General features: G+C 42.9%; 1 protein-coding gene across 6 annotated transcripts, besides 1 other annotated feature; it reads left to right on the top strand.

Moving 5' to 3' along the window:
* Nucleotides 15,327-15,827: an enhancer, noted in NCBI's record as "H3K27ac hESC enhancer chr1:47256389-47256889 (GRCh37/hg19 assembly coordinates)". NCBI's record gives its function as "activates a minimal SCP1, AML or CMV promoter by ChIP-STARR-seq in naive H9 embryonic stem cells {active_cell/tissue: H9 hESC(naive)}" and the evidence as "EXISTENCE:reporter gene assay evidence [ECO:0000049][PMID:30033119]".
* On the top strand, nt 23,656-44,023 carry CYP4B1 (cytochrome P450 family 4 subfamily B member 1). Of its 6 annotated transcripts, none has more exons than NR_135003.2 (12): nt 23,656-23,871; nt 35,418-35,559; nt 35,750-35,794; nt 37,106-37,233; nt 38,092-38,216; nt 38,592-38,673; nt 38,819-38,925; nt 39,684-39,874; nt 41,658-41,791; nt 42,575-42,639; nt 42,741-42,823; nt 43,241-44,023. NR_135003.2 is itself a non-coding variant. In NM_001099772.2 (12 exons), exons 1-12 carry the CDS (start codon nt 23,692-23,694, stop codon nt 43,422-43,424), a joined length of 1,539 nt encoding a protein of 512 aa, NP_001093242.1. In that variant the 5' UTR covers nt 23,656-23,691; the 3' UTR covers nt 43,425-44,023. The 6 variants fall into 6 exon arrangements, 5 of the variants coding, with proteins under 5 accessions (NP_001093242.1, NP_000770.2, NP_001306090.1 ...); NM_001099772.2 differs by having other exon boundaries at nt 38,519-38,673; NM_000779.4 differs by having other exon boundaries at nt 38,522-38,673.

Raw genomic sequence — 66,942 nt, forward strand, 5'->3', positions numbered from 1 at the left:
AAAAACAGCATGAAGCCAATTAAGTTTGTTTTTCAAACGTTATAAAGTCTATAACATTTTAATCTTGACTGTAAGATTTAACTTCCATAAGCCTTTTGTAGCCTTTATAACCTTTGTTAAGGAGTCAGTTAGTGCATCAAGGAAACCTTGTTAATCTGACACAGAGGCCCACATACTGTTCTTACATCGTGTGCCTTTGACATTAATTATTAAATTATAGAGAAACTGAACTTATTTTGTCTCTCAAAATTGGCCCTTACAATCCCACACATCCACCTCTTCCTCAATAGTCCTTGGGCCTTGAGGAGTTGAAAAACTTTAATTTTTGGCCCCATGTCTCAGGAATTAGGTTTATTTTCTAAAATTGTTATTTTATTTTATTTTTCCATAAGTTATTGGGGTACAGGTGGTATTTGGTTACATGAGTAATTTCTTTAGTGTCTATTTGTGAGATTTTCATGCACCCATCACCCGAGCAGTATACACTGCACCACATTTGTTGTCTTTTATCTCTCGCCCCCTCCCACTCTTCCCCCCAAGTCCCCAAAGTCCATTGTATCATTCTTATGCCTTGTGTCCTTGTAGCTTAACTCCCACATATTAGCGAGAACATATGATGTTTGGTTTTCCATTCCTGAGTTACTTCACTTAGAATAATAGTCTCCAATCTCATCCAGGTCATTGCAAATTCTGTTAATTCATTCATTTTTATGGCTTAGTAGTCCATCATATATATATATATATATATATATATATATATATATATATATATATATATTTATATATATATATATTAATATATATTATATATAAAAATATATAAAATTTATATATATAATTTATATATATAAAAATATATAAAATTTATATATATAATTTATATATATAAAAATATATAAAATTTATATATATAATTTATATATATAAAAATATATAAAATTTATATATATAATTTATATATATAAAAATATATAAAATTTATATATATAATTTATATATATAAAAATATATAAAATTTATATATATAATTTATATATATAAAAATATATAAAATTTATATATATAATTTATATATATAAAATATATAAATTATATATATAATTATATATATAATATAAAATTATATATATAATTATATATATAATATAAAATTATATATATAATTATATATATAATATAAAATTATATATATATTGTATATATATAAAATATACAAAATTTATATATATAAAATATAAAATATACATAAAAATAAATATATATAATTTATATATAAATAATATATATATACATATATAAATACATATATATATATGTATATATATACACCACAGTTTCTTTATCCACTCATTGATTGATGGGCATTTGGGTTGGTTCCATGATTTTGGTATTGTGAATTGTGCTGCTATAAACATGCATGTGCAAGTATCTTTTTTGAATAATGACTTCTTTTCCTCTGAGTAGATACCCAGTAATGGGATAGATGGATCAAATAGTAGTTCTACTTTTAGTTCTTTAAGGAGTCTCCGCACTGTTTTCCATAGTGGGTGCACTAGTTTACATTCCCACCAGCAGTGTAGAAGTGTTCCCTGAACCCCACATCCATGCCAACATCTACTGTTTTTTGACTCTTTGATTATGGCCATTCTTGCAGGAGTAAGGTGGTATCACATTGCGGGTTTGATTTACATTTCCCTGATCATTAGTAATGTTGAGCATTTTTTCATATGTTTGTTGTCATTTGTATATCTTCTTTTGAGAACTATCTATTCATGTCCTTAGCCCACTTTTTGATGGGATTGATTGTTTTTTTTCTTACTGACTTGTTTCAGTTCATTGTAGATTCTCGATGTTAGTCCTTTGTCAGACATACAGATTGTGAAGATTTCCTCCCACTCTGTGGGTTGTCTATTTACTCTGCTGACTGTTCCTTTTGCTGTGCAAAAGCTCTTTAGTTTAATTAGGTCCCAGCTATTTATCTTTGTTTTTATTGCAATTGCTTTTGGGTTTTTGGTCATGAAATCCTTGCCTAGGTCATTGTTTAGAAGGGTTTTTCCAATGTTATCTTCTAGAATTTTTATAGTTTCAAGTCTTAGTGTGTCTGGAATTGGTAGGTTCTTGGTCTCACTGACTTCATGAATGAAGCCGCGGACCCTCGCAGTGAGTGTTACAGCTCTTAAGGTGGCGCGTCTGGAGTTTGTTCCTTCTGCTGTTCGGATGTGTTTGGAGTTTCTTCCTTCTGCTGGGTTCATGGTCTCGCTGGCTCAGGAGTGAAGCTGCAGACCTTCATGGTGAGTGTTACAGCTCTTAAGGCTGCATGTCTGGAGTTGTTCATTCCTCCCGGTGGGCTCGTTGTCTTGCTGGCTTCAGGAGTGAAGCTGCAGACCTTCGCGGTGAGTGTTACAGCTCATAAAAGCAGCGTGGACCCAAAGAGTGAGCAGTAGCAAGATTTATTGCAAAGAGCGAAAGAACAAGCTTCCACAGTGTGGAAGGGGACCCGAGCGGGTTGCCACTGCTGGCTGGGGCAGCCTACTTTTATTCTCTTATCTGGCCCCACCCACATCCTGCTGATTGGTAGAGCCAAGTGGTCTGTTTTGACAGGGTGCTGATTGGTGCATTTACAATCCCTGAGCTAGACACAGAGGTTCTCCATGTCCTCACCAGATTAGCTAGATACAGAGTGTGGACACAAAGGTTCTCCAAGGCCCCACCAGAGTAACTAGATACAGAGTGTCGATTGGTGCATTCACAAACCCTGAGCTAGACACAGGGTGCTGATTGGTGTGTTTACAAACCTTGAGCTAGATACAGAGTGCCGATTGGTGTATTTACAATCCCTGAGCTAGACATAAAGGTTCTCCAAGGCCCCACCAGAGTAGCTAGATACAGAGTGTCCATTGGTGAATTCACAAACCTGAGCTAGACACAGGGTGCTGATTGGTGTGTTTACAAACCTTGAGCTAGATACAGAGTGCCGATTGGTGTATTTACAATCCCTTAGCTAGACATAAAGTTTCTCCAAGTCCCCACCAGACTCAGGAGCCTAGCTGGCTTCACCCAGTGGATTCTGCACCGGGGTTGCAGGGGGCTGGTGGGGAGGTGCCTGCCAGTCCCGCACCATGCGCCCACCCTCCTCAGCCCTTAGGTGGTTGATAGGACTGGGCGCCGTGGAGCAGGGGGCGGTGCTCATCTGGGAGGCTCGGGCTGCACAGGAGCCCATGGAGGGGGTGGGAGGCTCAGGCATGGCGGGCTACAGGTCCCGAGCCCTGCCCTGTGGGAAGGCAGCTAAGGCCCAGTGAGAAGTCGAGTGCAGCGCTGGTGGGCTGGCACTGCTGCGGGACCCAGTACACCCTCCGCAGCTGCTGGCCCGGGTACTAAGCCCCTCATTGCCCGGGGCCGGCTGCTCCCAGTGCGGGGCCCACCAAGCCCATGCCCACCCGGAACTCCAGCTGGCCCACAAGTGCCACACACAGCCCTGGTTCCTGCTGGCGCCTCTCCCTCCACACCTCCCTGCAAGCTGAGGGAGCCGGCTCTGGCCTTGGCCAGCCCAGAAAGGGGCTCCCACAGTGCAGTGGTGGGCTGAAGGGCTCCTCAAGTGCTGCCAAAGTGGGAGCCCAGGCAGAGGAGGCACAGAGAGTGAGCAAGGGCTGTGAGGACTGCCAGCACGCTGTCACCTCTCATTAGGTTTAAGTCCTTAATCCATCTTGAGTTGATTTTTGTATAAGGTAAGAGATGAGGATCCAGTTTCATTCTCTTACATGTGGCTAGCCAATTATCCCAGCATCATTTATTGAAAAGGGTGTCCTTCCCTCACTTTAAGTTTTTGTTTTCTTGTCAAAGATCAGTTGGCTGTAAGTATTTGGGTTTATTTCTGGGCTCTCTATTCTGTTCCATTGGTCTGTGTGCCTATTTTTACACCAGTACCATGCTGTTTTGGTGACTATGGCCTTATAGTACAGTTTGAAATCAGGTAGTGTGATGCGTCCAGATTTGTTCTTTTTGCTTAGTCTTGCTTTGGCTATGTGGGCTCTTTTTTGGTTCTATATGAATTTTAGAATTTTTTTTTCTAACTCTGTGAAGAATGATGGTAGTATTTTGATGAGAATTGCATTGAATTTGTAGATTGCTTTTGGCAGTATAGTCATTTTCACAATATTGATTCTACCCATCCATGAGTGTGAAACGTGTTTCCATTTGTTTGTGTTATCTATGATTTCTTTCAACAGTGTTTCGTAGTTTTCCTTGTAGAGGTCTTTTGACCCCTTTGTTTGGTATATTCCCAAGTATTTTATTTTATTTTTGCAGGTATTGTAAAAGGGGTTGAGTTCTTGATTTGATTCTCTGCTTGGTCGCTTTTGGTGTATGGAAAAGCTACTGATTTGTGTGCATTAATCTTGTATCCAGAAACTTTGCTGAACTCTTTTATCAGTTCTAGGAGCTTTCTGGAAGAGTCCTTAGGGTTTTCAAGGTAAATGATCATATTGTCCATAAACAGGGACAGTTTGACTTCCTCTTTACTGATTTGGATGCCCTTTATTTCTTTCTCCTGTCTGATTGCTCTGGCTAGGGCTTCCAGTACTATGTTGAAGAGGAGTGGTGAGAGTGGGCAATCCTTGTCCTGTTCCCATTCTCAGAGGGAATGCTTTCAACTTTTCCCCATTCAGTATTATGTTGGCTGTGGGTTTGTCACAGATGGCTTTTATTACATTAAGGTATGTCACTTGTATGCCGATTTTGCTGAGGGTTTTAATCATAAAGCGATGCTGGATTTTGTTGAATGCTTTTTCTGCATCTATTGAGATGATCATGTGATTTTTGTTTTTAATTCTGTTTATGTGGTATATCACATTTATTGACTTGCCTATGTTAAACAATCCCTGCATCCCTGGTATGAAACCCACTTGATCATGGTGGATTATCTTTTTGGTATGTTGTTGCATTTGGTTAGCTAGTATTTTGTTAAGGATTTTAGCATTTATCTTCATCAAGGATATCAGTCTGTAGTTTTCTTTTTTGGTTGTGTCCTTTCCTCGTTTTCATATTAGGGTGATACTGTCTCCATGAAATAAATTAGGGAGGGTTCCTTCTTTCTGTATCTTGTGGAATAGTGTCAAAAGGATTGGTAGCAATTCTTCTTTGAATGTCTGACATGATTCTGCTGTGAATCCATCTGGTCATGGACATTTTTTTGTTGGTAATTTAAAAATTACCATTTCAATTTTGCTGCTTGTTTTTGGTCTGTTCAGGATATCTAATTCTTCCTGATTTAAGCTATGAGGCTTGTATTTTTCCAGGAATTTATCCATCTCTTGTAAGTTTTCTAGTTTATGTGCATAAAGGTATTCATAGTAGCCTTGAATGACCTTTTGTATTTCAGTAGTGTCAGTTGTAATATCTCCTGTTTCGTTTCTCAGTAAGGTTATTTGGATTTTCTCTTCTTCTTCTCTTGGTTAATCTTGCTAATGGTCTATCAATTTTATTTAACTTTTCAAAGAACCAGGTTTTTGTTTCATTTATCTTTTGTATTTTTTTGTTTTGATTTCATTTAGTTCTGCTCTGATCTTGGGTATTTCCTTTCTTCTGCTGGGTTTGGGTTTTGTTTTTTCTTGTTTCTCTAGTTCCTTGAGGTGTGACCTTAGATTGTCTGTTTGTGCTCTTTCAGACTTTTTAGGTACATGTTTAGGGCTCTGAACTTTCCTCTTAGCACTGCCTTAGCTGTATCCCAGAGGTTTTGATAGGTTGTGTCATTATTGTCATTCAGTTCAAAGAATTTTTAAATTTCCATCTTGATTTTGTTCTTGACCCAATGCTCATTCAGGAGCAGGTTATTTAATTTCCATATATTTACATGGTTTTGAAGGTTCCTTTTGGAGTTGATTTCCAGTTTTATTCCACTGTGGTCTGAGAGAGTGCTTGATATAATTTCAATTTTCTTAAATTTATTGAGGCTCATTTTATGGCCTATCATATGGTCTATCTTGGAGAAGGTTCTATGCGCTGTTGAATAGAATGTGTATTCTGCGGTTGTTGGATGTAATGTTCTACATATATCTGTTAAGTCCATTTGTTCCAAGGTATAGTTTAAATCCATTGCTTCTTTGTTGATTTTCTGTATTGATGACCTGTCTAGTACTGTCAGTGGAGTATTGAAGTCCCCCACTATTATTGTGTTGCTGTCTGTCTCATTTCTTAGGTCTATCAGTAATTGTTGTATAAATTTGGGAGCTCCAGTGTTAGGTGCATATATGTGTAGGATTGTGATATTTTCCTGTTGGACAAGGCCTTTTACCATTATATAATGTCCCTCTTTGTCTCTTTTAACCACTGTTGCTTTAAAGTTTGTTTGATATAAAAGTTGCTACCCCTGCTTGCTTTTGGTGTCCATTTGCATGAAATGCCTTTTTCCACCCATTTACTTTAAGTTTATGTGAGTCCTTATGCGTTAGGTGAGTCTCCTAAAGGCAGCAGATTGTTGGTTGGTGAGTTCTTAACCATTCTGTGGTTCTGTATCTTTTAAGTGGAGCATTTATGCCATTTATATTCAATGTTAGTATTGAAATGTGAGGTACCATTGCATTCATCATGCTCTATGTTGCCTGCATACTTTGGTCTGTTTTTTGGTTTTGCTTTTTAACTTGTATTTTTGTTTTATAGGTTTTGTGTGCTTTATGCTTTAATGAGATTCTGTTTTGATGTGTTTCCAGGATTTGTTTCAAGATTTAGAGCTCCTTTTAGCAATTCTTATAGTGGTGGCTTGGTAATGGTGAATTCTGTCAGCATTTGTTTGTCCAAAAATGACCATATCTGTCCTTCATATATGATGCTTAGTTTTGCTGGATACAAAATTCTTGGCTGATGATTGTTTTGTTTGAGGAGGCTGAAGATAGGACCCCAATCCCTTCTAGCTTGTAGGGTTTCTGCTAATAAATCTGCTGTTAATCTGATAGGTTTTCCTTTATAGGTTACATGGTGCTTCTATCTCACAGCTAAGATTCTTTCCTTCATCTTAACTTTGGATAACCTGATGACAATGTGCCTAGGTGAAGATGTTTTTGTGATGCATTTCCCAGGTGTTCTTTGTGCTTCTTTTATTTGCATGTCTAGGTCTCTAGAAAGACTAGGGAAGTTTTCCTTGATTATTCCCCCAAATATATTTTCCAAGCTTTTAGAATTGTCTTCTTCCTTAGGAACACCAGTTATTCTTAGGTTTGGTCATTTAACATAATCCCAAACTTCTTTGAGCTTTTGTTCATGTTTTCTTATTTTTTTCTTTGTCTTTGTTGGATTGGGTTAGTATGCAGATCTAGTCTTTGAGCTCTGAATTTCTTTCTTCTACTTTTTCAATTCTTTTGCTGAGACTTTCCAGAGCATTTCACATTTCTAAAAGTGTGTCCAAAGTTTCCTGAATTTTTTGTTGTTTTTTCTTTTCCTTTTCTCTCTCTCTCTCTCTTTTTTTTTTTTTTTATTGAGACAGAGTCTCACTCTGTCACCCAGGCTGGAGTGCAGTGGCGTGATCTTGGTTCACTGCAACTTTCACCTCCCAGGTTCAAGCAATTCTCCTGCCTCAGCTTCCTGAGTAGCTGGGACTGCAGACACCCACCACCACGGCTGTCTAATTTTTGTAGTTTTAGTAGATACAGAACTTCACCATGTTAGCCAGGCTGCTCTCAAACTCCTGACCTCAGGTGATCTCCTGCCTTGGCCTCTCAAAGTGCTGGGATTACAGGCATGAGTCACCATGCCTGGCCTGATTATTTTCCTTTAAGCCATCTATTTCTTTGAATACTTCTCCCTTCATTTCTTGTATCTTTTTTTGGGTTTCCTTGCATTGGGCTTCACCTTTCTCTGGTCCCTCCCTTATTAACTTAATAACTAACCTCCTGAACTCTTTTTCAGATAAATCAGGGATTTCTTCTTGGTTTGGATCCATTACTGGTGAACTAGTGTGATTTTGGGGGGGTATTGACAGGACTTGTTTTGTCATATTACCGGGTTGGTTTTCTGGTTCCTTCCCATTTGGGTGGGCTCTATCAGAGGAAAGATCTAGGGGTGAAGGCTGTTGTTCAGATTTTTTTTGTCCCACAGGGTGTTCCCTTCATGTAGTACTCTCTTCCTTTTCCTGTGGTTGTGACTTCCTATGAGCTGAACTGCAGTGATTGTGGTCTCCCTTCTGGGTCTAGCCACCCACCAAGTCTACCCTGCTCTGGGCTGGTACTGGGCATTTCTGCACAGAGTCCTGTGGTGTGAACTGTCTATGAGTTTCTCAGCCATGGATACCAGCACCTGTTCTGGTGGAGGTGGTGGAGGGTGCAGTGGACTCCATGGGGGTTCTTAGCTTTAGTGGTTTAATGCTCTATTTTCATGCTGGTTGGCCTCCTTCCAGGAGGTGGTGCTTTCCAGAAAGCATCACCTATAGTAGTGTGGAGAGAGATCAGTAGTGGGAGGGGCCCTAGAACTCCCAAGATTATATGCCCTTTTGTCTTCTGCTACCCGGGTGTTTAGGGAAGAACCATCAGGTGGAAGCAGGGCTAGGTGTGTCTGAGCTCAGACTCTCCTTGGGTGGGTCTTGCTGTGGCTGCTGTTGGGGCTGATGGTGAGATTCCCAGATCACTGGGATTGTATACCTAGGAGGATTATGGCTGCCTCTCCTGAGTAATGCAGGTTGTCAGGGAAGTGGGGGAAAGCTGGCAGTCACAGGCCTCACCAAGCTCCCAGGCAAACTGAAGGGCTGGTCTTACTCTCACTGTGCCCAAGGAATGTGTTTTATTTTGATTGGCATCTTCTACCAGGTCTGAAGATAAGGCTTTAATGGGTGTCAGTGTTTAAGATTTAGCAGGACTTGGTTGTGTTCTTCAGACCTAGGAGTCAAAGCCCTGTAACTCAATGTCACAAGTACTTTAAAAGCACATACAGAACAATACATGGATGTAATAACCTTAATTAAAAAACATTTTAAAAAAATCTGTTTTTCTAAGCAAACAAAAACTTGATAATAATGGCATATAAATTGTTTCAATAAACCGCAAAATCTGTTAGGCCAGTTACCAAAAGGCAAAATAAAAGACCTTCTGCACTGCACAGAATATTATATTGGAAGAAAACATTTTCTTTAGACCTTTAAGAAAACATTGTTAGCATCAGGCCACAACAAACAGAGCTCGAGGAAGAAAACTTACATGAGTTGAAAATGAGTTGAAGTAGAGCATTAGTATTTCATGGCCCTTAAAAGGGGAAAGAAAATTAAAAATGATATGCAATAAAAGTTAAACTTTGGGTTAAAAAAATTAAAATCTCTTATATATTAAGAGCAAATCAATCCCTTAGGAAAATTTCATTGTTTAACCAATTATTTAGTGTATAATTTTTTTTACCTCAAGCCAAATATCTAGAAAGACCATTATAATTTCCCTTTAATTACAGACAATTTGATCATATAAAAGTTTTTTGTTTTTAAAAAAATCCTCTTATTGTGACATACACAGACCATTCATGACATGCTTGGATTTTTGGCTTTGTCTTAAACATGCCCCTTTCGTAAACAACCTTGTCATTTTATTTTAGGACTAAATTTACCATACAATTTTTTTTCATTTAAAATTATTTCTCTGTAAGCTTTCTTACCAAAAAAGTACCTCTTTTTTTTTCTGTAACTTTTACATCTCTCTTATTTCCTGGTTCTTTTTACCTTGTTTTATAGATAACCTTTAAATAAGCTTTGAATTAGATAAAAATTTTTCACTTTTTTGAAAAGGGTATACTTTTTTTAATAAAGAATGTTTTTCTACACTATATTTTTATTGAAAAATACCCAAATAATGAAATATTGATTATTTAATTTAATATAACTTTAAATCCTAAATTATGACAAGTTTGTCTAGAAGTATTTATTCTATTACACTTACCTAATTATTTTATTTTAATCATTTACCTAGATTACTTATGAAAACTGTGGTAGTCATCATTTAAAGTAAGCTTATGGCACCACCATTGCAAAATTATAACTGAGACAGTGAAAAAGATCTGACTTAACTGACTTCATGTTGCTTCTGACCTCCAGGATATCCTTATTCATTCCTGGGTATAGGCTGCACTAACTTTGGGAGGAACTTAATTGATAGTTTAGCTTTGAAACAAAGATGATTCCCAAAACAAACCTCCTTACTGTCTGTGGACTAGACTGCCTAAAGCCATGAGATTAAAAGTTTTGCTAATCTTGCTAAATTCAAGATGTCCCTACTTTCATTAAACCAATATCAATGTCTTATTTATTAAAAATTACATGAGCAAATATCATTCTGTTTTGACTGCGTTTATAGTTTTGTAACCCTTATGCCAAATTTTGACACCTTATAGTATTTGGTAGAGATAAGTATGAAATTGCTTGAATACTACATGCAAATAAAAATGTATGCTGGCAATTCTTAAGACATTTCTAACATTACTTTAACAATAATTTTAAAGCTAGCTTATGTATTAAAGATTTTACTTAATCATGTAAACTTGAAAAAGTATTTGACTAGTCTTGCTTTTTTCCTGATAAATTTAACTCAAATGCTTCTATTTTCTTAAGCCACTTAATTTGAGCTCTTTTATATATTTTTACTAGTGAAACATTGTGTACACAACACATAAATACATAGTCATAGTAGGCATACCAATAGAAATACATCTTGTAGATTCCTAAAACCTCCTTTTTTTTTTTTTTTTTTTCCTATCTTAGACTTGAAAACTCTTGGTAACCTGTTTTATTGCCCTGGCAGTTGTCAGCTAAACAGCCCTAAATATGTGTATTGAAGGAAACAACTCTTAAATTAAAAAATCAGGTAGCAAATTTGCATGTTAAAGTACAGAGAGAAAATGTCTTGTGGCGCTAGAGAAAAATTAAAGATAGATGCCAAATCAAACATAAAATTATAGAAATGTGTCATAGGATTGTATAGGGAGACCAATTTTATTTAGATAGGGACTTCCTATCTTTTAACTGGATCTCTGAGCTTTGGACAAGCCCACATTGAATCCTGGGTCTCCAAAAAGGAAGAATTATTATCAGGCCATGTGATGCTTTTACAGTGCACTTTTTTTTTTTTTTGTGATGGAGTTTTGCTCTTGTTGCCCAGGCTGGAGTGCAATGGCATGATCTTGGCTCACTGCAACCTCCACCTCCTGGGTTCATGCGATTCTCCTGCCTCAGCCTCCTGAGTACCTGGGATTACAGGCACGTGCCACCACACCAGGCTAATTTGTATTTTTAGTAGAGACAGGGTTTCTCCATGTTGGTCAGGCTGGTCTTGAACTCCCAACCTCAGGTGATCAGCATCCCAAAGTGCTAGGATTACAGGCATGAGCCACCCTGCCCGGCTTTTTTTTTTTTTTTAAATGAGGACATTTTTAAGTATCTAAGTTACACTCTTCCTTAAAAACCCAGGAGTAGCCTCTCTTGCAACAACTATTTTAGTCAAAAAATTAGGTAACACAATACAAAATCAAGCAGCTTAAGAGCTGAGACAAACTTGTCTATTTACACTCTTGGGGTTCCATAAAGAAAAAGAGAGGTTTCTCCCCAGTGGGAGTGTTGTGCCTTCTCCATTTTCTTTAAGGAACTCCAGGCTATTATAAATTATTTTAGGTCTCTCATGCAGCAGAGGGTGAAAGAGAAAGGAGAGACAGCAGAAGTAAATGAAGAAAACAGTATTCAGTCAACGGAGAAGAAAAAAAACTTTGCTAAATAAAAGGCAAGTTCTAGGAGAGAAACAAAACAAAAACAAAAGCATGATGGCCTTTTAAATACAAACACATATACACACACATACAGACACTTACCTTGGATGTTAGCTTAAAAGCTAACTTATTAAGCTGACTTTTAACCACTGAGCTCCTTTAAAAAAATCTTTTAAAATCTCATTACCACATTTCAGCTAGGACAAATTGCTGCTATTTCAGAAGTACCAAGTATCAAACCAGAAAGGGCTTGATTTAGGAACCAAATCCAGGGTGTCGTGGTGGAAAAAAAGGGGGCAGAACTTTAGCTATCCAACTGCAGTGTGGGGTGACAGCCATAGTTCTTTCAGTTTGGCCTGGTTAGCAAAAGCCTGGCATTGTTATGTAAATAAAGACCCTTAAGTAGTCAAAATAAAAAATCTTTTTTCCCCCTTTTGCTGGCTGTTTTCTCCCCCCCACCACACCACCTTTTTCTGTGTGTGTGTGGGAATTTAGCCACTTCAGAGGTCTTGTTCCCCATAATTTGGAACTTTCCTTCGGATTTGATCAAGTTGGATAGAGTTGGTCAAGCTCAGTGGGAAAAAGACTGAAACAACGGCAAAAATGTAAACAACCAAACAACAACATCAACAAAAACCAGTTAAGCAAAACAAACAATTGCTCAACTTATATGATTACTGAGCACTGTAATGGTAAGGAGAAATTAAGATCAGCGGGTTGTTAATTTTAACTTTAGCCAAGACAAACCCCAATTCAGTTACTTACTTAGGGATGGGTCTGAGGCAGAAGACTGCTTTCCACCATCCTCAAAGCAGGAAAAAACTCAAACTTGTCTTTTCTTGGAAGAGAGCTCAAACTCCATAAAGGAATTACTCATCTTCCATCATCATGGAAGCAGGAAAACTTGCCTTCCTTATGTTGGAAGCAAGTAAAACTAAAAAAAAAAAAAAAAAAAAGAAAAAGAAAAAGTCATACGGCAAAATAAACTTAAGGTCTCCATCAAATTTTAGGAGATCAGGGATTTTCTGGAGAGGGTGCTTCCAGGCCTCAGCAAATTGTCCTATTGTCCTTCTGGTTTGAGCAATATAGATAGCTCAGGCTGGTACCAAGCACTAACAGGAGATTTGTCAAAGGTCGGGGCACCTTCACTCAGAATCCCTCCATGGTTACAAAATGTGAACCTTGAATATCTGAGACAGATCTCAGTTAATTTAGAAAGTTTATTTTGCCAGGGTTGAGAGATGCCTGTGACACAGCCTCAGGAGGTCCTGAAGACATGTGCCCAAGGTGGTCAAGGCACAGCTTGGTTTTATACATTTTAGGGAGACATGACACATCAATCAACATATGTAAGAAGAACATTGGATCGATCTGGAAAGGCAGGACAACTTGAAGCAAAGGCCAAAGGCAGAACAACTTGAAGTGGGGAGGGGACTTCTAGGTCATAGGTAGATAGATAATGTGGGGAAAAGAAAGAGAGATCAGACTGTTACTGCGTCTATGTAGAAAGAAGTAGACATAAGAGACTCCATTTTGTTCTGTACTAAGAGAAATTCTTTTGTCTTGAGATGCTGTTAATCTGTAACCCTAACCACAACCCTGTGCTTGCAGAGACCTGTGCTGTGTTGACTCAAGGTTTAATGGATTTAGGGCTGTGCAGGATGTGCTTTGTTAAAAAAGTGCTTGATGGCAATATGCTTGGTAAAAGTCATCGCCATTCTCTAATCTCAAGTACCCAGGGACACAACACACTGCGGAAGGCTGCAGGGTCCTCTGCCTAGGAAAGCCAGGTATTGTCCAAGGTTTCTCCACATGTGATAGCCTGAGATACGGCCTGACCATCCCCCAGCCCGACACCTGTAAAGGGTCTGTGCTGAGGAGGATTAGTAAAAGAGGAAGGCCTCTTTGCAGTTGAGATAAGAGGAAGGCATCTGTCTCCTGCTCGTCCCTGGGAATAGAATGTCTTGGTGTAAAACCCGATTGTATGTTCTATTTACTGAGATAGGAGAAAACCACCTTAGGGCTTGAGGTGAGACATGCTGGTGGCAATACTGCTCTTTATTGAACCGAGATGTTTGTGTGCATGCACATCAAGGCACAGCACATTTCCTTAAACTTATTTATGACACAGAGACCTTTGTTCACATGTTTTCCTGCTGACCCTCTCCTCACTATTACCCTATTGTCCTGCCACATCCCCCTCTCCAAGATGGTAGAGATAATGATCAATAAATACCAAGGGAACTCAGAGACCAGTGCAGGAGGGCACAGGTACTCCATATGCTGAGTGCAGGTCCCTTTTTCTTTCTTTCTGTCTTTTCTTTCTTTCTTTTCTTTCTCTATACTTTGTCTCTGTCTCTTATTTCTTTTCTCAGTCTCTCATCCCACCTGAGGAGAAACACCCACAGTTTGTGGAGGGGCTGGCCCCCTTCAGATAAGAGACAAATGGTTGCATTCTTTTGAGTTTCTGATTAGCTTCTCCAAAGGAGGCAGTCAGATATGCATTTATTTCAATGAGTAGAGGGATGACTTTGAATAGAATTGGAGACAGGTTTGCCCTAAGTAGTTCCCAACTTGACTTTTCCCTTTAGTTAGTGATTTTGGGGGCCCAAGATTTATTTTTCTTTTACAAGGATAAGACAAAGATAAGAGAAATAACTGCTACAAGACTGAAAGTGAATGCAGCTAAGAAAAGTTGCAGACTGAGGTGGAAGATTTAGAAAACTGGCCTAATTGGCGTTTCTGAAGTGGAGGCGTGTGGAGGATGGCATCCTGGAGGAAGAGAGCAGTTAGGAAGGACTTGGATAAAGGCGGTCTCATTATGTCCATCTCTTTGCAGCCTCCCTTCCCTACTCCCATAACCCCAGACCTCTTCAGACACATGGGAATTAATCTTTGCTAAAGGCCTAAAGATTTTTTTCCCAAGGAGTCTGAAAGGGAGGCTTCTAGTCTTGCCCTACAGTCCTGTATAACGGAGATCTCTTAGGCAAGTACCAGTGGTCAAGGAGAGCTGCTATAGTAACTCTGCAGCCCGGGGGTTAGGATCAATGGTATGTTTGAAAGTGTTTAACAACTGGCTTCTCAGGGGAAAAAGTGGGATTTGTAGCATTTGCCAATTTCTGTCATGTAAATATTAAATACTCCTATGATAGCCAATTTCAAGCTGCTAATGTGACACCAAACCTAGAGTTGGGAAGTGATATACACAATCTGCTCTTGAGAGCCAGTGCCAGCCTGTTCAGTACACTAATGGACTGGGGGCCATCTACAAGCCTTTTTTTTTTTTTTTTTACAGTTGAAGTTTTCTATGGGACTCTTAAAGGAAGAACTAAGACTACTGGGTGGAAGCTTCCAAGAACTTTGGCTTCCACAAATCACACTGCCAAGATGGTCAGGGTATGTAGCTAGTAGGATCAGGACCTGGGAGTTGACTGAAGCCTAGCCTCTGGCTCTGGTCACATGATGACTTGTTTTTTGCCCTAAAAATGTGGGTGGCTGCCAGATTTCAGCCAAGGGGTGGAGAGCAGGGTGTATGGAAAATAGATCACGAGTGCTGGGCTATATTTCTGGCAGGAGAAGGTATGTAGGACCTCTGAGGCACAAGCAACATCCACCCTGCTCATTCTCCCTCTGACTTCCTCTCCCTGCCTGCCAATCCACACTGAGCTCCAGCCCCCTTGCACCCCACCAGCCTTGACTCATGCCTTCTGCCACCTCCCTGTCCAGGTTTGTCATCTTCCACAAAGATCAGTGCATTGATAGCTTCCTCTCTCCTCTCCAACCCTTCTGCAGGCCCCACCCCCACCAGCCCAAGTCATTGCACACATACAGAGGAGGTGATCTTTCTGGACCTCACCTCTGATCACCCTTGTCTCTCTGCTTAAGGCCCTCTCCATGGCCCCCTGCAGCCTAGAAGACAAAGTTTAGTCTCCTTACCCCTCTATGCTAACCCTGCACTTGACACTCCAGTTTCCTAACATGTTCCTCTCCTTTGTGTTTTCTGCTTGATAATGTCTCAGATATCTGCTTCTTCTCTAAACTATGCCCCTCACTTTCACCATATCCAGATTATTGCTTGCTCCTATCTTATGGAAGCTTTGCCCAGGCTAATACCACTTAGAACTTCTCTATGAACTCCCTCAGTATTTCCCAGGCAAGCCCCACTGCTCAAAATGTACCAAGATAATCCCACTTGTCCCTTCCCAGGTTAATTTCATTCAGTTTGTCCCAAGCTAACCCCCTAAATATGTTTCAGCCCAATTTAGCCAAGGCTTTCTCATTTTCCCAGGTTTTCCCTAGTATATCACATAGAAATACTTTGGTTTCAAGCAGCAGAAAACCCAACTCAGATTGAATTTAAACAAAGGCGATTTGTTGGTTCATGTAATTAAGAGTCAAAGCGTTGGCCTAGGCAAAGAATTTATGACTAAATCCTCAAAAGTAAATGCAAAAAAAAAAACAAAAATTGACAACTGGGACCTAATTAAACTAAAGAAACAACAAAAGAAACTATCAGTGGCCAGGCGCAGTGGCTCATGCCTATAATCCTAGCACTTTGGGAGGCTGAGGGGGGCGGATCACGAGGTCAGGAGATCAAGACCATCCTGGCTAACACAGTGAAACCCTGTCTCTACTAAAAATATAAAAAATTAGCCAGGCGTGGTGGTGGGCACCTGTAGTCCCAGCTACTCGGGAGGTTGAGGCAGGAGAATGGCATGAACCCGGGAGGTGGAGCTTGCAGTGAGCCGAGATCGCGTCGCTGCACTCAGCCTGGGTGTCAGAGTGAGACTCCATCTCAAAAAAAAAAAAAAAAAGAAAGAAAGAAACTATCAACAGGGTAAGCAGACAAGCTACCGAATGGGAGAAATATTTTCAAGCTATGCATCCAAAAAAGGACTAATATCCGGAATCTATAAGGAACTTAAATAAATCAACAATAAGCAACCCCATTAAAAAGTGGGCAAAGGACATGAATAGGCACTTTTCAAAAGAAGACACACAACTAACTGAGAAGCATATGAAAATGCTTATCATCATTAATCATCAGAGAAATGCAAATCAAAACCACAATGAGATGCCATCTCATACCAGTCAAAATGGCTATTACCAAAAACTCACAAAATAACAGGTGTTGGCAAGGTTGTAGAGAAAAGGGAACACTTACACACTGTTGGTGGAAATGTAAATTAGTTCAGCCACTGTGGAAAGCAGTTGGAGATTTCTCAAAGAACTGAAAAAAGAATTACCATTGACCCAGTAATCCCAAAGGAAAATAAATTGTTCTACCAAAAAGATATCTGTACTTGCATGTTTATTGCAGCACTATCTGTAATAGCAAAGACTCAATGGAATCCACCTAGGTGCCCATCAGCAGTGGATCAGATAAGAAAAATGTGGTACATATACACCATGGAATACTACACAGCCATTACAAATAATGAAATCATGTCCTCTGTGGCAACATGGATGCAGCTGGAGGTCACTTTTTTAAGTGAATTAATGCAGAAACAGAAAACTGCATGTTCTCACTTATAGGTGGGAGCTAAACACTGGGTACAAATGGACATAAAGAGGGAAACAACAGCCACTGGGGACTCCAAAGGTGGGGAGGGAAGAAGAGCAGCAAGGGTTGAAAAACTTCCTATTGGGTACTATGTTCACTATTTGGGTCATGGGTTCAACTGAAGCCCAAACCTCAGCATCATACAATATAGCCATGTAACAAATCTGCACATGTTCCCCCGAGTCTAAAAAATAAAATGAAATAAAATAAAATGAAATAAAATAAAATAAAAAGTGAAAGGTAATTCTAGCTTCAGGTGAAGCTTGATCCAGGAGTTCAAACAATGTGACTGATATTTAGTTCCTTTTAGTATGTTTCTCAGTTCTGTTGCTATGGTGTTGAGTACATTCTTGTCTGCCTCTTTCCACATTGATGGCTTCTGAGATTACATGCTCTAGGATCGAATTCAATATTAAAGAGAGAATCTGTTTCAAGATAGCTTAAATTAAATACTGGAAATAGATTTCATTCGCCCTGATTGGCTGACTTTGTTCGTGTGCCTATTCTTGAAAGAATCAATTATTGTGGGCAAGATGAATGCAGACTATGTTAAATAAATATAAGACCATACTGGAGTTGAGGGTGAGGGCAATCTGAATGCACCCAAGGCTTGCAAATTCATGGTACTGGGTGGAAGGGGGAAGCAAGGAATGGATGCTGGGGAGTCATTCAACTGACGTCCACTCTACCCACTCAACATCTTCTAGGCTAACCCTATTCCCTTCCCAGGTGAATCCTATGTGGTCCTTGCCAGGAGCCATGGCTCTTTCATCAGGTGGGAGCCCATTTAGGCTTTCCCTGAAACACTCCATCATATGACCAGGCTGAAACTATGCTGATAAATGAATTCACCATCAAGAATGGAATTCTGCTGATAGCTCATCATGTTTCTTTATTCTCTGACTCAAGTGACTTGCTTTTTAAAAATTTTTAAAATATACTTTAAGTTCTAGGGTACATGTGCACAACGTGCAGGTTTGTTACATATGTATACATGTGCCATGTTGGTGTGCAGCACCCATTAACTCGTCATTTACATTAGGTATTTCTCCTAATGCTTTCCCTCCTCCCCCCGCCACCTGACAGGCACCGGTGTGTGATGTTCCCCATCCTGTGTCCAAGTGTTCTCATTGTTCATTTCCCACCTATGAACAAGAACATGCAGTGTTTTGTTTTCTATCCTTGTGATAGTTTGCTCAGAATTATGGTGTCTAGCTTCATCCATGTCCCTACAAAGGACATGAACTCATCATTTTTTATGGCTGCATAGTATTCCATGGTGTACATGTGCCACATTTTCTTAATTCAGTCTATCATTGATGGACATTTGGGTTGGTTCCAAGTCTTTGCTATTGTGAATAGTGCTGCAATAAACATACGTGTGCATGTGTCTTCATAGCAGCATGATTTATAATCCTTTGGGTATACACCCAGTAATGGGATGGCTGGGTCAAATGGTATTTCTAGTTCTAGATCCCTGAGGAATCACCACACTGACTTACACAATGGTTGAACTAGTTTACAGTCCCACCAACAGTGTAAAAGTGTTCCTATTTCTCCACATCTTCTCCAACACCTGTTGTTTCCTGACTTTTTAATGATTGCCATTCTAACTGGTGTGAGATGGTATCTCATTGTGGTTTAGATTTGCATTTCTCTGATGGCCAGTGATGATGAGCATTTTCTCATGGGTCTGTTGGCTGCATAAATGTCTTCTTTCGAGAAGTGTCTGTTCATATCCTTCACCCACTTTTTGATGGGGTTATTTGATTTTTTCTTGTAAATTTGTTTAAGTTCTTTGTAGTTTCTGGATATTAGCCCTTTGCCAGATGGGTAGATTGTAAAAATTTTCACCCATTCTGTAGGTTGCCTGTTCACTCTGATGGTAGTTTCTTTTGGTGTGCAGAAGCTCTTTAGTTTAATTAGATCCCATTTGTCAATTTTGGCTTTTGTTGCCATTGCTTTTGGTGTTTTAGTCATGAAGTCCTTGCCCATGCCTATGTCCTGAATGGTATTGCCTAGGTTTTCTTCTAGGGTTTTTATGGTTTTAGGTCTAACATTTAAGTCTTTAATCCATCTTGAATTAATTTTTGTATAAGGTGTAAGGAAGGGATCCAGTTTCAGCTTTCTACATATGGTTAGCCAGCTTTCCCAGCACCATTTATTAAATAGGGAATCGTTTCCCCATTTCTTGTTTTTGTCAGGTTTGTCAAAGCTTAGATGGTTGTAGATGTGTGATATTATTTCTGAGGGCTCTGTTCTGTTCCATTGGTCTATATCTCTGTTTTAGCACCAGTACCATGTTGTTTTGGTTACTGTAGCCTTGTAGTGTAGTTTGAAGTCAGGTAGCATGATGCCTCCAGCTTTGTTCTTTTGGCTTAGGATTGACTTGGCAATGTGGGCTCTTTTTTGGTTCCATATGAACTTTAAAGTAGTTTTTTCCAATTCTGTGAAAAAAAGTCATTGGTAGCTTGATGGGGATGGCATTGAATCTATAAATTACCTTGGGCAGTATGGCCATTTTCATGATATTGATTCTTCCTATCCATGAGCATGGAATGTTCTTCCATTTGTTTGTATCCTCTTTTATTTCATTGAGCAGTGGTTTGTAGCTCTCCTTGAAGAGGTCCTTCCCATCCCTTGTAAGTTGGATTCCTAGGTATTTTATTCTCTTTGAAGCAATTGTGAATGGGAGTTCACTCATGATTTTGCTCTGTGTTTGTCTGTTATTGGTGTATAGGAATGCTTGTGATTTTTGCACATTGATTTTGTATCCTGAGACTTTGCTGAATTTGCTTATTAGCTTAAGGAGATTTTAGATTTTGGGTTGAGATGATAGAGTTTTCTAAATATGCAATCATGTCATCTGCAAACAGGGACAATTTGACTTCCTCTTTTCCTAATTGAATGCCCTTTATTTCTTTCTCCTGCCTGATTGCCCTGGCCAGAACTTCCAACACTATGTTGAATAGGAGTGGTGAGAGAGGGCATCCCTGTCTTGTGCCAGTTTTCAAAGGGAATGCTTCCAGTTTTTGCCCATTCAGTATGATATTGGCTGTGGGTTTGTCATAAATAGCTCTTATTATTTTGAGATACATCCCATCAATACCTAATTTATTCAGAATTTTTAGCATGAAGGGCTGTTGAATTTTGTTGAAGGCCTTTTCTGTATCTATTGAGATAATCATGTGGTTTTTGTCTTTGGTTCTGTTTATATGATGGATTACATTTATTGATTTGCATATGTTGAACCAGTCTTGCATCCCAGGGATGAAGCCAACTTGATCATGGTGGATAAGCTTTTTGATGTGCTGCTGGATTCCGTTTGCCAGTATTTTATTGAGGATTTTTGCATCGATGTTCATCAGGGATATTGGTCTAAAATTCTCTTTTTTTGTTGTGTCTCTGCCAGATTTTGGTATCAGGATGATGCTGGTCTCATAAAATGAGTTAGGGAGGATTCCCTCTTTTTCTATCGATTGGAATAGTTTCAGAAGGAATGGTACCACCTCCTCTTTGTACCTCCGGTAGAATTCGGCTGTGAATCCGTCTGGTCCTGGATTTTTTTTGATTGGTAGGCTATTAATTATTGCCTCAATTTCAGAGCCTGTTATTGGTCTATTCAGGGATTCACCTTCTTCCTGGTTTATTCTTGGGAGGGTGTATGTGTCCAGGAATTTATCCATTTCTTCTAGATTTTCTAGTTTATTTGCATAGAGGTGTTTATAGTATTCTCTCATGGTAGTTTGTATTTCTGTGGGATTGGTGGTGATACCCCCCTTCATTTTTTATTGCGTCTATTTGATTCTTCTCTCTTTTCTTCATTAGTCTTGCTAGCGGTCTATCAATTTTGTTGATCCTTTCAAAAAACCAGCTCCTCGATTCATTGATTTTTTTGAAGGGTTTTCTGTGTCTCTGTCTCCTTCAGTTCTGCTCTGATCTTAGTTATTTCTTGCCTTCTGCTAGCTTTTGAATGTGTTTGATCTTGCTTCTCTAGTTCTTTTAATTGTGATATTAGGGTGTCAATTTTAGATATTTCCTCCTTTCTCTTGTGGGCATTTAGTGCTATAAATTTCCTCCACACATTGCTTTAAATGCATCCCAGAGTCAAGACCCATCAGTGTGCTATATTCAGGAGACCCATCTCATGTGCAGAGACACACATAGGCTCAAAATAAAGGGATGGGGGAAGATCTACCAAGCAAATGGAAAACAAAAAAAGGCAGGGGTTGCAATCCTAGTCTCTGATAAAACAGACTTTAAACCAACAAAGATCAGAAGAGACAAAGAAGGCCATTACATAATGGTAAAGGGATCAATTCATTAAGAAGAGCTAAGTATCCTAAATATATATGCACCCAATACAGGAGCACCCACATTCATAAAACAAGTCCTTAGAGACCTACAAAGAGACTTAGACTTCCACACAATAATAATGGGAGACTTTAACACCCCACTGTCAACATTAGACAGATCAACAAGACAGAAAGTTAAACAAGGATATCCAGGAATTGAACTCAGCTCTGCACCAAGCGGACCTAATAGACATCTACAGAACTCTTCACCCCAAATCAACAGAATATACATTCTTCTCAGCACCACATCGCACTTATGCCAAAATTGACCACATAGTTGGAAGTAAAGCACTCCTCAGCAAATGTAAAAGAACAGAAATTATAACAAACTGTCTCTCAGACCACAGTGCAATCAAACTAGAACTCAGGATTAATGAACTCACTCAAAACCGCTCAACTACATGGAAACTGAACAACCTGCTCCTGAATGACTACTGGGTACATAATGAAATGAAGGCAGAAATAAAGATGTTGTTTGAAACCAATAAGAACAAAGATACAACATGACTTGCTTTTTAAATGGTGCACTCAATGTCTCGATCCTATAAAATGAAGCACAAATGTGAAATTTCAGGAAGTGTGACAGACCAATGGAGAAGACACTTTTGGAGTTCTTTCATTGTACTCTCTTCTTGCTTTCTCTGCCTATGGGTAAGATTGGACATTATGTCTCCCCAGCAGAGGAGGAGGCTTGGTCTCTTGTGCCAGAGGGGATAAGGCAGCCATGTTGATGGCTTATCATTCTCTGAATTAGAACCTGTGATCTGAGTTCTGAGATTTGAGATCCAAGTCCACCTGATTGCTGGTTTTTTTCCTGCCACCTCCCTGCCAGACTGTCCTTGCTCTTATCTTGCTGGGAGGCTGACTTCTGCAGACTGACTCCCCAGGCTCCTTGCCATTTCACTTCTGATTGGCTTGGCTGATTGGAGACACTAGTAGGAGATGGGAGATGGCAGATGAAAGAGTTTAGGACATTTTTGCTCTGTTCTTCCACTGTTCCAGCATCACTTCTCTCGCACTAGCTGTGTTCCCCATAAATACAACCCCCACCAAGCTACAGGATCATGATTTTCTTCCCTTCTTCCTTTAGTCCTGGGGTATTGATGCATTTCTTGTTGTTTCAAGTCTCTGCATGCCACATCATATCTTGTTTGATTTCTTTAATCTGCCTGCCTCTGCAAATAACATACCCTCCCCAGGCAAGGCAGTGGTCTGAGCCAAACTTGTTCTTCCACAGAAGCCTGGGCTGTGGCACTGGGAGCTGCCAATTTCTTGCTGTGCAACTTTGGATATTTCCCTACCTCTCTTGAGCTTAAGTGGCTCCATCCAGCCAGGAGGGATTGAATTTGATGACCTCTCATCACCCTGAAAGTTCTATGTTCCTAAGTGTCAAAATGGCACTATTGTTTTAGGGGTGGAGTTGGCCCCTTTCTGACCTGGTATTTCCCTTTTGGGGCTAGAACCTTGTCTCTGAAGGTGCCTCACAAAAAAGAACTCAAAGCATTGCGAGCCTAGCATAAATGCCAGCTCTCTTAAGGGTTCACATTGAAGGGGACACTGGAAGCTTTCTTGAGAGAAAGCATAGGCAAGCTGAGCCTCAGCTTCATTATCTGGGAAATGGGTATAAAATGTGAGTGCCTCTGACCTCCTTGCTGTTTGGGTTAAATGAGATAGTATGTAAAAAGTGCCTGAAACATTCACAGTGCTTGTATGAGAAGACAGTGGTTATTATGCTGATGATTACACCAAGAATTGCCATCTGTTTGTTCTAAGGAATCAAGGTGGGATACCCATTGCCTGTTTTTTTTGGAGTCCACTATTAGGTTTCTCTTTAGCTGAATTTTGGGAGAAGGCCACTAGGCTCTCTCCTCTGTTGTTTGCAGTTTTGGAGGTTGCTGTCTCCGCCTTATGGCACTCAGCCCAGCCTTGGCTGCTGCTGGCTGCAGGGAGTGGCTAGGGCTGGACGCTGACAAGATGCATGGGTCCAGAGTATAAAGGAACCCAGGAGCAGCTGAAGGCAGGTCAGATGAAGGCTAGGTGGCTGGAACTGCAACCATGGTGCCCAGCTTCCTCTCCCTGAGCTTCTCCTCCTTGGGCCTGTGGGCTTCTGGGCTGATCTTGGTCTTAGGCTTTCTCAAGCTCATCCACCTGCTGCTGCGGAGGCAGACGTTGGCTAAGGCTATGGACAAATTCCCAGGGCCTCCCACCCACTGGCTTTTTGGACATGCCCTCGAGGTATGTGGAGGTCGGGAGGGTGGGGGAGAAAGAAAACATCCTCCCTCCTTTCAGAGAATCAGGCCTAATTCCCAGGGGGCTGTGGAGGGAGACTTCAAACTTGGGCAGGGGGATGATGTCCTGGGATCCATGGCTTCCATTCAGCTTTCCCACCGGAATTTCTCCTTCACTCCAGCCTTTCAAGCTGACTTCAGAAGTGGGGGCAACTTCCAAGTCAGGGCTCAAGCATGGCACAGACACCTTCTCCTCATTCTGAGGCCCAAAGTTTGGACCAGGTTCTGCTAAAAGCTCAGCAATGACAGAAAGGCAATGGCAGAAATCCAAAACCTCTGGATAGTACATAGAAGTAGGCAATCCATTGAAAGCTCAATCAGCGTCCGTGTTGTTGTGTGTAGTGTAAAGATTTCCATTTGTAAGGCAGGAAATGAGAGTGAGCATGAAGATGAGTACCGCCACATGACAGACCTCACCGAGTGTCTAAGCGGTTGGTGTCCCCAAAGGCAGGGCTCTCCCGGCCATGCCTATGGGTGGCTCAGGAGCCGTGACACCTTCCCAGGTTCAGATCATGGTTCGTCTTCCTGTTACTCCAGGGTGGGAACCACCTTAGCCCCTGCTCTCAGGAAGATCTCTTAGTTTCCTACTGTATTGGGGATCTAGACCAGAGGTTTCTAATTAGACACAGGGCAGGGAATTGGAATCAACTGGGAGGAGCAAATTCCTGGACCTCCAGTTCCTGGAGATTCCAATTTGTCAGATTGGAACTAGGAGTTTACATTTATAAACCTGTCCAAGTGTTAGTGTTTTGATCTGCAGCCAGCTTGGGGAATCCAGGTAGAGATGCCAGAGACTTTTCTTTCTTTCCCTCTCTTTTTCCTTTCCTTTCCCTTTCCCTTTCTTTCTTTCTTTTTTTCTTCTTTCTTTCTCTTTCTTTCTTTCTCTTTCTTTCTTTCTTTCTCTTTCTCTCTTTCTTTCTTTCTTTCCTTCCTTCCTTCCTTCCTTCCTTCCTTCCTTCCTTCCTTCCTTCCTTCCTTCCTTCCTTCTTTCCTTCCTTCTCTTTCTCTCTCTCTCTTTCTTTCTTTCTTTTTTTGATGGGGAGTTTTGCTCTCTCTCCCAGGCTGGGGTGCAGTGGCGCAATTTTGGCTCACTGCAACCTCTGCCTCCCAGATTCAAGCAATTCTCGTGCCTCAGCCTCCCAAGTAGCTGGGACCACAGGCACGCGCCACCATGCCTAGCTAATTTTTGCATTTTTGTAGAGATGGGGTTTCACTATGTTGGGCAGGCTGGTCTCAAACTCCTGACCTCAAGTGATCCACCTGCCTCGGCCTCCCAAAGTGCTGGGATTATAGGTGTGAGCCACCGCGCCTGGCTGACATGCCAGAGATTGAGGCTCAGAGTGAGGCAAGTTCCTTCTCCTACCTTCTGAACTCACTTTCCTCATTCTCAGTCTGGATGGGGGCACTGCTTCTCTTCCTTGATTGACACTAGAAATGAGCTTGACCTCTAGGCTTATTCTTGCCCTGACAGATAACCCTGTAACATGCATCCTGAAGACATCCAGGAAAGGAAAGTGTGGGTCAGAGAGATGAATCAGACCCAGGCCTGGGGTTCAAAGAGCTTACGGTCTGAAGGGAAAACAGACACCAGAGCCTTGCTCCCGAGCTGGGCGAGGTTCCTCCCCAGGATTCTGCCTTAGCCGCATTATTTTGATCTCAGCACCTGTCCTGTTGGATTGAAGTCTTCTGTTTACCTATTCAACTTCTGCACTAGACTTTGGCTCCTGGAGGATGGAGATCTGATCTGATTCATCCCTGTACCCTCAGGGTCCAGCATAAAGCCTAGCATAGTGTAGGCATCACTAATGAACCAGTAGTGAATGTTGGAGGGTAGGGAGAGTATCCACAGAGGAGAAAGCATGAGGGAGAAGAAAAGCAAAGGGACCAGGAGGGCTTGGGAGAGGCTTTGCTAAGTACACAAGAGGGCCAAGGGAAGGTTGAGGTCTGACGCTAAAAGGGTACAAGAGGTATTTAGAGAGAACTTTCTCCCTTTCTTCTTGTTCCCTCTCCACTTCTACCTGCCTTCGTCAAAGTTGTGTTTGCCCTCAGCCAGGGACTTCTTTAGGACAGGGACCTTGCACCCCCACCTCCATGTCAGAGCTGGCTGTTTTCTTCCCCTTAACGGCCCCCACCCCCACCTTGAGAGTATGCAGAGGGCCTGGAACACAGTCTAGCTTTGGCTTCTTGGCTCTAACACAACTGTCTGAAGGGCCTTCTCTTGGCATCAGGTTGAGCAGACAAAGGCTGGAGGAGTGACTACTTGTGGGAGCTACAAAGGTTTCCTGGGGAACCATTGCAAGCACAACTCCTGCAGTCCTCAAGGGCTTGGCACCTCTGTTCTTGCCTGGATTCATACCTGAACTTGAGAAATGGGTTGGGCAGAGAGGGGATTATTTTCCCTAATGTAAAAATGAGGACATTGAAGTTCAGAGAGTGCAAAGTATTTGTCTATGTCTGTTTAGTAGCTCAGGAGTTAGGTCGAGACTGGGCCCAGGACTTCTGCATTTTAATTCGTAATGTTGTCAGACCATAAAAGGTTACTGCAAAGTTGATTCTTAGGCCCAGCAATGATGGGAGTAGGAAGGGGAGGAAGACTGATGGGTAAAGGGACTGGGGGCAGGGAAGAGCTGTCCGTCAGGATTAATTTCTCCTTCTTGGTCTCTGATTACAGTCTGGAGGCCTTGGTAGCATCTACCTGTCATCCTCCTCAATTCTCAGAATGTGTCTTCTGGAGGTGGGGACATGTCCTATTCTTCCAGGGTCCCCCTCATTCCAGTCTAGGAACCAGGGAGGACTTTGCACATAGTAGGTGCTCAGCTATATTGTTGGCCTGAGGTTGGAACCCTTGAAAGAAGCCAACAAATTGGTGTGTGTGGGTGTGTGTGTGTGTGTAGAATGCCAGCTCCCAGATCAAGGAAATGAGATACTCTGAGACTGCAGAGGCCTCTTTCCCAGCCATGCCCTTTGCTGTGAGAGTGCCCTTGACCTTGTGCTGTGTAGTGAAGACAGGGCTGTGGCTCATTTTCATTCAGTAAACATTGATTACAGGCCTTCGCTGTGCCCAGTTAGCTAAGCCACTTTACCTCTCTGTGCTTCTGTTTCCCTGTCAACAAAGTGGAGATAATCATTTTTACCTTACTGGGTTAGAAGGGGATAGAAAGAGATAAAGTATAGGTATTTTGCAAACTACTGGGCAGATAAACGTCAGGTGTTAAATCATCATAGAGGGATTCTTGCTACAAAACACCCTGGGGCATTTGCTTTCTTCATCCCCTTCCTTCTTCTCAAATCAACCCAGTCTTTGTGAACCAGATATGGTCCCTCTTTCCTAAGCAACCAGCAGTGTCTGATCAACAACTCTGGGTCTGGTCCTATGCTGAGGCCAGAGGATGAAGAATCAAGACAAAGAGCTTGCCTCAGAGGAACTAGGTCTGTAGGAGAGATGAATAACACAGCACATGTGTTACCAATCTTTGGGCCTAGAGAAGGGCCCCTCTCGGCGTGGGGAGTCAGGGAAGGTCCAGGGAGGTGATGCTGAGGCACATTCTCAAAGATCTGGAGGTAGAAACCTGTGGCAGGAAGTGCAGAAGAAAAGGCAGAAGGTGCTCTCTGTGCAAAAAGGCACACAGGCTGGAAAAAGCAGTGTGTTTAGGAAATTAAATTGTCTTTTGGGGTCTAGGACATACCTGTGTTAGTACCTCAGCGCTTCTGCAGTGGTGACAGGGAGGACAGAATGGAGAGGATGAGGCTGGAGGTAGACGGGGCAGTCACACAGATCCTTGAGGCCAGGTCAAAAGGCTTTACCTTATTTTGAGGACGATGGGGAATGATGGAAGGAATTTAAGCAAGGGAGAGACAAGCTCAGACTTATGTTTTAGAAAGATCACTTTGGCTTCAAGGTGGCGAACAGATTGACAGAGGGCAAATAGGAGGCAGGGAGGCTAGGGTGGAGGTGATCCAGGCCTCCACCTTGTGTTGGGGAGTGAGCCAGTGGGCTGGAGGAAAGTGGAAGGTAGGGCAGGCCAGGTCTTGGCATGGTAGCCACAGGAGAGAGAGGCGTTGAGACCTCCACCATAGCCAGATGTGAGGGTCAGTGAGGGCTCCTCCATGTAGCAGGAAAAGGAAACAAGGATTACCCTTGGAGCTCTGTTAATTGGAGGCATCAACACAGCTGGACTAGAGCAGAATCTAGCGAAAGTCATCAAAGGAGAGCCATAAGACTGGATTGTAAACAGGAGGAATGAATTTCTATGTCTCAATTTTAAAATGTGGGCATCTGAGACCCAGGAAGAGGAGGCTCAGTGGTGGGCAGCACTTGTCAGTGTCTGGGTATGGGATCCTCGAGTACTGGTTTTGGAGAATTCCGTGGCAGAGTCTCCTCCCATGACCTGCTACATCTGGTTCTTTTTGCTCTGGTTTGCTGATTTCAATGTAAAAATCACTTGGTGGGCCTGCAGGGAGGAGGGGCTGCCTCCACAGGGCATCCCTCTTCATATTGATATAAACCATGGAGAAAACGACATTCCATATTCCTGGCTAGTTTTTGGGTGGGTGATGGTACCATCCCCAGGTTCAGTAGGAGAGGCAGATTTTGGGGACAAAAGTGTACGAACATGTGTATGAGTGTGGGTTTGGAAATGCTGGGTCTGAAGAATCTGGAGGGTGTCATGCAGAGAGTTCCGGGGGTTGATTATGATTCTGGACCTCAGGAGAAAGGTAAACTGGAAAGAGCTGTCAACTGAGAAATTGTTGGTAGGTAGATGGCACAGGAAACCACAGAAGCAGGTGAGAGCTTTCAGGGAGAAGACGCAAGGGAAGAGGCCAAGGACTGGATCTGGAGGAACAAAGAGTGGGTGAGGAGCTGCCCATGGCAGCCACTGGGAGAGAGGGGAGGACATCCAGGAGACAGTGCATGAGAGACAGGGAGTCAACTGGGCTCAGCGCCAGGGAGGGTGCTGGATTCCTTAGCAAGATCAGCATAGGAGAGGTGGGGCCATCACAAGGAATTGGAAACAGTGGGCACAGCTCTTTAGAGAAGTTAGATTATGAAGGGATGAGCAAATAAGGTGTTAGCTGGAGGAGGAAGCTGAACAAAGGGAGGTTTGGTTTCATTTTCTTTCTTTTTTTTTTTTTTAAAGTGAGAGACTTGAACAAATTTTGAATGAGGATGGGAAGGAGCCTGCAGAGAGGGTGAGGTCTGTGATTTGGGAGAGAGGGGCTGATTGATGGGTGAGGTGCCTTGTGGGGAGGGTTGGAATCCAGATGGACTGGTCTTGGACAGGCCCTGCATGCTTCTCTCCTGAAACAGAGGGAAACAGAGAGGCTGGGTGCAGGTGGGGTGGTCCTTCAGGTCTGCCAGCTGACTTTTTGGGGTTTCTTATCTGATGGTTTCTATTTTCTCTGGGAAGTACAGCAAGGGTGATCTGCCAGGAGTGAGGAGGGGAGAGGTAGAGAGGGCAGTTGAAATAAAAGTTTTTGAGAAGCAGATTGTGGCTGATGCCATGGGGCTTTCCAGAAGGCATTTCTGCTGATCTTTGCTGAAATGTCACCTTAGAGTGGCCTTCCTGACCCACCCCCATCCATAGTGGCAGCCCTGCCCCTTACTCTGCTTTTTTTCTTTCTGGAGTTATCACTACATGAAATTGTATTCTTGGTGTATTTGATTCTTTTTATTTTCTTTCTCCCCACTTGGAATGTATGCTGGTGGGGCAGGGCTTTGTCTTGCTCACCACTGTAACCAGAAACTAGCACTGTCCCTGGCACAATGCCCATGTGTTGGAAGAGTGGATGAATCTCTGGGGGGAACCAACTCTGGGCAGCAAAGCCACCCATGCGGACTGAGGACAGATGACTGCATCCCCTTGGACTCTTGGGCATTTCTTGGGTCCCTGCCTTCCTGCCTTTTTAGCTGTTTGGATGTTTTCCTGCATTCCTCCTCTCATCTGATTGGGTGCTCCTGAGTCTGGAGTTCACCTTTGGATGCTGAAGACAGGAGGGATGTTGGGGGCAGAGCACAGGCTTTGGAATCTAAAGACTGGGGCACGATGCTAGTTGTGTGACTTTGGGCAAAGCCCATCATCACTTCCTAGCCAAGGCATGGTGGCTAGAGAGTCCTGGTGACCACACTGATCTCACCCAAAGTCTCTTTGCTCCTTCTATTGAGCTAGGGGTTCTTTCTGTATGTTATCTGTTCACATGTACATGTGTAATGGTTTATTTGTCTTTGAAAGGGAGGATGGAGGATGAAGTCATGTTTGTCACCAGCATGGGAGGAAGTCACCTCTCTGCTCCCTGGGGTATTTTGCATTCGATCCCCTCTTTCCAGGCTCTCCATGGCTCTGTTCAACCTCACAGCTGAATCCCCAATGAGTTTTTGTACATTGAGTCTGCTTTTCCCACTGATTTTTATAGTTATTTCAGAGATGCTACATCTTCTCCCTTTTGGTTGTTTTTTTCTTGGCTTCTAGCTCTTTAGCTTTATTTAAAAGCTTGGCAGTGGCTTGGACTCATGCACACATGGAGCTCTGGTAATTTTGGGGTGTGGGGAGAGGGCCCATAGTAGGGAGACAGCTGAGACTAGGGCACCAAAGGGCACCTAAGGGTGTCCATCCTGAAGGAGAGCAGTCCTAGGGGGTTCTAGCCCCCAATTCCCAATCCCTGCAGGACTTCCCTGGGCAGTGGGAGCCTGTGTGGTCCCAGAGGGAGACCCATGGGGAAGGCTATGGGCAGGTGTCTTTCACTTTAGCGACTAAGAAGCCTTTTGAGGAATTAAGACTGTCCAAAGATGGTTGGGGTATTTTGAAAAGAAGTTTCCTGTCACTAGAGATGTTTGAGCACTTGGGCAGGGATTCTTACTGGGTGAAGGTGCTGGGCAGGCACCCTGTGTGCTGGGAATCCGAGACCGACATGACCTGCCTTGAGGGAACTATGACATGCTGCCGAAAAGGAAACCCCTTCGTCTTTCTCCTCCCTCACCTTTTGTTTTTCGAAACTCTTATCCCCATTTTGTGAGCAGACTGATTTTCATTCTGAAGCAGCCCCCTGGGGCACTGTAGCTGCAGCACACTGGTCAAGGGTAGCTTGTTTCTTGGACACTGGCCCACTGAGCTTCGGGTCAACTGGCTGATGGCTTGAGCAGGCTTGCTAACAAGGGCTGCAGAAAGAGACTAAGCCAGGATCCCTGGTCTCCCTTAACTCATGCTGGACTGTTCCCTTTGGTCTTTGTACCGCACGTTTCCACCTTTAAAGAGAGGTCAGGGTTCCACTAGGCAATGTTGAAATCCTTTTCCGATCTGATTCTTGGAGCAAAGCTTACTTTAGGCTCTTGAGAAGCAGAGAGGAAAGTGGTGACGTATGCTTGCTCTTCCCAATCCCTCCAGTGGTTTATTTCTGGTGAGGTCAACAAGGAGTGCCAATGTGAGGGTGGGAGGTGGGGCTGGGGAGCTGGGATCAGTGAATTATTTTCATACCCTGCTCTCTTCCTGTTTCCTTCCTTCTGGAGAAAAAACAAGCCGTCCCAGAACTTCCAGTCCTGTAAGTGTCCCAGCTCAGGCATTCTGAGGGCGAGTCTGAGGCATGCAGTTGTGTAATCCAGAGGAACTGTCCAGGCAGTCACGTGTACCCCACAGGGAGGATGCCTCAGCCCTCTTGAGGGGCTGCAGCTGCAATAGTGGGACCAGGTGCTGGGAGCTGTCCTCCTTCTTACCAGGCTCCCGGGGTAATCAAGGCAGGTGCCTGGCAGGTGCTTCTAGTTCTCTAGCTTTATTTAAAAGTTTGGCCATCGCTTGGGCTCATGCACATGTTTTTTATTTATCTTAGTTTTCTTTATTTCTTAAATAAATCTAAAGAGCTAGGAGAAAGCTGGGCACAGGGAGGCAGTGGCAAGCTGGCTGCGACCTCGATCAGGGCACAGGTTGTGAATGTGGTCAGCATGAGACCAGGGTCTACTGTCCCTTGTGGGGTTGCTGCAGAGGTGCACAAGCATAGCTGATAAGGAGGGAAGTGGGGCTTGGATGAACCAGATCAGCCAAAGGCTCCTTCCAATCCTAAGATCCTATGAGTCTGGCTTTTTTGTGACTTAAGCCTTTCCTTGACCCATCCAATTGGGCTTTCTGGACCTGGTAGGGATGGAGAGAAGGGGAATGGCCAGGTGACCAGGAAGTTGGCAAGGAAAACCCAGGAGGGCAGATGGAAAAATAAGACAGACACCAGGGAAAGGAGCACTTCCAGGGATACCAGCCAGGAGGGAGGCAGGCATACAAGAATGTTTCCCCTTGCCTGTGGGTGGAGATGATTTTTATCACTTTGTGTTCTTTTTGACATCGTGTACTCAAGGGCAGTGAAAACTCTTACAGCCCTGTTGGGTTGAACTCAGGATTCTGCGTTCAGAGGCAGTGAGGGAAGGGATCAATGGGATGATTACAGACGACTCCACAGAGGGCCTAGGAGGGGAAGAGCCCTAGAGAAGGCACAGACGGGTGGCTGGAGGCCAAAATAGGCCCAATCCCATGAGCCCTTGGAGATAGTGGCTTGGGCCAGAAAGGATCCCTGGGGGCTACATTATCAGATGCCTGTGTCCTTCTTTAAGAATGTTCCCTGGAAGATACAACATGGATGTCTTAGTCCTTTGTGTTGCTGTAAATGAATACCTGAGACTGGGTAAAAGGTTTATTTGGCTCACAGTTCCACAGGCTGTACAGGAGGCATGGTCAATATCTGCTTCTGGTGAAACTGCTATTCATGAGGAGGAGCTTTAGGAAACTGCTATTCATGAGGAAGAGCAGACATCACATGGCAAGAGAGGAGGAAAGGAGAAAGAGAGAGAGAGAGAGAGAGGTGCCAGACTCTTTTTAACAAACAGCTCTCAAATGGTATTTCTAGTTCTAGATCCCTGAGGAATCGCCACACTGACTTCCACAATGATTGAACTAGTTTACAGTCCCACCAACAGTGTAAAAGTGTTCCTATTTCTCCACATCCTCTCCAGCACCTGTTGTTTCCTGACTTTTTAATGATTGTCATTCTAACTGGTGTGAGATGGTATCTCATTGTGGTTTTGATTTGCATTTCTCTGATGGCCAGTGATGATGAGCATTTTTTCATGTGTTTTTTGGCTGCATAAATGTCTTCTTTTGAGAAGTGTCTGTTCATGTCCTTCGCCCACTTTTTGATGGGGTTGTTTGTTTTTTTCTTGTAAATTTGTTTGAGTTCATTGTAGATTCTGGATATTAGCCCTTTGTCAGATGAGTAGGTTGCGAAAATTTTCTCCCATTTTGTAGGTTGCCTGCAGCCCTCCCATTACTGGGTATATACCCAAAGGACTATAAATCATGCTGCTATAAAGACACATGCACACGTATGTTTATTGCGGCATTATTCACAATAGCAAAGACTTGGAACCAACCCAAAGGTCCAACAATGATAGACTGGATTAAGAAAATGGGGCACATATACACCATGGAATACTATGCAGCCATAAAAAATGATGAGTTCATGTCCTTTGTAGGGACATGGATGAAATTGGAAATCATCATTCTCAGTAAACTATCGCAAGAACAAAAAACCAAACACCGCATATTCTCACTCATAGGTGGGAATTGAACAATGAGATCACATGGACACAGGAAGGGGAATATCACACTCTGGGGACTGTGGTGGGGTGGGGGGAGGGGGGAGGGGTAGCATTGGGAGATATACATAATGCTAGATGACGAGTTAGTGGGTGCAGCGCACCAGCATGGCACATGTATACATATGTAACTAACCTGCACAATGTGCACATGTACCCTAAAACTTAAAGTATAATAAAAAAAACCCAAAAAACAAACAAAAAACAAAAAAATAAACAATATGCAAAATCCTTAAAAAAAAACAAAACAAAACAAAACAAAAAAAAGCTCTCATGGGAACTAAGAGAACTCACTCAATCCTGCCAGAATGGCCCCAGGGCCATTCATGAGGGATCCACCCCTATGATGCCAACACCTCCCATGAGGCCCCACCTCCAACATTGGAGATCAGATTTCAAAATGAGATTAGGAGGGGACAAATGTCCAAATTATTAAGGTTTGGACATTTTTCCCTTCCTAATTTGTTTGGATACTATCAGTGAATAGGTGGCAATTGTGAGAGAGAATTTTACGGAGAGAAAAAGCAGGCCCAGCACAGGCTCAGGCCTCAACAGGAATTTTATGGGACTGTAACCTAACCTCTCTATTCCTTAGGCTCCTCTTCCCTAAAATGGGACCACTTAGAGTTGTTGTGAGGATTCAATCAGGTCAAAATGTAAGGTGCTTAGAACAAGGTCTAGCACACAGCAAGTGCTTAATAAAGATTAGTCATTACCATGCCTCCCCACAAACTCCAGAGCTTGGACCTTTTCCAAGGCCCCTGGGCAGGCCACTAGGAGTGTTAAGTGTATCTTTGAAAGACTCCCACTAAATGGGGAAAAATAGTTAAATACATTATGGTACATCCTTATAGTGAAATACTACACAACTGTTAAAAATAGTAATGACAGTTAAGTGCACTAGCTTGGAAAGGAGGACAAGTTATGTTCAATGAAAAATGGCTGGTTTTGCAAAAATATTTATTGTATAACTTCATTTACTTAAAACACCTCTGGGTGAGTAAACGTGACTAGAAAAACCTCCAAAGGACATGTACCACCCTCTGGATGACCTATTCAAGCTCATCCCAGGTGACTGTCCCACCATGGGGCAGCTCCTGGAAGACACCATGATCTTTCCCAACCCAGCGCGTTTGTGCTTTCTGTTTTCTCACCTGGAATGCTTTTCCTTTATGCTTCACATGGCCAGAGACTCACCATCCTTCAAGTTTCACCTTAAATGTTGTCTCCAACAAGAAGCCTTCCAAGATTACCCTATCTAAGCAGGCCCTCCCTGTTAGTGTCTCTCATAGCACTGTTTTTATTCTGAGCACTCACTATTGTCTGTGATTATTTTACTTAATTGTCTACTTGTCTATTATCTGTCTTCTCCATAGAATGAAAGGGCAGAACTTGTCTGTCTCATTCCCCTGAGATGTCTAGAACAGAGCCCTGCACATGTAGGCCCTCAATAAAAATGTGTTGAACGATACGGCAGGGGTGGAATTGAGGCCATTTCTCTATTGCACAATGAGCAAATATTACCTATCTTTATAATTAAAGAGCTTTAATGTGGAGAAGAAAGCACTTTCTGGCTGCAGTGCAGTAGAGAGTTGGTGGCAGGTGCTAAATGGAAGCAGGTTGGCTACTTTGGGGATGTTGAGCTAACCCCGGTGTGAGAAGAGGGCGGCTTGGAATTAGAGCAGTGGTTGTGGGGCTGGAGAGGGGACTAAGCCCAGGGATGTTTAGGAGAAGAGGGTGCAGGAGAGGTAAGGAAGCAACCAGGGCCTGCCTGGGCAGCCTTCTCCCCTGCCCTCCCAGGGACTTGGGGCCTAGCTGGTGACAATGTGTTCCTGAGTGACCTTGGCCTTCTGTCATCATTTCAGATCCAGGAGACGGGGAGCCTGGACAAAGTGGTGTCCTGGGCCCACCAGTTCCCGTATGCCCACCCACTCTGGTTCGGACAGTTCATTGGCTTCCTGAACATCTATGAGCCTGACTATGCCAAAGCTGTGTACAGCCGTGGGGGTGAGGAGAGAGGATGGGGATCTCAGGAGAGGGTGGGGCTTCCTGAGAACAAAGGGCTCAGGGCATGATATGGGGAGGAAGCCTGGGCCTGTGTACTAAGTCTGCGGAGCTGAGGTTCCCACCCTACTCATAAATGAGCCTCCTCTAGGAACCCCGGGTCCCTGCTTGACCTGATTGTCTCCTCCTGCAGACCCTAAGGCCCCTGATGTGTATGACTTCTTCCTCCAGTGGATTGGTGAGTGAGCACCTGCCTTCCCTGCCCTGCCAACCTCAGACCCGTGGTGCTGGGTGACTAGGATCCTGGCCTGTCCCACTCAATTGGTTATCCCAGATGGCCTAGTTCTCGGGTGCCCATCCTAAGCTCAGCTGCTCAGTGGAGAGACAAGGGAGGAGCAGGAGAGCCCCCAGCTGTGGGGCCAAGGCATCTTCTCTGGCAGGGCCTGATTCTCTAGACAGGGCAAAGGCTTTGGAGAATGTGTGAGTGCGAAGAACAGTTTCCTGAAGGAGGTGGCACTAGAGTTGATCCAAAAGGAGATTTAAATAGGTAGTGCTGGCCAGGGCAAGGGCCTAAGGAAATGGTGTGGTGGTAGGACCACGGCTGGTCACCAGAGGCTGTGAGGCTGTCGGGGTGGCTACAAGGCAGAGCCCAGCTTGGAGATGATGCTGGGCAGGGAGGACAGGCCAGCCTTGACTGCCAGGATAAGGAGGTGATTTGATGTTGAGAGTAGGTGGGAGTCATTGAGTATTTTATTTTATTTTATTTTACTTTTTCCTTTACAGAGGTACTCAAGTTAAAGCCATTGAGTATTCTTTAGCCAAGGCCATATGCTTCTCCAAAGCTCCTCTTTTACTCATGATCCTATGGTGTCTTCAGCGTTTTCCTGGGAGCTGAGAAAGGGCAGGGCCAAGAGGGAGAACACATTCCCAATCCTATTTACTCACCGAGTACCACTGGGAAGACTTTTTGCTTCTAACCCTCTTTTTAGTTATCAATGGGAGGATAAAATTAGAAGGCAGACAGAAAAGGGTTAGGAAAATGAAGAGGTGGTTTTGAAGACAGGAATGCATTTCCATTGCTGGGTGTGTTGGAGTGGGGTAGGAAGGGTCCCACCTGAGGCCATGAAGCACGAACACGGTGGGACATTCCCTAAGTCCTGAAGCTGTGGCCAGTCTCAGCAGCTGAGAGTCAAGGCTCAGCAGGCTCCCCCTCTGCTTGGCTGTCCCCAGGGGGATGCGTGTCCTTTGTCTCACATCTGGCAATGTCATCTGACACAAGTTCCTGGACCCAGGCTTTGTGGGTGCAGCTGAGATACAGAAACTGAGTTATCCTGTCCTAAGGAAGGAGCTCACTCAGCCAAGAACTGCTGCCACCTGTCTCCTGAGGTCCTGGTAGCCTAGGGTGAGGGCATGGAGGGCAATACTGGGTCGCTTAGTGGCCCACCCTTGGAGGGTTCCAGGCTCAGGGATGGAGTCGTGTAGGATGTGCTTAGCCCCAGGCTGCCAGGGCCTGGACTGACCAGCCCTCTCTCTCCCATCCCTTCCCCAGGGAGAGGCCTGCTGGTTCTTGAGGGGCCCAAGTGGTTGCAGCACCGCAAGCTGCTCACACCTGGCTTTCATTATGATGTGCTGAAGCCCTATGTGGCCGTGTTCACTGAGTCTACACGTATCATGCTGGTGAGCTCCCTGTGCCAGAGTACTGGAGGCTGTTGCCTGCTGGGCTAGCCCCTCTCCACCCTGATTTTGTCCTGGGGAGAGTAGGTGGTGCTCTGCAGTAAGGAGAATAGCTGAGCCCCAAGGCCTGTTCTGCCTGCAACAGCAGTGCCAAAGCCCTGCTCTACTGACATGTGCCGCAGGCTGCCACTGAGTCGGTGCTGAATCTCTAAGTGTCCTGGCAGCCCGATCCTTGTCTCCACCAGGAGACCCAGCCCTCTTTCCTCCCAGGCCAAAGGGTCTCTGTGAGAACTTAATAAGGCTCCTAGCATAGCAGGTTTGAGGACTGCCTATATTTGAGAGTATGGGGAAAGGCTTTCACATCTAAAACGTGTCTCCTCATTTTCTGTCTACCACAGCTGCCCAGAATTATGTCAATACAACTCATCTCTAAGAGGGATGTCAGAGGTCAGGGTTAGAGTCTTAGGGCTGGGTAATCCCTAAGTTATCCAGGCTAGTCTTTCCCCTTGTAGGAAACTCCCCTCCAGGATTACTTACATATACACCATGCGGGGGAGCTCACCACCTCTCAGCCATCCTACTCCCTTATAGGCTGCCCTGACTGGGAGAAAACGTCTGTGTGCTGTGCAAGATCTGCCTCCTGGTCCTGCCCTCTGAGCCTGAAGCCCAGAGGCTTCCAAACTTCTACCCACCCTATCCTGATATTCCAGCAGGATGGAGGGCAGGACAGGGACTGGGAGTGTGTGAAGGGGGCTTGGTGGTGGAGGATAGGCTACGGGTCCTGGAGGGCAGCTTGGGGCATCCAGCCCAACTAACCCCTGCATCGCCTCCTACACATTGCCTCCTATCCCTGGACTCCAGGACAAGTGGGAAGAGAAAGCTCGGGAGGGTAAGTCCTTTGACATCTTCTGCGATGTGGGTCACATGGCGCTGAACACACTCATGAAGTGCACCTTTGGAAGAGGAGACACCGGCCTGGGCCACAGGTCAGGAGCCACCTCGGGGCTGACCGCACTGTCTCCAAAGCCATCTTAGAGGGGAGAGTTGGCAGGGGTCCTGGGCTCTGATCTGAGAAGAGATAGGGTCCTGCCCCAGGGAGCCTTAGCTTGCGGGGAGACAGGACCTGCTCATGGTGGGGTAAACACCTGGCTTTAGCAAGGAGGCTTAAGGGCAGGGAGAAGAAGAGCAGGATGCTCTGTGGTTGGGGCTAGATTCCTGGAATGGAGTTTCTCTGGCTCTGCTCCTGGGCCAGTGTCTAAGCCAATCCCTCCTCCTACCCTCTGCTTAGCAGGGACAGCAGCTACTACCTTGCAGTCAGCGATCTCACTCTGTTGATGCAGCAGCGCCTTGTGTCCTTCCAGTACCATAATGACTTCATCTACTGGCTCACCCCACATGGCCGCCGCTTCCTGCGGGCCTGCCAGGTGGCCCATGACCATACAGGTGGGCCTTTCCCACAAGGCTCACCTCTAGGAAGCCTGGGTTCCTCCTCCTGGCCCCTCTATGCCCCCTCCCATTATAGGACCCCAGTTCCCCTTTGGACAAAAGATGGCTTCCCAGGCAGTGACACTCTGTGCTTTTGGTTCAGACCAGGTCATCAGGGAGCGGAAGGCAGCCCTGCAGGATGAGAAGGTGCGGAAGAAGATCCAGAACCGGAGGCACCTGGACTTCCTGGACATTCTCCTGGGTGCCCGGGTGAGTACATTGTTGCCCACCCCTACCTGAGGACTGGTCCCAGAGAGGTCTTCAACCATCCTCCCAGGACAGCAGAAGGAGCTCTTAAGCATTTCCCCCTTTCCTCAGCAAATATAACCTGTTCCTCGTCCCATGAAACATATTAGCAGGGGTTCAGAGGTGGGCAGGTGTAGGGTGTGTGTGCCTGAGCTGTGGAGTTGGGAGCCTAGGTCACGTGGTAGTGGCTGGACGACATTTCTAGACTTCTAAGATCCCCCAAAATGTTGGCCTTGTAGAATCCTAGAATCTTAGACTTCATTCATTCATTCATTCATTCAGTAAGTTCTTTATTCATCAATTCTAGAAACTCACTGAGTTCTGACTCTGGGTCATTTCCGTGCTAGGATGCAGAGATGGGAAAGACCTGGCCCTTCCTTCCAGATGCTTACAGTCCAGCAGGGGAGACAGTAGGTAGATGTTGACCAAAATGTCTTCCTCTGGCAGGTGGTATTCTATGTGCCCAGTGAGCAGAACAGTCAGGGCTGGACAAGGTCACAAGTCATTTGGCCAGAGCATTTAGGGAGGGCTTTGTGGAGGAGGAGGCATCCAGGCTGAGCTTTGAAGGAATATAGGAATCTGGGGGAAGGTCCTAATCCACCCTCTGAAAAGGAGCTTTCACTCCCTCCCAGAGACCTTCATTTGACAACCACCATTATGAGTTCTTCTTGTTACCCACCTCCAATACCTCAAGCTGTCCTATTATGCCTTCCCTAACCCAGGATGAAGATGACATCAAACTGTCAGATGCAGACCTCCGGGCTGAAGTGGACACATTCATGTTTGAAGGCCATGACACCACCACCAGTGGTATCTCCTGGTTTCTCTACTGCATGGCCCTGTACCCTGAGCACCAGCATCGTTGTAGAGAGGAGGTCCGCGAGATCCTAGGGGACCAGGACTTCTTCCAGTGGTGAGTCTGAGGGTGGGCCCGGTTTATCCTGCTCAGCCCTTGGGAAGGGCGATGCCCATCCTGTCCTGAACCATCCTGGAAATCAGGTGAGGTGGCGGCTGCTATCCTGTTACCCCCAGTGTCATACCTTTTGTGGTGGTGGGGGGTGGGGAGAGTGGTTGGCTGGGCACAGATGCACCCCTGAGCCCATTCTCCCAAAATGGAGCCTTTCAGAAGTGTTATGTAGAGAAAGTTGTCAACAAGAGGCTGATATTTTGTGTGCTAACTTCTTCTGACGGTAGAACCTGATTACCCTTCTGGGTCCCTGGATAGAGTAGGGAGAGCTGGGAGAGAAAGAGGTGGAAATGTGGGGGTGAACAGAGCTGAGACAGCTGGGAGAGCCAGTTCCTTGCTACTTGCCTTTGGATGGCAATACTCAGCTTCCAGATGCCATATCTCTCCTGCTGGTGAAGGAGAAAAGACTTCCCCAAACTTCATCACTTAAAAACTTTCCATTGTTTTCCCCTGTTTCTTGGCTCAAGACTGAACTCCTAAACACTTAAGGATTGACCCTGACCTCTCTGCAGTGTGATCTCTGGGAGTCTCTCAAGAGGCTCCTTCACCCTTGCTGGCTGCCTGTTCCCCTCAGGCCTTTGCTTGTGGTCAGACAACCTGCCTTTCTCTCTGGGCTCCTGAGCAGCCTCCAAGAGGGGGCTAGGCACACAGCAGGGGTACAGAAAATGCTGAGCCAGAGGGGGAACTTTAGATCCACTTGAAAGGGACTGACCTATAACTCCAGGGTCTAGGACCTGGAGTATGAAGCCTCCATTACCATTTCTGTTGGTCATATGTGAGAATCCCCCCCCCACGGGGTATCCAGACACATGCCAGGTGCTATCAGGGGTGCAGAACGGAAGAGAAAGAGAAGCCATGCTGCTCGTGGGGAGTTTTATGGAGACAAATTCACATAATCAAACAGCGAGAGAAAAATCACAGGATCACGTGGTCTGAATGTTGAGGGCAGAGGGAAGGAGTGAGGCTTGAACTGACTTTCTAAGGAGGGTTAAAATTCAGGCAAAGAGAGAGAGGTAGGCATTGTAGGCTGGGTAACAATGTGAACACAACCCGAGGCAGGGATTAGAATATTTATTTTATTTTCACGTCATTCCATCTAGAGCTTGAAGCAACTTAGAGGACAGTTATTCAATAAAATAGTAAAATGCAAATGAAAAATAAGAGCCAGTGGGGAGTTTGGGGACTCTGCAATAAAATATTGCCCTGTAGTTATAGTTGGATGTCACATTTGGGCCTGAGCTTCCCGGTTGCCAAAGGGAAAAGACACACACACACACACACACACACTTCACCTCATTAAATAATGCATCAACTTTGGTTGGTTCATTCAACCAACGTGTATCAGCCCCAGTTTCTTTCATTCAGCTCAGTAGGGGAAACCAAGCTGAAACCTAAAGAACTGTCCTTTGTAGGCTTCCATGGGGGTCCTGAGAGTTGCAGAAGTGACCTTGTCTTTGATGGCTGGGTGCACCTTCATCTCTAGGGTCCTGTGCCTTCTTCTCCTACCAGTGAAGATGAGAAAGGGATGGAGAAAAGTGGAACCAGATCCTTTAGATCTGAGTGTTCACACCATGTCAGGCCTAGCCTGGCCAGGGGCACTTGGAACTCTGTGCCTCTGACTCTTGAGTGTGTGGTGGTGGTGAGGGAGGAAAACTGGGGCTGGGGTCTGCTTTCTCGCCAAATCCTGTTGCTTCCCATTCCAAGAATGTTCTGGTTGTGTTGCTGGCAGGGATGATCTGGGCAAAATGACTTATCTGACCATGTGCATCAAGGAGAGCTTCCGCCTCTACCCACCTGTGCCCCAGGTGTACCGCCAGCTCAGCAAGCCTGTCACCTTTGTGGATGGCCGGTCTCTACCTGCAGGTGGGATGGGTGGATTTGGGGGTGGAAAAGGAGTCCCTGCATGCTCCTCTGGCACCCTCTGTGCCTTTAGTCAAATCTTTGCACTTTTGGGGAAGAGCTCAGGCTTTGCGTTCAGAGAGCCCTGGGTCTAAATCCCAGCCCCACAACATATTGATCAATTCTTCTACCTCTGAGCCTCCATTTCCCCTTCTGTAAAATGGGGATGAGAAGAGTATCTATGTTTCTAGGCTGCTGTCAGGATTAAAGAGAATGTTCACCAAGGCTGCCATGTACCACCATGCAGGTCATGCCCTGAACAGCACCAGGGAGCAACACTCACATAGACTATGATGCTGTGCAGTGTGCAACCTGCACAACTGTATGTGGTAGCTTCATAAAGAGTGTTAAGCCTGTACCTGGTTCATAGCAAGCACCTGGTGAATGATAGCTGTTACTGTTGGCAGTATAATATTATGAATAATAACTTCCCAAGAGTCAGTTAGCTGAAAAGGTTTAATAGTTCCTTCCTGTTCTACCTCATGATGGATGGGTTCATTCTCCCCTTTATTCATCTCACAAATGTCTATCAGGTGCTGTACCCAGTGCCGGGATTACAGGAACTGGGCATCATGATGATCAAAGTACTGTGATGAGTCGGATGTGGTCATGAACGCTCTGTCACTGGCAGTGGTCAGGCAGGAGCTGGCACCCCAGTTAAGGGGTCACTAGGGGACTCTGACCTTATGTGGAGGTAGGCCTGGCTACCCAGGACTACCTGGTCACCAACCTCTGTTCTGCCCACAGGAAGCCTGATCTCTATGCATATCTATGCCCTCCATAGGAACAGTGCTGTATGGCCCGACCCTGAGGTACCCTTTCCCTGGGCTGGGAGATCAGACAGGGTGGGGGACTGGGAGGGTCACCCTCTGCCAGAACCTGGCGAGTGTTTAAGCAAGGCCTGTCCCTTCAGGTCTTTGACTCTCTGCGCTTTTCCACTGAGAATGCATCCAAACGCCATCCCTTTGCCTTTATGCCCTTCTCTGCTGGGCCCAGGTATGGAGAGACCCAGTATCCCAGGCCCTCAGGACTGGGGAGGAGAGGGTGGATGACATCATAGGGGAGGCACTATTAGAAGGTACTCTGAATAAAGGGGAATCATGCTGGGTTTGTGGTGGTTCTAATGCAGGAGGCTTCTTCTTGCAATTATCATATTCCTGTCCCTGGGAAGTGGGTGGGATAGATGAGTCATTCCAAGAGAGAACCCCATGCCAGACCCCCACCATGTGAATCTACCTGGTCTGGGACCCTCACCATGCTCCCAAGGTTTGTTTCATAAGCCCAGGTCAACCAATCTATCAGCCAGTTATTCATCCAAAAACAGTTATTGACTTTTGTTGGCTGCTAAGAGCACTGAATGTCATCACTCTGGATGCTCCATTGCACGATGACTCTTTGTGCTGCTTGCTACAGGAACTGCATTGGGCAGCAGTTTGCCATGAGTGAGATGAAGGTGGTCACAGCCATGTGCTTGCTCCGCTTTGAGTTCTCTCTGGACCCCTCACGGCTGCCCATCAAGATGCCCCAGCTTGTCCTGCGCTCCAAGAATGGCTTTCACCTCCACCTGAAGCCACTGGGCCCTGGGTCTGGGAAGTAGCTCTGATGAGAATGGGGTCCCAGATGGCTCAGGCTGTGACCTCCCTGGGCACCACCCTCCCCAGGCTGGGTGTGGAGGAGTTGGGGCCCCCTGCCTTCAGGAGGCTTGTAGTTTAGAAGGGAAGTAGGCATTACCATAGACGACTCCTAGAGGACAGTGCTATGTAAAAATGTGTGTCTATAAATGTTTATCATGCATGTATTCTAGAGCTCATTCATTTATTCAACAAACATTTGGTGAGCACCTATTTCGTTCGAGAAACTTCATTTATCTCCTATAATTGGCAAACTTAAAAATGCAGCAGAAACTTACATTCCAACCTTAGAGACTCATAGTGAGCACAAGGAAAGTTTTGCCCTGAGATTCATGGTTATGGCTGGGTACCACCAAATAGAAGAATGGCTTAGGGGAGTGCCCCTTCACTGAGATGTGTTTCTTTGTTGAACTTTGTGTGTGTGTGTTTAGAATATAACAGACATAAGAAAAAATTACCTAAATGAAGACTGTACAAAATAATAAATAATTCTGAAGCAGACTCTCTTGTAACCATCACTGAAGTCAAGAAATATGGAATATGGTATCACTGATGTGTCTTCTGCTCCTCCTGAGATGGGTCTCTGTGGCACCCCTGCCATTGTCAGTGTCTGTGTCTCACAGTCACGTGGTGCTCCAGGCATTCAGGGTTCAGCTGGGGAAGGTGGCCAAGTGGCATTAGAAGGGGGTTTCCTGGAGGAAAGGAACCCCTCTCCCCCACTTGAATCAGCTTAAATCAGGCCTTGAGGAGGCCTGGGAGGCTGGATGGGAGGGGGCCATTATTCCACTTCTGTAGGAAGGGAAGGAACCTGTAAGACACTCATCTGGGAGGAGCTTGAGCTGAGGCCTCTGATTCTGGCCTCTTTGACCAAGACTCCATCATTGTACTGACACTCTCCGAGAGTGTGTGTCAGTGTGAAAAGGAGCTAAGAGCTTTGGTGTGAGAAGGGATAGACAGGCTCCCTGTGGGAGGGAGATAGGAGGCTGGGGAATGGTGGGCACCAAAGATGGATTCCATTTAATTCTTCCAGTTCTCTAAACACACTCTGCTGCCTCCTATGATCCTGGACATGTGTGTACATGTGTGTGGGTTGAATGTGGAGTGTGCAATGGACACATACAGGTGTGGCTGTGCCTGAGTGTCTCTATATGGTGTCATGGAATGTGCACAGATGTGCACTCAGCCTGAGTCTTGCCCATTGCATGGACTGAGCAGGTTACTTTTTGGTCGCTCATTCATGCCCTATGGGATCCTGTGGTTAGAGCAACTCTCCATGGCTGACCACCCAGAATTCTGAGCCCCCACTGTCCTTTGTTCTCTGAGCATGGCCAGCACGAGCCCTCGCGTGCTATCTGATACTAGGGACCTGCTGAACATCCTGTGCAGGAAGTTCCCAGCCCACTCTTCTGTCCCAACCCTCTCCCTCTGACCCCAGTCAAGCACTGACTGTCCAGGCTGCTCCTTTCCTGCCTCTTCTCAGAGCAGGGCTAAAGTAACCCAGTGATTTGGGAGGTCAGGGGACTGGGAGGGAGGTTCTGCCTACAGCCACCAATTTAGGGAGAAGCCCTGTCAGAGAAGCAGAAAAAGATGTCACATCTTAGTAAAAAGAAGGTCTGTCTATGGCATTCAGGGACCTGGGCTAAAAATGGGGGACACCTGTGCTCAGATCCAGCAAGAGAAGCAAGGTCTAAATGGAGAGAAACTGGCACAGCAGGGACACCAGTCCAGTGAAGCTGTGAGAAGTAGGGGACTGGGTGTTGAAACAGCTCCAAGGCAGTCACCAAGTGTGGACAGGGTTGAGGATGTCCCTGTTCACTCGGAGTGGCCAGCCAGAGAGGCAGGAAACCACCACAAGGCTGTGGTGTGGGGGAGGAAGTGCTTGGGGTCCGACATCCTCTCCACTGGCCAGACCCATTTGTCTACCTTGGCTCCTCCCAGACCTTGCTGGATAGCTGCCCACTCTGTGAACTTCCTGAAGAGCCTGCAGACCTCATGTGTGAGGGAGACCGACAGGTGCCTGGTCATGTGGCCAGGCTGGGCTCCCTTTTCACGTCTCATTGCGGGTATGAGAGGCTGGGTCCTTGAGGCCCTCATGCCAGACCAGGCCTGTGAGGCTTTCCTGCTCAGCTCACAACAGCCCTGCTGGTTGGGATGTGGTGTGTCACTGCTCAGACTCTGGTTGCTAACTTGATTCCCAATGTGGCAGTGTTTGGAGTCTGGGCCTTGTGGGCAGTGTTTGGGTCATGGGGGTGGATCTCTCATAAATAGATTAATGTCCTAGAAGAAAACCAAGGCAATACCATTCAGGACATAGGCATGGGCAAGGACTTCATGTCTAAAACACCAAAAGCAATGGCAACAAAAGCCAAAATTGACAAATGGGATCTAATTAAACTAAAGAGCTTCTGCACAGCAAAAGAAACTACCATCAGAGTGAACAGGCAACTTACAGAATGGGAGAAATTTTTTGCAATCTACTCATCTGACAAAGGGCTAATATCCAGAATCTACAAAGAACTTAAACAAATTTACAAGAAAAAAACAACCCCATCAAAAAGTGGGCGAAGGATATGAACAGACACTTCTCAAAAGAAGACATTTATGCAGCCAAAAGACCCATGAAAAAATGCTCATCATCACTGGCCATCAGAGAAATGCAAATCAAAACCACAATGAGATACCATCTCACACCAGTTAGAATGGCGATCATTAAAAAGTCAGGAAACAACAGGTGCTGGAGAGGAGGTGGAGAAATAGGAACACTTTTACACTGTTAGTGGGACTGTAAACTAGTTCAACCATTGTGGAAGTCAGTGTGGCGGTTTCTCAGGGATCTAGAACTAGAAATACCATTTGACCCAGCCATCCCATTACTGGGTATATACCCAAAGGATTATAAATCATGCTGCTATAAAGACACATGCACACGTATGTTTATTGCAACACTATTCACAATAGCAAAGACTTGGAACCAACCCAAATGTCCAACAATGATAGACTGGATTAAGAAAACATGGCACATATACACCATGGAATACTATGCAGCCATAAAAAATGATGAGTTCATGTCCTTTGTAGGGACATGGATGAAGCTGGAAACCATCATTCTCAGCAAACTATCGCAAGGACAAAAAACCAAACACCGCCATGTTCTCACTCATAGGTGGGAATTGAACAATGAGAACACTTGGACACAGGAAGGGGAACATCACACACCGGGGCCTGTTGTGGGGTGGGGGGAGGGGGGAGGGAAAGCATTAGGAGATATACCTAATGTTAAATGACGAGTTAATGGGTGCAGCACACCAACATGGCACATGTATACATATGTAACAAACCAGCACGTTGTGCACGTGTACCCTAAAACTTAAAGTATTAAAAAAAAAAAGATTAATGTCCCCCTGCAGAGGCATATGAGTTTTTGCTCTAACTGTAAGGGATTAGTTCCTGAGAATGTGGGTTTTGAAAGGAGCCTGGCTTCCTCAGTCTTCCGTGCTTCCGCTCTCACTACGTGAGGGTCCTGGGTTGTAGTTTTGTTTATTGTGCTTGTTTTGTGTTGGTTGACCTTCAGCCAGGAGGTGGCACTTTAAAGAGAGCATCATCTGTGGTAGTATAGGGAGGGGCCAGCCATAGAGCTCCCAAGAGATTATGTCCTTTGTCTTTGGCTACCAAGGTGAGTAGAGAAAAACTATCAGGTGGGCACAGGGTTAGGCATGTCTGAGCTCAGACTCTCCTTGGGTGAGGCTTGCTGCAGCAGCTGTGGGGGATGGGAGTGTGGTTCTCAGGCCAGTGGAATTATGTTCCCAGGGGGATTATGGCTGCCTCTGCTGTGTCATGCAGGTTACCAGGGAAGCAGGGAAAGCCATAATTATAGGCCTTACCTAGCTCCCATGCAGCCCCAAAAGCCTGTCTCATTCCCATTATGCTTCACCAACAGCACTGAGTTTATTTCCAGGCAGTGGGTGAGCAGGGCTGAGAAGTTGCCCCAGGTTGCCAGCCTCCTGGCTGAGAAAGCAAGCAGGGCATTCAGGTTTCATGCTTCCTCACCTGCTGTGGCTTCTGTGCTGTGTCTGTACTCCCAATTTCCCCCTCCCCCAGGTTCTGTCCAGGAAACTTCACGTTCAGTCAAATTTATTACGAAGTTCGGCTGGAAATTTCCTTCTTTGTGTGGTCTTTTCCCAGTTCCTCTGGCAGCCCTCCCTAGGGACTCCTATGAGACAAAGTCAGAAATGGCTTCTTTGGGGACTGAGAGTGCCCAGTGCTTCTTCTACCCCTGTATTTCACTCAGCTCTGTAAATTCATCTCAGCTCCAGGTAAGGTCAAATCCTACTCCCTCGATCTGGACTTTCAGTTTTCCCAATGAGGGTGTGTGTTCAGGGGCAGATGAGTCCCCTTTCACACTTTAGACACTCACAGTTTTTTGACTGTTTGCCGGGGCCTGCAACAGCAATCTGCTTCCTTCAGAGGGTCTGGGGATTCTGTCAGCTTTCCAGGTGTTTTCCTGCACTAGTTCTTGGAACAAAAATTCATGATATGAGTCTCCATATGCTACTCTGTCTGTCTGAATGGGAGCTGCAAGTTATTCCTGCTTCCTGTTTGCCATTTTTTCCCCCAATCAGTGTATATTAACTTTTAAAAATTAGTGAAACATACAGAACATAAAATTGGACACTTTAACACATTTTAATTTCATTCCATTGGAGAAATTGGTTTCATAACATCCATAGCATGCCTTTTATTCATTCAAATCCATGAAAATTTCAAAAAAATTATACTTAATATTAGTTATGATCTTTTCCCTTTTATAGGTCTACCTTTAGCTGCCACCATAACATCTGCTAAATTCACACTGCAGTCTTGTCTTCAATTGCCCAGAGAAGGTCCTACAGCAATTTCAATCCAACTTCAGTCAAGTACTATAGCTATAGTGGGAACATGTTTACTAATTCTTTTTCATTCTACAGTAGAGAAAGATTATACAACCAGAACTTTACACTCTTTTTAGGAGCCCTGACTGCCTAGTTTAGTACAATCTGTGCTGAACACAAAATGATATTTAGAAAATGATTGGTTTGTCAACCTGAAGTCAAGAAGCTCTACTAAGAGTAACCGTTGGTAAGAACTAACCTTTCTGGCACTTTTACATACCTCTATGTGAGCATTTTCTAAAGCTTTATTATTCTAATACTCTGGATCCATTATTCATCATTTAAATGACAAGACTTTTTTTTTTAAATAAGACTTTTAAAAACTCTTTTACTCTATCCTCAGTAATATTGGAAGCCTTACAGTCATAGATGTACCATTCCTGACCCGTGTCTATTGTAAAGAAAAAAACAAATCTGACTTTTTGAAATCACTTTATATTAAATAGTTGAAACAATTTTCATCTAAATAATGAACACTGACTTTACCCCAGGTAAGGCTTGTTAAGGTGACAGAGCTGGTAATTGTGTAGAACTTAGACTTATAATCAGAGGTGCAACTCTTCTGCTTAACCATATGTTCATTAATGATGAGAACACATAGACACATAGAAGGGAACAACAGACACTGGGTCCTATTGGTGGGTGGAGGGTGGGAGGAGGGAGAGAATCAGGAAAAATAACTAATGGGTACTATTTATTAATAATACCTGGGTGACGAAATACTCTGTACAACAAACTCTCATGACAAGTGTTTACCTATATAGAAAACCTGCACATGTACCCCTTAATTTAAAATGAAAGTTAAAAATAAAACAAACAGAAAAGTTTATTATTAATCAACTCTTATTAGTTATTCCTGTTTAATTAGCCATAGCATTCTTAGTATTGTACAAAATTGCACAAAAAGTTTTAAGACATACACAACTTTGACAAGGACCTAGTGTTATTGCCCCCATGGACTGCTACAACCATTTGCAAATGCTTTCAAATTGTTTCTTCAAGAATCATTGTACCTGTGAGAGAAGCAGCTTGCCACTGCAAACTCTGTGAGACAGTCAAAAAACTGTGAGTTCCCAAAGTGTGAGAGGGGGAAAAGTCTGTCTCTGAACACATATCTCCACTAGAGAACTGGAAAGTCCAGAGCATGGAGAAGGATTTAACCTTACCTAGGGCTGACATGGATTTAGGGAGCCAACAAAATATAAAAGCAGAAGCAGCCATGGGAAGGGCCCTATAGGCACTGCTGGTCCCCAGCTTGAGCCCAGGGAAGCCATCCTTGACTTTACCTCACAGGGATCCTTGGGGAAGGCAGCCAGCAGAATTGGGCAGGGATTACAGGGTGAAGGAAGCTCCTAGTTGAACTTCTTTTTTTTAATTATACTTTAAGTTCTAGGGTACATGTACACAACATGCAGGTTTGTTACATATGTATGCATGTGCCATGTTGGTGTGCAGCACCCATTAACTTGTCATTTACATTAGGTATTTCTCCTAATGTTATCCCTCCTCCCTTCCCCCACCTCATGACAGGCCCCAGTGTGTGATGTTCCCCACCCTGTGTCCAAGTGTTCTCATTGTTCAATTCCCACCTATGAGTGAGAACATGTGGTGTTTGGTTTTCTGTTCTTGTGATAGTTTGCTGAGAATGATGGTTTCCAGCTTCATCCATGTCCCTACAAAGGACATGAACTCATCATTTTTTATGGCTGCATAGTATTCCCTAGTGTATATGAGCCACATTTTCTTAATCCAGTCTATCATTGTTGGACATTTGGGTTGGTTCCAAGTCTTTGCTGTTTTTAATAGTGCCACAATAAACATACGTGTGCATGTGTCTTTATAGCAGCATGATTTATAATCCTTTGGGTATATACCCAGTAATGGGATGGCTGGGTCAAATGGTATTTCTAGTTCTAGATCCTTGAGGAATCGCCACACTGTCTTCCACAATGGTTGAACTGGTTTACACTCCCACCAACAGTGTAAAAGCATTCCTATTTCTCCACATCCTATCCAGCACCTGTTGTTTCCTGACTTTTTAATGATTGCCATTCTAACTGGTGTGAGATGGTATCTCATTATGGTTTTGATTTGCATTTCTCTGATGGCCAGTGATGATGAGCATTTTTTCATGTGTCTGTTGGCTGCATAAATGTCTTCTTTTGAGAAGTGTCTATTCATATCCTTCGCCTACTTTTGATGGGGTTGTTTGATTTTTTCTTGTAAATTTGTTTGAGTTCTTTGTAGATTCTGGATATTAGCCCTTTGTCAGATGGGTAGATTGCACAAATTTTCTCCCATTCTGTAGGTTGCCTGTTCACTCTGATGGTAGTTTCTTTTGGTGTGCAGAAGCTCTTTTGTTTAATTAGATCCCATTTGTCAATTTTGGCTTTGTTGCCATTGCTTTTAGTATTTTAGTCATGAAATCTTTGCCCATGCCTATGTTCTTAATGGTATTGCCTAGCTTTTCTTCTAGGGTTTTTATGGTTTTAGGCCTAACATTTAAGTCTTTAATCCATCTTGAATTAATTTTTGTATAAGGTGTAAGGAAGGGATCCAGTTTCAGCTTTCTACATATGGCTAGCCGGTTTTCCCAGCACCATTTATTAAATAGGGAATCTTTTCCGCATTTTTTGTTTTTGTCAGGTTTGTCAAAGATCAGATGGTTGTAGATGTATGGTATTATTTCTGAGGGCTCTGTTCTGTTCCATTGGTCTATATCTCTGTTTTGGTACCAGTACCATGCTGTTTTGGTTACTGTAGCCTTGTAGTATAGTTTGAAGTCAGGTAGCATGATGCCTCCAGCTTTATTCTTTTGGCTTAGGATTGTCTTGGCAATGTGGGCTCTTTTTTGGTTCCATATGAACTTTAGAGTAGTTTTTTCCAATTCTGTGAAGAAAGTCATTGGTAGCTTGATGGGGACGGCATTGAATCTATAAATTACCTTGGACAGTATGGCCATTTTCACAATATTGATTCTTCCTATCCATGAGCATGGAATGTTCTTCTATTTGTTTGTGTCCTCTTTTATTTCATTGAGCAGTGGTTTGTAGTTCTCCTTGAAGAGGTCCCTTACATCCCTTGTCAGTTGGATTCCTAGATATTTTATTATCTTTGAAGCAATTTTGAATGGGAGTTCACTCATGATTTGGCTCTCTGTTTGTCTGTTATTGGTGTATAGGAATGCTTGTGATTTTTGCACATTGATTTTGTAACCGGAGACTTTGCTGAAGTTGCTTATCAGCTTAAGGAGATTATAGGTTGAGAAGATGGGGTTTTCTAAATGTACTATCAATCATGTCATCTGCAAACACGGACAATTTGACTTCCTCTTTTCCTAGTTGACTACACTTTATTTCTTTCTCCTGCCTGATTGCCCTGGTCAGAACTTTCAACACTATGTTGAATAGGAGTGGTGAGAGAGGGCATCCCTGTCTTGTGCCAGTTTTCAAAGGGAATGCTTCCAGTTTTTGCCCATTCAGTATGGTATTGGCTGTGGGTTTGTCATAAATAGCTCTTATTATTTTGAGATACATCCCATCAATATCTAGTTTATTGAGAGTTTTTAGCATGAAGGGCTGTTGAATTTTGTTGAAGGCCTTTTCTGCATCTATCGAGATAATCATGTGGTTTTTGTCTTTGGTTCTGTTTATATGATGGCTTATGTTTATTGATTGCATATGTTGAACCAGCCTTGCATCCCACGGATGAAGCCAACTTGATAGTGTTGGGTAAGCTTTTTGATGTACTGCTGGATTCATTTTGCCAGTAGTTTATTGAGGATTTTTGCATCGATGTTCATCAGGGATATTGCTCTAAAATTCTCTTTTTTTGTGTGTGTGTGTGTCTCTGCCAGATTTTGGTATCAGGATGATGCTGGCCTCGTAAAATGAGTTAGGGAGGATTCCCTCTTTTTCTATTGATTGGAATAGTTTCAGAAGGAATGGTACCAGCTCCTCTTTGTACCTCTGGTAGAATTCAGCTGTGAATCCATCTGGTCCTGGACTTTTTTTGGTTGGTAGGCTATTAATTATCACCTCAATTTCAGAGCCTGTTATTGGTGTATTCAGGGATTCAACTTCTTCCAGGTTTAGTCTTGGGAGGGTGTACGTGTCCAGGAATTTATCAATTTCTTCTAGATTTTCTAGTTTATTTTCATAGAGGTGTTTATAGTATTCTCTGATGGTAGTTTGTATTTCTGTGGGATTGGCGGTGATATCCCCTTTATCATTTTTTATTGCATCTATTTGATTCTTCTCTCTTTTCTTCTTTATTAGTCTTGCTATTGGTCTATCAATTTTGTTGATCTTTTCAAAAAACAAGCTCCTGGATTCATTGATTTTTTGAAGGGTTTTTTGTGTCTCTATCTTCTTCAGTTCTGCTCTGATCTTAGTTATTTCTTGCCTTCTGATAGCTTTTGAATTTGTTTGCTCTTGCTTCTGTAGCTCTTTTAATTGTGATTTTAGGGTGTTGATTTTAGATCTTTCCTGCTTTCCCTTATGGGCATTTAGTGCTATAAATTTCCCTCTACACACTGCTTTAAATGTGTCCCAGAGATTCTGGTATGTTGTGTCTTTGTTCTCATTTGTTTCAAAGAACATCTTTATTTCTGCCTTCATTTTGTTAGGTACCCAGTAGTCATTCAGGAGCAAGTTGTTCAGTTTCCATGTAGTTGAGTGGTTTTGAGTGAGTTTCTTAATCCTGAGTTCTGATTTGATTGTACTGTGGTCTGAGAGACAGTTTGTTATAGTTTCTGTTCTCTTACATTTGCTGAGGAGTGCTTTACTTCCAACTATGTGGTCAATTTTGGAATAAGTGTGATGTGGTGCTGAGAAGAATGTATATTCTGTTGATTTGGGGTGGCGAGTTCTGTAGATATCTATTAGGTCCGCTTGGTGCAGAGCTGAGTTCAATTCCTGGATATCCTTGTTAACTTTCTGTCTCATTGATCTGTCTAATGTTGACAGTGGCGTGTTAAAGTCTCCCATTATTATTGTGTGGGAGTATAAGTCTCTTTGTAGGTCTCTAAGGACTTGCTTTATGAATCTGGGTGCTCCTGTATTGGGTGCATATATATTTAGGATAGTTAGCTCTTCTTGTTGAATTGATCCCTTTACCATTATGTAATGGCTTTCTTTGTCTCTTCCGATCTTTGTTGGTTTAAAGTCTGTTTTACCAGAGACTAGGATTGCAACCCCTGCTTTTTTTTGTTTTCCATTTGTTTGGTAGATCTTCCTCCATCCCTTTATTTTGAGCCTATGTATGGCTCTGCACGTCAGATGGGTCTCCTGAATAGAGCACACTGATGGGTCTTGACTCTTTACCCAATTTGCCAGTCTGTGTCTTTTAATTGGGGCATTTAGCCCATTTACATATAAGGTTAATATTGTTATGTATGAATTTGATCATGTCATTATGAAGTTAGCTGGTTATTTTGCCCGTTAATTGATGCAGTTTCTTCATAGCATCCATGGTCTTTACAATTTGGCTTGTTTTTGCAGTGGTTGGTACCAGTTGTTCCTTTCCATGTTTAGTGCTTCCTTCAGGAGCTCTTGTAAGGCAGGCCTGGTGTTGACAAAATCTCTCAGCCTTTGCTTGTCTGTAAAGGATTTTATTTCCCCTTCACTTATGAAGCTGAGTTTGGCTGGATGTGAAATTCTGGGTTGAAAATTCTTTTCTTTAAGAATGCTGAATATTGGCCCCCACTCTCTTCTGGCTTGTAGGGTTTCTGCCGAGAGATCCACGGTTAGTCTGATGGGCTTCCCTTTGTGGGTAACCTGACCTTTCTCTCTGGCTGCCCTTAACATTCTTTCCCTCATTTCAACCTTGGTGAATCTGACAATTGTGTGTCTTGGAGTTGCTCTTCTCGAGGAGTATCTGTGTGGTGTTCTCTGTATTTTCTGAATTTGAATGTTGGCCTGCCTTGCTAGGTTGGGGAAGTTCTGGATAATATCCTGAAGAGTGTTTTCCATCTTGGTTCCATTCTCCCCATCACTTTCAGGTACACCAATCAAATGTATATTTGGTCTTTTCACATAGTCCCATATTTCTTATAGGCTTTGTTCATTTCTTTTTACTCTTTTTTCTCTAAACTTGTCCTCTCACTTTATTTCATGAATTTGATCTTCAATCACTGATACCCTTTCTTCCGCTTGATCAAGTTGGCTATTGAAGCTTGCGCATGTGTCATGAAGTTCTCGTGCCATAGTTTTCAGCTCCATCAGGTCATTTAAAGTCTTCTCTACACTGTTTATTCTACTTAGCCATTCATCTAACCTTTTTTTTCAAGGTTTTTAGCTTCCTTACAATGGGTTAGAACATGCTCCTTTAGCTCGGAGAAGTTTGTTATTACCGACCTTCTGGAGCTTACTTCTATCAACTCGTCAAAGTCATTCTCTGTCCAGCTTTGTTCCATTGCTGGCGAGGAGCTGCAGTCCTTTGGAGGAGAAGAGGCACTCTGGTTTTTAGAATTTTCAGCTTTTCTGCTCTGATTTCTCCCCATCTTTGTGGTTTTATCTACCTTTGGTCTTCGATGTTGGTAACCACAGATGCAGTTTTGGTGGGGATGCCCTTTCTGTTGATGTTGATGCTATTCCTTTCTGTTTGTTAGTTTTCTTTCTAACAGTCAGGTCCCTCAGCTGCAGGTCTATTGGAGTTTGCTGGAGGTATACTCTAGACCTTGTTTGCCTGGGTATCACCAGCGGAGGCTGCAGAACAGCAAATATTGCAGAACAGCAAATATTTCTGCCTGATCCTTCCTCTGGGAGTTTTGTCCCAGAGGGGCACCCACCTGTATGAGGTGTCTGTTGGCCTCTACTGGGAGGTGTCTCCCAGTTAGGCTACATGGGGGTCAGGGACCCACTTGTGGAGGTAGTCTGTCTGTTCTCAGAGCCCAAGTGCCATGCTGGGAGAACCACTGCTCTCTTCAGAGCTGTCAGACAGGGACGTTTATGTCTGCAGAAGTTTCTGCTGCATTTTGTTCAGCTATGCCCTGCCCACAGAGCTGGAGTCTACAGAGGCAGTAGGCCTTGCTGAGCTGCTGTGTGCTCCGCCCAGTTTGAGCTTCCTGGCTGCTTTGTTTACCTACTCAAGCCACAGCAATGGCAGACGTCCCTTCCCCTGCCAGGCTGCTGCCTTGCAGGATGATCTCAGACTCCTGTGCTAGCAATGAGTAAGGCTCCGTGGGCATAGGACCTGCTGAGCCAGGCACAGGAGAGAACCTCCTGGTCTGCCAGTTGCTAAGACCATTGGAAAAGTTCAGTATTTGGGCAGCAGTGTCCCGTTTTTCCACGTACAGTCTGTCATGGCTTCCATTGGCTAGGAAAGGGAAATCCCCCGACCCCTTCTGCTTCCTGGGTGAAGGGATGCCCCGCCCTGCTTTGGCTCACTGTCCATGGGCTGCACCCACTGTCTGACCAGACCCAACGAGATGAATGAGGTACCTCAGTTGAAAATGCAGAAATCACCCGTCTTCTGCATCAATCACACTTGGAGCTGCAGACTGGAGCTGCTCCTATTCAGCCATCTTGGAATGGAATAAGCCAGTCTAATTTGTGGAATGTGCAGGGTTTGAACATCCCAATCCTGCTGAGTGAATGCTTTACTTCACAACTTTCTTCTCTCCTGAAACCCTCTTGACTCATTTATTAGTTTTTGTAGCTTCTTTTTTTTTTTTGGAGCCCTTAGGATTTTAAAATAAACTTTATTTTTAGAATAGTTTTGTTTATTTACCTTTTCTTGAGACAGGGTCTCACTCTGTTGCCCACGCTGGAGTGTAGTGGCGCAATCATGGCCCACTGCAGCCTCGACCTCCTGGGCTCAAGCAATCCTTCCACATCAGTCTCCTGAGTACCTGGAACTACAGGCGTGTGCCACCATACCCAGCTAATTTTTTGTAGAGACCGGGTTTTACCATGTTGCCCAGGCTGGTCTCCAACTCCTAGGCTCAAGCAATCCACCTGCCTTAGCCTCCCAAAGTGCTGGGATTAAAAGTGTGAGCCATGACACCCAGCCACCAACAGTTTTAGATACATAGAAAAATTGAGAGGATAGTACAGAGTTCTAATACACCCTGCATCTAGTTTTCCTGTTATTGATGTCTTATATTAATATGGTACATTTGTTACAATTTATGAACCAGTATTGATACTTTATTCACTAAAGTGTGTAGTTTTTTCAGATTTCCTTAGCTTTTACTTAATGTCGTTTTCTGCTCTAAGATCCCACTCAGTATATCATGTTACATTTAGTTGTCTTCTAATCTCCTTAGGCTCCTCTTGGCTGTGGCAGTTTCTCAGACTTCCCTTGTTGTTGATGGCTTTGACGGTTTTGAGTGGTGCTGGTCAGGTATTTCGTAGGATGCCCACTATTGCAATTTGGTGTTTTTTTCTCATTAGACTAGGGTTATGGGTTACTGGGAGGATGACTACACAGATATCAGGCATACTTACTATCAGTGTGACTTATGGTTGTTAATGTTCACCTTGATTGCCTGGCTGAGGTATTCTTTTTCAGGTTTTTCCACTGTAAAGTTACTCTGCTTCCCTCTTTTCTTTTTCTTGTTTTTCTTTTTAGACAGAGCCTTGCTCTGTCTCCAGGCTTGAGTGCAGTGGTGTGATCTCAGCTCACTGCAACCTCCCTGTCTTGGGTTCAAGCGATTCTCCCACCTCAGCCTCCTGAGTAGCTGGGACTACAGGTGTGCGCCACCATGCCTGGCTTATTTTTGTATTTTTAGTAGAGATGGGGTTTCACCATGTTGGCCAGGATGGTCTTAATCTCTTGACCTCTTGATCAGCCCACCTCAGCCTCTCCAAGTGCTGGGATTACAGGTATGAGCCACCACTCCTGGTCCCCTCTTTTCATATTGCATTTTTTTGCAAGGAAGTCACTATGCACAAGCCACACCTAAAGTGGGGGAGTTATATACTTGTTTCCTTGAGGGCAGAGTACCTACACAAATTATTTGGAATTCTACTGCATGGAGGAATCTGTTCCTTTCCCTCCTTTTATTAATATATTTGATCATTTACTTATATTCATATGGGTTCATGGATATTTACTTTATACTTTGCGTTATAGTCCAGTACTGCCTTATTTATTTTATTCAAATTGTTCTGACTTTGGCTGTTGGGAGATCTTTGGTTGACTCCTGTGCTTCTTTGATCTGCATCCATCAGTGTGGTGAGTTTTGTCCATTTTGTTTTGCTTTTTAGCCATTACTTTCTGGCACTACGAAATACTCCAAGTTCATTCTGTATATTTCCTGACCCAGTCTTGGATCAGCCTTTTCTCCAGGGAGCCTTGCTTTCTTTTATTGGAGAAGGGTATTAGAAACCAAGATCTGAGTGTTAGGTGTGGTCCTTACTGCTGGGGTGTACTTTCTTTTAGCCTGTCTTAGCTGACAGAGCAAAGAAACATAGGTATGTGCACTAACCTGAACATATATACATATCTATAAATGTCTCTATATGTAAAACTATCTGTGTCTATATGAAACACAAATTCATACTATGTTTCCACTTCTAATCCGTGATTACATGGATCACTCTATAGCTTCCTCCCCTGCTTGTCTATAAATTACCACTCTAACAGTGAGAAATCTGGCTCCTACCATTTGCCATCCACTTATTTAATTGTTTAATTTCAATGTATATGTGTAGCCATATCAGATTTGTTAACCCATGCCCCCATGAAAAAAAGCTTTACCTACTAGTATACAGTGGTATACACAACTCCTTTTGCCTTTAGTCTTACAGATTCCACTCATTTCCAAAGGTAGTTAGGTCAGCTCTTTCTCCCCCACCTCCTTCAGTGAGGTTGGTTCATACCCTTATGATTTAAAAAAAATGTTTAGTTCTGGTAAAAACTACATAACAAAAAATTTACATTTTAACTTTTTGTTTTTTTTTTTTTTTTTGAGACGGAGTCTCACTCTGTCTCCAGGCTGGAATGCAGTGGTGTGATCTTGGCCCACTGCAACCTCCGCCTCCCAGGTTCAAGCGATTCTCCTGCCTCAGCCTCCCAAGTAGCTGGGACTACAGTAAGTGCCACCATACCCGGCTAAATTTTTTTTTCTATTTTTAGTAGAGACAGGGTTTCACCATGTTGGCCAGGATGGTCTCGATCTCCTGACCTCATGATCTGCCTGCCTTGGCCTCCCAAAGTTCTGGGATTGCAGGTGTGAGCCATTGCACCTGGCCCATCTTAACTATTTTTAAGTGTACAAGTCAGTAGTGTTAAATGAATTTCCATTGTTGAGTGACAGGATCTCCAGAACTTTTTCACCTTGCAAAACTGAAACTCTATTCCCATTAACCACTCCTCATTTCCTTCTTCCCCAGGCTGCGGGCAACCACCTTTCTACTTTCTGTTTCTATGAATTTGGTTACTTTAGATATTTCATATAAGTGAATTCATACTGTATTTGTCTTTTTGTGACTGGTTTATTTCACTTAGCATAGTGCCCTCAGGATTCATCCATGTTGCAGCATGTAACAGGATTTCCTTCATTTTAAAGACTGAATAACATTCCATTGTATGCATATGCCACATTTTGTTTATTCATTCATCTGTCAGTGGATATTCGGGTTACTTCCACCTCTTAGATATTGTGAATGATGCTGCCATGAACATGGGTGTGCAAATAACTTTTTGAGATCATGCTTTCAACTCTTCTGTTTATTTATTTGTTTATTTTAGAGGCAGGATCTTGCTTTGTCACCTAGGCTGCCGTGCAGTGGCACCATCATAGCTCACCGTAACATCTAACTCTTGAGCTCAAGTTATCCTCCCGAGTAGCTTCCTGAGTAGCGGGAACTGCAGGCACTTACCACTATGCTCAGCTAAATCTTTTTTCTTTTTTTTTGTGGAGATAGGCTCTTGCTATGTTGCCCAGGCTGGGTTTGAATTCCTGGCCTCAAGCAATCGTCCCTTCTGCCTTCCAAAGTGGTGGGATTACAGATGTGAGCCACCATGCCCCATCAATTCTTTTGGACACATACGTGGAAATGGGATTGCTGGATGATAATGGCAGTGCTATTTTTACTTTTTTGAGGAATTGCCATACTGTTTTCTATAGTGGCTGCAGCATTTTACATTCCCATCAACAGTGCACAAGGGTTTCAATTTCTCCAGCACTTCTTATTCTGCCAGCACTTCTTATTCTGTTTTGTTTGTTTGTTTGTTTTGTTTTGTTTTGTTTTTCGAAAGGGAGTCTCACTCTGTCACCCAGGCTGGAGTGCAGTGGCGCGATCTTGGGTCACTGCAACCTCCACCTCCAAGGTTCAAACAATTCTTCTGCCTCAGCCTCCTGAGCAGCTGTGATTACAGGCACATGCTACCATGACTGGCTAATTTTTGTATTTTTAGTAGAGATGGGGTTTTGCCATGTTGGCCAGCCTGGTCTTGAAATCCTGACTTCAGGTGATCTGCCCACCTTGGCCTCCCAAAGTGCTGGGATTACAGGCGTGAGCCACCTCACCTGGCCTATGTTTTTTTTTTTTTCTTAATTAGTAGCCATTCTAATGGGTGTCAGATACTTTCAGAATTTTTAAATGAATATTTTCAATGTGAAAAAGATAGAGCTACATTTTTCTTCTTTATATCTTTATCAGTCTGTTCTTACATTGCTGTAAAGGAATACCTGAGACGGGGCAATTTATAAGAAAAGAGGTTTAATTGGCTCTTGGTTCTGCAGGCTGTAAAAGCCTGGCACCAGCATCTGCTTGGCTTCTAGGGAGGCCTCAGGAAACTTACAATCATGACGGAAGGCAAATGGCGAGCAGGCACATCACATGGTGAAAGCAGGAGCACGAAAGAAAGAGTCGGGTGTGGGGAGGCACTACACACTTTTAAAAGACCAAATCTCACTGTCTTGAGAGCAGCACCAAGTAGATGGCGCTAAACCATTCATGAGAAATCCACCCCCGTGATCCAGTCACCTCCTGTTAGGCCCCACCTCCATCACAGGGAATCACAATTCAACATAAGATTTGGTTTTGATTTGCATTTCTCTGATGGCCAGTGATGATGAGCATTTTGTCATGTGTCTTTTGGCTGCATAAATGTCTTTTGAGAAGTGTCTGTTCATATCCTTTGCCCACTTTTTGATGGGGTTGTTTGTTTTTTTCTTGTAAATTTGTTTGAGTTCATTGTAGATTCTGGATATTAGCCCTTTGTCAGATGAGTAGATTGCAAAAATTTTCTCCCATTCTGTAGGTGGCCTGTTCACTCTGATGGTAGTTTCTTTTGTTGTGCAGAAGAAGTTTAGTTTAATTAGATCCCAAATGCAAATCAAAACCACAATGAGATACCATCTCACACCAGTTAGAATGGCAATCATTAAAAAGTCAGGAAACAACAGGTGCTGGAAAGGATGCGGAGAAATAGGAACACTTTTACACTGTTGGTGGGACTGTAAACTAGTTCAACCATTGTGTAAGTCAGTGTGGCGATTCCTCGGGGATCTAGAACTAGAAATACCATTTGACCCAGCCATCCCATTACTGGGTATATACCCAAAGGATTATAAATCATGCTGCTATAAAGACATATGCACACGTATGTTTATTGCAGCACTATTCACAATAGCAAAGACTTGGAACCAACCCAAATGTCCAACAATGATAGACTGGATTAAGAAAATGTGGCACATATACACCATGGAATACTATGCAGCCATAAAAAATGATGAGTTCATGTCCTTTGTAGGGACATGGATGAAGCTGGAAACCATCATTCTCAGCAAACTATTGCAAGGACAAAAAACCAAACACCACATGTTCTCACTCATAGGTGGGAATTGAACAATGAGAACACATGGACACAGGAAGGGGAACATCACACACCGGGGCCTGTTGTGGGGTGGGGCGAGTGGGGAGGGATAGCATTAGGAGATATACCTAATGTTAAATGATGAGTTAATGGGTGCAGCACACCAACATGGCTCATGTATACATATGTAACTAACCTGCATGTTGTGCACATGTACCCTAAAACTTAAAGTATAATAATAATAATAATAAAAAGAAATTAAAAGGCAAGAAAGCTCTTAAAAAAAAAGATTTGGGTGAGGACAAATATACAAACTATATAAATGTCATATATATTTTATTACGTTTTCTTGCCTTTCTTGCAATAGCTATAACCTCCAATGCAACATTGAATATTAAAAGAAGGGACGAAAGAAGATATCTTATTCCCAATCTTAGGGAAGAAGCATCCCGTCTACCTCATTACGTAGAATGCAAGCTGTGGGTCTATTAAAATGGATGTCCTGTATGAGGTTAAGGAAATTGTCTCTTATTATTACTTTGCTGAGAGTTTTTAAGAGTAATATGTGTTAAATTCTGTCAAATGCTTTTCTGCATCTATTGACATAAACGTATGGTTTTTTTTTTCAATACTCAATGATTTTTTAAGTGCTAAATCTAGCTTGCTTCTTGGATGAACCCCACTTGGTCATGGTGTATTACCCCTTTTATATATTATTGAAACTTATTTGATAATATTGTGGTAAGAATTTTATGTCTGTGTTCACGAACAAAATTGGTCTGTAGTTATTTTTCTTTATAACGTATTTTTCTTGTTTTGATATTAGAGTAATACTGGCCTCATAAAATGAGTAAGTCAAGTTCTCTGCCTCTATTTTCTTAAAGAGTTTGAAAGGATTGGTATTATTTCTTTCTTAAATATTTGATAGAATTTACCAGTAAAGCCATTGGAACCTGGTGTTTGCTCTGTGGGAGTTTTTAAATTATGAATTCTTTTTTAGTAGACAAAGAGCTATTCAAATATTTTATTTATTCTGATGCAATTTGGTAATTTGTATTGTTGAATTTATTGGCATATGGTTGTTTGTAACATTTCCTTATTATTCTTTTTTTTGAGACAGGGTCTCATTCTGTCACCCAGGCTGGAGTGCAGTGGCGTGATCTCAGCTTACTATAGCCTCTACCACCTGGGCTCAAGCCATCCTCCCACTTCAGCCTCCCAAGTAGCTGGGACCACAAGCATGCAGCACCATGCCTGGTTAATTTTTGTATGTTTTGTAGAGATTGTGTTTCCCTGTGTTGCCCAGGCTGGTTTTGAAATCCTGAGCTCAAGCAATCCTCCCACCTCAGCCTCCCAAAGTGCTGGGTTACAGGTGCCTTATTATTCTTTTAACATCTATATGATCTATAGCGATGTTCTCTGTTTAAGTCCTGACACTGGTAGTTTGTTTCCTTGCTAATTTTTTCTTGACAAGTCTAGCTAGAGATTTAACAATTTTATTGATCTTTCAAAGAATCAGTTTTTGGTTTCATTGTTTCTCTCCATTATTTGTCACCAATTTCACTGATTTCTGCTAATGTCTTTATTATTTCTTTCTTTCTATTGGCTTTGGGTTTAATTGGTCCTTTTCCCCTTCTAAGTTTCTAAGATGACAGCTTGGATCTTTGATTTTTAGATCTTTCTTCTTTTTTATGTATAAGCCTATAAGGCTTTAAAGCATTGCTTTAGGTGCCTCTTACAATTTTTCACGTTTTGTGTTTTCATTTTTATTCTGTTCAAAATATTTTCTACATTTTTCATGCTTTCTTCTTTGACCCATGTGGTTTAGAAGTGAGTTTTTAAAACTTTCAAATATTTTAAGCTTTTCCAGATATCTTGTTTTTGTTGCTTTTTAATATTTTTCTGAACTTCTCAGATAGCAGTTAAAAATTTCAACCCTTTGAAATCTGGATTTTTTAAAGATCAGCATATTTTGATCAATGTTCCATGTGCATTTGAAAAGAATGTGTATTCTACAGTTGTGTTTAATGTTCTATAAACGTCAATTAGACTAAGGTGATTGGTAGTGTTATTCAGATGTTCAGTATTCTTACTATATTTTTGTTAGTTGTATATCGATTTCCAAAAGACATGTGCTAAATTCTCCATCTATGATTTTGAATTTGTGTATTTATTTCCTTGTTTCTGAAAGTTTTGCTGCATGTAATTTGATGCTCATGAAGCACATAATCTACCCGATGCATTGATCCTCTGTTATCATGAAGTGTTCCTCCTTGTCTCTGATAATATTCTTTATCAGTAGTTAATTTTGTCTGATAATAGTATAGCTACTCCATATTTCTTTTGCTCACTGTTTGCATGACAAATCTTTCTCTATTGTTTTTATTTTAAAGCTATTTTTGTCTTTCTATTTGAAGTTCATCTCTTGAGTATAACACATAGGCTGTCAGTCCCTGCTTTTTAAAAAATCCAGTTCATCAGTCTCTTTCTTTGATTGGAGTGGTTAGTCTAGTAATCTTTAATGTAATTATTGATGTGGTTGAATTCAGGTCTGCCATTTTGCTATTTTTTTCTGTTCGTCTCATCTGGTTATAATATATTTCCCTATTTCTCCTTTCATGCCATCATTTGTATTAATCAAGTATTATTCAATATTTCATTTTAATGTGCAGCTGATTTATTAGTTCTCTCTCTTTGCATTACTTTTTAGTGGTTGCTTTAGGGATTACAATATGCAGTTTAACTGGTTTTAAACCTTCTTTAAGTTTATGTTAAATTATTTCAGGTAAAATATAGCAACCTTGCAACAGTATATTTCTGTTTCCCCTTTTTCATATCCTTACTATTATTGGTGATATTTTATATATTTTATATTATATATAATATAAATATATAAATATACATAATATATTTATATAATATGTATTATATATTATATATAAACATATATTTAATGAGCCCAACAATAGAGCTTGATGTTTTTCTTTAAACAGTCATATATTGTTTAATTAAATTAAGAAAATAACATTTAAAAGATATTCTGTGTATATGTGTATATACGTACACATATGTTTATATGCGTGTATGTATGCATCTGACGGTCTTTATTTCTTCCTGTGGGTCCACTTTTATTTGGTATCAAATTAAAGAAGGTTGTAGGTGTATGCATTTATTTCCGGGCTCTCTATTTTGTTCCATTGGTCTTTGTGTCTACTTTTGTACCAGTACCATGCTGTTTTGGCAACTATAGCCTTGTAGTATAGTGCACGTTTGTTACCTGGGTATATTGTGTGATGCTCAGGTTTGTGGTGTGATAGAACCTGTCACCTAGGTAGTGAACATAATAGCCAATAGGTAGTTTTTCAGCCCTTGTGTCACTCTCTCTCTATCCCCTCTAATAGTCCCCAGTGTCTATTTCTCATTTTTATGTCCTTGTGTACCCAATATTTAGCTCCCACTTATGAGTGAGAACATGTCATATTTGGCTTTCTGTTTATGTGTTAGTTAGCTTAGGATAATGGCCTCCAGCTACATCTATGTTGCTGCAAAGGACATGATTTTGTTCTTTTTTTATGGCTGCTTAGTATTCCATTGGGTATATGTGCCACATTTTCTTTGTCCAATCCACCATTGATGGGCATCTGCATTGATGCCATGCTTTTGCTATTGTGAATAGCACGGTGATGAACATTGGGTGCATGTGTCCTTTTGGTAGAGCGATTTATTTTCCTTTGGGTATATACCCAGTAATAGGATAGCTGGGTCCAATGGTAGTTCCGCTCTTAGTTCTTTGAGAAATCTCCAAACTGCTCTCCACAGTGGCTGAACTAATTTACATTCCTACCAACAGTGTATAAGTGTCCCTTTTTCTCCACAGCCTCACCAACATCTGTTATTTTTTGACTTTTTAACAAAAGCCATCTGACTTTTTGTGAGATGGTATCTCATTGTGGTTTTGATTTGCATTTCTCTGATGATCCGCGATATTGAGCTTTTTTTTTATATGCTTGTTGGCCACATGTATGTCTTCTTTAGAAAAGAAGACATACATGCCCACTTTTTCGTGGAGTTCTTTGCTTTTTGCTTGTTGATTTGTTTAAACTCCTTATAGATTCTGGATATTAGACCTCTGTCGGATGCATGGTTTGCAAATATTTTCTCCCATTCTGCAGGTTGTCTGTTTACTCTCTTGATAGTTTCTCTTGCTGCGCAGAAGCTCTTTAGTTTGCTTAGGTCCTACTTATCAATTTTTGTTTTTGTCACAATCGCTTTTGGGGACTTAGCCATAAATTCTTTGCCAGGGCTGAAATGGAGAAGGTTATTGTCTAGGTTTTCTTCTAGAATTGTTATAGTTTGAGGTCTTACATTTAAGTCTTTAATCCATCTTGAGTTATTTTTTGTATTAAAGGGCCCAGTTTCATTCTTCAGCATATAGATAGCCAGTTATCCCAGCACAATTTAATGGATACAGAGTCTTTTTCCCCATTGCTTATTTTGTCAAGCTTGTTGAAGACCAGAAGGTTGCAGGTGTATGGCTTTATTTCTGGGCTCTCTATTCTGTTCCATTGGTATATGTGTTTATTTTGTACCAGTACCATGCTATTTTGGCTACTGTAGACTTGTAGTGTAGTTTGAAGTGGGTAATGTGATGCCTCTGGCTTTGTTCTTTTTGCTTAGGATTGCTTTGATTATTCAGGCTCTTTTTTTCCTAGTTCTGTGAAAAAGGACATTGCTGGCTTGATAGGAATAGCACTGAATCTGTAGATTGCTTTGGGAAGTACGGTCATTTTAACAATTTTGATGCTACCAATTCATGAGCATGAAATGTTTTCCCATTTGTTTGTGTTATCTCTGATTTCTTTCAGCAGCATTTCGTAGTTCTCCTTGTAGAGACCTTTCACCTAGTTTGTTAGATATATTCCTAGGTATTTTATTTTTGTAGCTATGGTGTAGGGATCGTGTTCTTGATTTGGCTCTCAGCTTGGATGTACTGGTATATAGCAATGCTACTGATTTTTGCACATTGATTTGGTATCCCAAATCTTTACTGAAGTCATTTATCAGTTCCAGGGGCCTTTTGGCAGAGACTTTAGGGTTTTTTAGGTATAGAATCATATCATCCATGAAGAGAGATAGTTTGACCTCTTTTCCTATTTTGATGCCTTTTATTTGTTTCTGTTGCCTGATTGTTCTGGCTAGGACTTCCAGTGCTATGTTGAGTAAGAGTGGTGAGAGTGGGCATCCTTGTCTTGTTCCAGTTCTCAAGGGGAATGCTTCTCACTTTTGCCCATTCAGTATGATGTTGGCTGTGGGTTTGTCATAGATGGCTCTTATTAATTTGAGATATGTTTCTTCAATGTCTAGTTTGTTGAGGGTTTTTTTTTTATCATGAAGAGATGTTAGATTTTATCAAAAGCATTTTCTGCCTCTACTGAGATGATTATATGTTTTTTAAAAATTCTGTTTATATGGTGAACTACACATAATGACTATCACTGATAATATTTTGTTTTTATTTCATCTATTTTATCTAATACTAATATAGTTACTCTGATTCCATAAGCATTTTTCTGGCATATATTTACCATCTTTTTACTTTCAATAATTTCATGGTCTTATGTTTTAGTAATGTCTAGAATTTTCAAAAATCCAATTTCACAACCTCTGCATCTTAATTTGTGAGTTCTTCTATCCATTGATTATCTTCTACTCATTAATTATTGATGTATTTGCATATGTTTCTACTATTTTACTTTGTGCTTCCTTTTCTATGCTTCTTTTTTCC

This window comes from Homo sapiens, chromosome 1 (genome assembly GCF_000001405.40).
Source record: "Homo sapiens chromosome 1, GRCh38.p14 Primary Assembly".
Taxonomy (NCBI): Eukaryota; Metazoa; Chordata; class Mammalia; order Primates; family Hominidae; genus Homo; species Homo sapiens.

Bases quoted from the DNA above. Each gene is read 5' to 3' on its own strand.
- CYP4B1 (NM_001099772.2), top strand. From the start codon at position 23,692: ATGGTGCCCAGCTTCCTCTCCCTGAGCTTCTCCTCCTTGGGCCTGTGG. The intron at 23,872-35,417 runs GTATGTGGAGGT...TCATCATTTCAG, and splicing joins TTTTTGGACATGCCCTCGAG to ATCCAGGAGACGGGGAGCCT. The intron at 38,674-38,818 runs GTGGGCCTTTCC...CTTTTGGTTCAG, and splicing joins GGTGGCCCATGACCATACAG to ACCAGGTCATCAGGGAGCGG.